The sequence below is a fragment of the Gorilla gorilla genome, chromosome 3 (assembly GCF_029281585.2).
Source record: "Gorilla gorilla gorilla isolate KB3781 chromosome 3, NHGRI_mGorGor1-v2.1_pri, whole genome shotgun sequence".
Classification (NCBI taxonomy): Eukaryota; Metazoa; Chordata; class Mammalia; order Primates; family Hominidae; genus Gorilla; species Gorilla gorilla.
In genome coordinates, this window is record NC_073227.2 from 90,325,696 (window position 1) to 90,397,784 (window position 72,089).

Here is a 72,089-nt window from a genome sequence, read left to right on the forward strand (position 1 = left end):
ATGAAAATTGAAAAACTACAATAAATGAAATATATTTCAAATATTAACAGGCAATAATGTAATTATGAATTTATCATTTTAAAACATTTTTATAAAATGTTTGTAAAATTAATTTTATATATGCATAAAGATCATTTTATCCTATAAAAGTAAACAAATATCAGATATTTTATTAGAGTTATTTTAATAGAGTAAGAAATTAATAGCAAGCAGATAATGCAAATCTCTGTATATGACATAACATAATGCCTATGTGTACACATTCTTTAGATTTGCATATTTATGGCTCACTGGCATATTTAAAACTGTGTGAAAAAATTGTTCTTTAAAAATAATTAATTTAATATTTGTAAGATATAATGAGCAAGATACTGAATAACATAACTTTAGTTTTCAGTTCTTTGTTTAATCACAGGAAAAGTTGAGCTGATATGTGGTCAGAAAATCCGTCAAGTTATATGTATCACACTATAAGAAATTGATTTATGTCAAAGAGATATGTCAAAGCAATCATGTAAAGTCTTTCATTACTTAAGATATCTGAAAGGAGGGGCACAGATGTTCAGTGACTTGCTAAGCTTCAGTAGCCAGTCCCATGTCAAGCTAGGACTAGTAGGACGCTAGATGCACCCACACAGTATTATTTCTACCTGCTACTTCTTGACATACTGCATTTTTGGCTCACCTGGAAACTAATCTGCAAATGAGTATCTGTTCTATTTTGCATTTCTAGTAATTGTTCTCCAAAAGGTTGAAGAATTATAAATAATATGGCCTGGTAGATTACACCTGCTGTGTGTATCAACATATCTTCATGTCTAGAATAGTGCCTGGCATGTGGTAGCAATTATTTATTGAATGAGCAAATTGATAAATAAATTAACCAATTCTACATAGGATCAATATTCCTACTAATTTACTATTCCTGAAAATACCTTTTATATTTTAGAAACCGATATTGTATATTATTTTGTATTAATAAATTTTATCTTAAAAATGTATTAAAGTAAAAAACTTGTCATATTCATATCCATGTTTCTCAAATGAATCTGCTTTTACCCATCATTTCTATTTCCCACTTATCTGTGATTATAAATTGAAACAGAGTTAATGAGGAAATGTGTGATTTTAGGGAGTTAAATTATTATTGATTTGCTACACACCTGTTTTATAGGACTCAGTAAATATGAAGTTCTTCATCTTTACTTGTCTTTCGGCTATTGCTCTTGCAAAGCATGTAAGTATAGTAAAACATTTACAAGTATCTATTCTAATTTAAATATAAGGGTAAATATTTTATGCAAATGAAGGCAGGGGTGGGCAACAAGGAACAGAAATTAAGTGTGTGAACTTTTAAAACTATAATGAAAGACAGTATTGGCCCTACCTTATACAAGATATGAAAGTGGACACACTTTGTATGATGTATTCTTCTAGTTCTGTGGAGATTTTTTGCTTGTGGCAAAACCATCTCTCAAATAAGTGATAGAGTTTCACCGTTCTTGATTACATTAGTTCAGAACTAGGAACATCAGACAGAAAACAAGGGTGACTTTGTAAATTACTTGCAAAAATAACCCAATGCAAAACAATTCCTCAACTTCTCACAGCATTATATTTTTCTTGAGAGAATATAGTACTAATATTCATATCAAAAAATAAGGATGGCAATATTACTTTGAGTGAATTACTTTGAAAACACACACACACACACACACACGCATGCACACATTTACTCTATTCACCTCCTCAGAAGTAACTCAGTTTTTTGTTTTTTTTTTTGCCTTACCCTGCAGCTGGCACCATCCATACCTTTCCCATACCCAGTATCTTACTTCTCATAAGCACACCATTTCTTTAGGGTGATCAGAGTTCTTTGCTTCATCTATGTCTCCATATCACTCACATAAATCTTGACAAGTTTTTGTTATTTCTTAAATTTAGAGCCAATTTAAGGGCAAAGCTAGATAAGAATTCTAGTTAGGTAAATAAAAAAATAATAATAGTACTTTGGCAATCTCACACGCACCAAGATTGATTGTTCTTATGATCTACTCTGACTTTGTTCCCGTTCTCTCTAGTCAATAATTGCCTTTGATCTTTTATTTAAATAAAACAATTTTATTCAACTAAGAATATGGTGGCTGCACTAGCAAGTGACAGACCACAGATATTAAAAGCTAAATTTGTCACAATCTATTGAGAACATAAGTACAAAATTGAGTTTGTATGACAGTTTTTCATATTTTAAAAATTAATCTTCAACTTTTTATGCCACTTGACAGAAGCACTCACCCAATATTTTTAATTCTAACAGTATAAGTGAAGTAAAATAAAATATTACACCAGAGTCTTAACACTTTAAGATTTGGTGGTACATTTATGAATATAATTATATTTTAAATGGTGAGACAGTTAATACTCAAAAACTAAGAACCTACCTACTTCCTAAAAGAAATATATTAAACCAAGACAAGAATTCACTTGAGGTATACAATGATTTGCTCATTAACATTATAGGAAACCAAGAGAATTTTGCAAGGAAACTTTATGCAACTAAAGGTTCCTAGAATCAGATGACTAAAATTCCCTTGCCACCAAGAAACAAAAGAAACAAAATGGAAAGACAGTTTTACATTTTAAATAAGCGATAAAAGTGAAACTTGAATTACTTTTTGTTTTTTATATAGAATGTGGAGCATCACTCCTCCAGCGAGGTAAGACACTTTAATTCTTCCACCTAGTAAACACATGATATGTCCTAAACTAAGTCTTTATATGTGTTAAGACCAAAAATGTTCACATTCAAATTAACCAGATTAAATTTGTGCATTTTTTCCTCTGAATAGTTCCTAATGTTAAACATATTAGCTCAGAAGCTATGGTGAATATTCTACATCTTGGGAGAAGAATGACAGGAATTCATTCTACATTTCTGAAATAAGAACTCATATTCATCTGGGTCCATATTAAATGTTAATTTCCAAATGATTTTTCTGGGCAGGGGTGCATAAAAGACACACAGACATTTTTACTGTTGCCCAAAGGCTTTCTTTTTTTTTCTGCAATGTGTTTAACCCCTTTAAAAAGCTGAGGAAAATTCAAAATTATGTAGAAGAAATATAAAAATTTCTTTTATTCTTTGTGGTTCATATTTGGGAAAGTTTTGTTACAGTTATTAATAAACCAAAACACAATATCAAAATAAGTTAGCTATCTAAAATATGATAAATTAGTTGTGTGGGGAGTGAAACTTTTGTCAACTTAATCCTATAGTTCAGAATAATATAAATATATTATTTACCACTGGATGTTGAGTGTAAATTGACAACTTATAGCTAGTACAAATATAATTTATGTAAGTAACTATTGTTTTTTCCTTTTCTAAGTAATCTGTCAGCATCTCCCAGGAAGTAAGTCCTAACTCCTTAAATTAAATATATTTTAACTTTTTTATTTAATGAAGGTTATATCAGACATTTATTTAGTTTGTAGAAATTTAAGCAGGTCAAGAATATAGTCATTTTTCCCAATGAGGTAAAATGTAATTATTTTAATATATTAATTTTTGATAACTTATCTTTTTCCATCAAACGTGGGTCATTTTCTCACCCAAAAATGAGTATATTAGCTATGATTTTTAAAATGGTGATGTTTTCATTGATTTGCCAAAATGCAGTGGAGCAACATGAAAAAGGTCTTAGTAAAAGATTTGTTAGTTCTATTATTAAAACAGATATCTTTGAAATAATTTCTTCTTAATGGTTCATCACATTTACCTCTCCAACTCTGCATTCTTTTGTTTACAATGTTGTGTTTCCTTTGCTATCCATTTATGTGAAATTACATTATACTGCATTTCAGTAAATTATACATTCCCTCTTCATTTTCTTTTCTTTTCAGAAGGACATTTGTTCTACTTCCTGTAAGGTATATATTGATAGCACATCTATAGCAAAATATGAAATAAAAATATTGTCATACTTTGAGCCAAACTGAAATTAACCTGGATTTTTAAAATATTCCAAAGCAATCAAATTTGAAAACCAAAACTATTTATAAAGAATGAGACAAAGTTATCTTCTCTTTTTAAAATTCTGTGAATAATTCAGCTGAAAAACATATTTTTTTCATAAATCAACTAATATACTTAATTCTAAGATCTCATGAGGAGTGGAGAACTTGTCACTTAGTGGTCTTCATTCCTAAAAATTCCCAAATTTTCATTATCGTTCTTAAAAAATTGATTTGCTATTTAGATTGATATGCAATTTTTTTCTTAAAATTGACTCATTTAAATTTAAATCAATATTTTCATAATAGAAACATTATATATGCATTACCAAAAACTCATTAGTTTGCCTGGAGATATATTTTTTCTAATAAATCATGATGAGTAAAATGAAGTTTGTCAATGCAATGCCTAAATTATTATAATAGTGTGTTTATTCATTTATTAGACAAATATGTATTGGAGAAGACTATCTTAGACTCGAGGCATACTCTGAATACCGCAGGCAAAATCCTCCTCTCATTTTTCTCACATTCCAGTTTACCACTGCTTGTATATTTATTACTAAATGGGAAATTCTAATATAATTTATACAAAACTTATATAATGAAAATGAATCTATTGTATGATTCTCTTTATGGGAAAGAAAATTTTCCCTTTATGTTCTGGATAAAATACTTTATAAACAAAGCTGTGGAGAAAATAAGTCTAATTATTTTTCTTCTGTATTTAAGGAAACCACAAAAAACATGAATAAAATGGTGAGAAATTTTTATTTTCTTGAACAATTTTTGTTCACATTCTTAAAATGTAATATTGCAATATCAATGGCATGTGGAAATATCTGTAAATTTCCTCTCTTAGTAAACTAAAAAGAGATGTATAAATTTATTTAAAATAACAATTTCTCCCTTCCCACTTTAATAGCATTCACCTAAATTGCTCTATATTCTCTTGAGACATTTCCATTCAAGGATAAGGTGATTTTTATCTCTTTCACTTGTTTTCCAAAGGTAATCAATGATGAACAGTTGAGAAACCTATTGTGTTGTTTTTATTTCAATACTTTTAATCTACCGTACTAATGATTATGTTGGTAATTTGAGGCCTATCTAAAACAACCTCTGTCATTAAAGAAATAATGCTGGGGATTTCTTATGGTCACTAAATTTTTATTATTATTATTATTATTTCTCAAGCAATCTTCTAGCAGCTCTTCTAGTGAGGCTATTTTCTTTTAACATCAAAAAGCAGGTTCACCAAGACGTGGCAGATTTTTAGCAATTAGATTGTTCATCAAATTGTAACCCAAACTCAATGGTATTTGAGGGAGATTGAAACTGACTATCCGAACATTGGTTTCCCGTTTTGTGCTTTTTGACAGTGTGTATCAAACATCTGATTTCAGAGAAAATTGCATTTTAAAGGAAGCCAGGGTTAAATCAAGAGGCTGCCATTTGCCTTCAGCATAGTTTTATCCTGAAAAATCTCTCAATATCTCTTAGAGCAGTGGTTCTGAAAGTGTTGCCCCTTAGCTAGCAGCAACAACATTATATTCTGGTGCACTTTAAAATTTGAGATTGTTTTGTTTTTAAAAATAAGAGGCTGAATAAGGGATTCGATTATGAGTTGTGTATATCACTGACACAAGAACACCTGCCATGGTAGAAATACCCAAACAATAAACATGATGGGAAAAAGTATCTGGGAAAGGAAGAAGCATGGTGGCACCACAAACCTTGTGGCCTTAGGTGCAGCCTGCACTCTTCCTAGTCAGAGACTAGGAAACATGCTTTACTCTTCTTCCAAGCTTCAAGTATCATCTTCAATTGGAGAGTTAACAGTCACTTAAAGATAACATTTGTGTCCTCTAGAAAGGGTATGTGGGACTTGGTTTGTCACATACCTCACCAGGCCTGTGTCATAATATTTTGTGTCACTTGTCACCTTCTGTAGGCATTTGATATTGTATGAATAATAAAAAATTTATGAAAATTTAAAATAAAACATTTTTATTCATGTGCTATTTTGATAATGATGACTCTGATTATAAATGTTTTAATTTTTTAATTAATTTATTAAATTCCTAATAAATGACATAATTTTTGAGTAGTAGTGGCTTGGGCCCTGAGTATTTAATTAATTACCCCTAATATTCTAGCATGACTCCGAAGCTTAATCATGCAAGTAATGTTAATTCTTCTTTTCTTCCCCTAAAAGGAATCTGCAGAAGTTTCCACAGAGGTAATTTTCATTCAAATAAAATAAAATTAATACCACTTAGTAGTGTTTTATTTTTGTATACTTGTATACAAATTAATTTTTTTTCTTACCAGGAAGTTAAGCATACTGTGGACCAAAAGCACTACGTGAAACTGGTAAATTTCTCATATAAATTATAATTTCAAGTAAAACATCTTATTTTGGCTGTTTCTTCTCTCAAATATTCACACAGTTCATTATATCCCATTAAGAAATTTATCGGCCGGCGCGGTGGCTCACGCCTGTAATCCCAGCACTTTGGGAGGGCGAGGCGGGTGGTTCACCAGGTCAAGAGATGGAGACCGTCCTGGCCAACATCGTGAAACCCCGTCTCTACTAAAAATACAAAAGTTAGCTGGGCGTGGTGGCGCGTGCCTGTAATCCAGCTACTCAGGAGGCTGAGGCAGGAGAATCGCTTGAACCCGGGAGGCGGAGGTTGCAGTGAGCCGAGATCACGCCACTGCATTCTACCCTGGCGACCGAGCGAGACTCCGTCTCAAAAAAAAAAAAAAAAAGAAAGAAAGAAATTTATCCCCAATTTGTAGGAGTCTATTTTTGCTATTTTTATTGCTCTGATTTCTGGCTATTATTTTTGTCAAATCAATGTGGATTTATATTTTAAGAAAAATGAGTATTGAGAAATTATCCACTGATTTTGGAGGAGTTACAAATTTCAGAAAGTTTGTTGCAAGTTTAAATTACCTAAGTTAGATACCGGTGCAGTTAAAGTATCACATTATTACGCACTCAACTTCTGTTTGACGACGGGATCTTAGATGATTATCTGAAGTATAAACATTCTCAGGCTACAGGAGGTCATATAATCTAGGGGGTCCCCAAACCACAGGGGGTACCGGTACCGGTCCTTGGCCTGTTAGGAACCACGCAGGACAGCAGGAGGTGAGCTGCAAGCAAGCTAGCACTAGCCTGAGCTCCGCCTCTGTCAGATCAGCGGTGGCGTTAGATTCTCAGGAGAGCGAACTGTACTGTGAACTGCGCATGCGAGGGATCTGGGTTGTGTGCTCCTTATGAGAATCTTTCTAATGCCTGATGATCTGAGGTAGAACAGTTTTATCCCGAAACCATACCCCCGCCCTCATCCGTGGAAAAATTGTCTTCCGCAAAACCGGTCCTTGATGTCAAAAAGTTGGGGACTTCTGATGTAATCCATCGTCTGCGGACTAGAGAAGTTTGCTTCCTGCGTAGGGAAAGCGCATAGATTTTGGTGTCAGGCAACTTGTATTCCAACTCCAGCTCCACGAGTTACTACTTAACCTCTCCAAGCTCCAGTTTCCTTAACTGAAAATACGGAGAGCTGCATTAACCCTGCAAGATTGTATTAGATGATATACATTTAATTTATACAAAAATTGCTTGGAACACACTAAATTCATCTAAAAATTTGGCAATTATCTTATTTCAACACAGAGCAGACATGCTTTCTAAAACCTTTATAATAGAAACACCTGTTTTTGAACACTTAAAAATGGAATGCTCCAAATAAAACCTGTCTTTTTAGGAATTTAGATCGTTACTAACTTCCACGTTGCTATAAATATCTTTCTTACATTTTGTCAAAATACTTCCAGTAACATTCTCATTTTGTACCTCTCTTAACGTAACCATGGATTCATCCAACAATTCTAAAGACCCGTTGACTTTCTACACACACTTATTTTTCACTCTCTATTAAATGAAAATTCTCCTGAGGAAAAAATGCTATTGTGGTTTTATATTTAATCCCTAAAAATAATCTTTGCAAAATCAGTTCAAAGACTCCGGAACTTACTAGAATACTTAGTTACTAGGCAAACTTCTCTTTATAGTTTAACAGATATAATCCCACATGATAAGTAATGCTCAAACAGTTTAAGCAATTTAATCAGGGTCGTGGATTCCAGTGCCCTGGGTAAAGAGAATTAAAGTTCATTTCTGACTCCAAAGACCAGACTAACTTCCAACACACATGGAAAAGGAATAAGTTGAGACATGTACCTTGTGATTGTTTTTTTTTCTTTTCCTTTCTTCAACATACTTTTCTTCCTCACATAGATAATTTTCTCCCGTGGTCTTACTTAATTTGATAATTTTTAAATTCTGCAATTGACTATAAATGTAGACACAGTTAAGGTAATTTTTATGTATGTAAACTATTCTTTTTCTAAGCAAATTTGCCACCACTTATAAATTTTCTAATTAAAGTTCTAATTCATTCAGTTTTGCTAACATTTGCTTTGACTCATGAAGGATATAAAATGTTGGAATAAATATTCATAATTTCCTTTCTCTCTAGAACAAAATCAACCCATTTTATCAGAAGTGGAACTTCCTCCCATTTCTTCAGGTTCCTTATCAACATCAGATTTTTATAAACCCAGGAGATCAGCGTAAGACAAGTGTCTACCCCTTTGTTCCTACTTAGTAAGTTTTGCGTTTTTAAGAGGCGAGGGGTACAGGATAAAAATATATACAGTGGCCAGGCTCAGTGGCTCAGGCCTGTAATCCCAGCACTTTGGGAGGCCAAGGCAGGAGGATCACCTGAGGACGGGAGTTCAGGACCATCCTGGCCAACATGGTGAAACCCTGTCTCTACTAAAAATGTAAAGATTAGCTGAGCGTGGTGGTGCATGCCTGTAATCCCAGCCACTTGGAAGGCTAAGCCAGGAGAATCACCTGAACCAGGGAGTTGGAGGTTGCAGTGAGCCAAGATCTGCCAGTGCACTCCAGCCTGGCAACAGAGCGAGACTCCCTCTCAAAAAAAAATACAGTAACTAGAGGCAAAATACACCCAAAAGTTCTAACTTTAAAAGTAGGGCAGTCCAAATACAATAACAAATAACAATAGTAGCAATAGCGACAAATAAGTACTAATTTAATTTAAATTTAACATACATGTCCTAAGTGTTTGCTCATATATCATTTCACTTGGTCCTTCAAATAATTCTTTCATGTAGTGGGGAGGATAGAAATCAGTACCTTCATTTAACAAAGGAAATGTAATATGGGGAAATGTAAGGAAGTACTTGCTCAAACGCCATGTAACCATTTCCATTTTGTTTCATAAAATGAATTTGTTTTAAGGAAATTTTTCTAATATGAGCAATAAATAACACAAGTTCTCCTCAGCCTTTTGATCAAATCATAAAATTAAAGCTTTTTTGTCTTGTTACAGGACCAGTAAATATAGCCACCCAATAAAAAGCCTAGTTTGATTTCCCTTATTTCATCTCCGGGAATAATTAAAAGTCCAAAGAAAGGGAAAAATAAAAATTTTATAAGTAATTAAACATGCTATTTATATTTTTTAAGGAAATCTGCCGGCATCTCTCAGAAAGTAAGTACAAACCACTTATATTAAATATATTTAAAGAATTACTTTTTATTTATCTATTATGACTCGCTTTTTATTTATAACAATGTGTTATTTATTTTGTGGAAATATAAGGAGAAAAAGGATGTAGTTATACATACCAGTCAGGGAAAATGTATTTATGTATTTACTGGTTCATTGATAAAATATATCTTAGATGCATGTGCATTATTTTTTTACCAATCTTATTCCTTATAAGTATCTTTTTAAATAAGTATGAAAGAGGTAATGAATGGATGTCAAGAGGGTCCCAAGAAAATATACTCGTGTGCCATTTGTGAACCACATTGTCAAAGTTAGATATTCCTGAAAAGATTTCTTGTTAGTTTTCCATCACCTTTCTATCACCAATTGGTTGCAAGTTTGTCATCAAATGCTGGACTGGCACTATATTCTTCTTGAATCAGTAGATACATTTTTTTTAATTTCTTTCCAAGAATAAAGCCCCTCACTCCAAACCTATGAGGACCCTCACTCCAAAACCTAAAAGATGAAACAATTTAATGACACTGTATTTGAGAAAACCAATAGTCAAGCACATTTGGAAACAGTATATAATATCAACTCATATAATAAATAACATGATTTTCTGTATTCTTTAAATTTTGTCACTGCTAATATAGATTATTATTTCATTGTTAGAATATAAATTAAAAATATTCTGTATATTAAAAATATGGCAGTTTTAGTTTGGCATAAAGATTCTGCTATTTACATAGGGAAGCCCTGCAGAGTTAACTGGTTAACAGACCTGGGACAGTGTTCCTATACCAATGAACAGACACCAAACGTGCTATCATCTTTCTCTACCTCCCTTCCTTTTTGCCCCATTGATATAGGAAAGCTAGTTTCCGTTTTCATATTAGCCTGTAATTTCTAAGGGAAAGTAGTAGATCTTAATTTGATACTAATGGAGAGTTTGATAAATAGGAAATAGGAAAATTTCACTGTTTTGTAAACATCTGCATTTTTCTTAAAGAAAGAATTATTGAATTTATCTAAGTTTTATAGGGATGTTTGAACACATAAAAATTTAAAAACACTTACTGAGATATATCCTCACTATCAGAATTAAGATATTTTACACTTTTGCCAATAATATGGAAGCATAGCAGATGATGTGTATGTGAGAGTATATGCATCTATATGCATAAGTACATTTATATATCTTTCTTAGAATACTTATTTTACACTGACTTTTCCCTTATGCTACAGTACTGATGATCACCAAAAAATTGAAAACATAGGAAACCAGTGATAATGAAAGCACACAACTACTTTTGTCATAATTTTATGAATAATCAAGTAAAGGAGGTTTAAACTTGCATGAATCAACTAACCAAACTAAATTTGCCAGTTCCCATGAGAAATGGAAGCCTAATCAGTTAGTGGTTTTCATTCTTTCTTAAAATTTTTTCAGTTAATTCCACTGTATACGTCTTCATTGATACATCTTCATAGTTTCCTATTGATAAATGTTGTTTCTATTTTTTAAATTATAAAAATAACATACTAATATTCTTATAATAACTTATTTTATATATATGAATATATTAATAGGATAAATTCCTAAAAGTGAAATTTTTGAGTTAGAGGATATGTACATGAAATTTTTATAATATTTTTATCACAAACTTTAATGCCATAAATTAATATGTAACACATATGTAACTATAAATTATGAGTATCATAATTAATACTTATAGTTCTATATTTTATAACAGTTTTATTTCATACATATATGATCCTCAACACTATTTAATTTTGTGTGTGTTTATTTCTCTTTAGAACATTCATTTTAGACAATAACATTACTTTTAATAAAGTTAATATATTAAGTAATAAATTGCTTTTACCACACAGTAAATTCTCATAGTTAATGTTAGACTCTGAATATGACAAGATGATATCGGAAAGATCCTAAGGGACTTATTTCCTATTGAAAATCTCCTTCAAGTAACTCATATTAGCATTTAGATTGGGCTTCATTTCTTTTAAAAAGCATACAAGCCCTGAATTTCAAAGTAGTTTCTCTATGTAGTTTGGTTTGTTTTTGAGATTTACAAGGAGTAGCATACTTTATGTAGCCTCTTTGGTGTTGCATTTTTCACTCAACAGATTTCTAGCACATTTATCCATATTGTCACTTTATCCATATTGTCACAGCAGGTATAATCTACCTATTTACACTGCTAATGATATTCCACAATTCAGTCCTCTATTGCCCTATACTTAGAAGGCATTTGGGTTGTTTAGGTTTAGTATATTTATTTTTAGTTTTGGTAGGTATTTTCAAACTATTTTTCTTTGAGGTGAAATAAAAATTTTTTCCAACCACTAATAAATGGGAGTTTACAGTAGCTTTTTGCCCGAGTGGTTGGCATTTCTGATGCAACACTCTAGATCTCGAAGCAGTTTTAGAAACTCATTCATGGGCATTATGCAAGAGAGACCAGAAGGAGACCTCTGCTCCAGGCAGGCCTCAATGGGAGCGGTGACAACCCAAGACCACCCCATCAGACAATGCCAATCTGGGAGGTTTATAGATAGCTGATAGATTTATTTTATAACCTGGTAAGATCTCCACAGCGTGATTTTTCATCTTGGATAGTTTTCTGAGTTTGTTACAGGGGCAGTTGAAGAGATGTTTCTGCCCCTGAAGGTATTCATTGTGACACAGAGAAAAAAATAAAGTCAGACTTGACACTGAGGTTAAGAAGCAAGGAGAAGGTCAGGTCCTAAAAGGAAATCTTGCCTGTGGTCAGCAAAGAGGTAGCAGGGTATCTGAGACAGCCCTCGCCCTACCCTTGGACAGAGAGGGAATTTCACGTAGGAGGGGAGGAAAAGAGAGATCAGAGTCCAGACTTGTTGTTAATGATCCTCCAAAGGGCATTGCTTCTCCGAATCCAGATCCTCTCTGGGAAGGGAATCTTCTAAATTAGTTTTTTGTTTTCCTATACGTTTTCATTCTTGTAAACTTTTAAACTTTTCAATTTGTTTTTTCCCCTTACCTGTTCTCCATCCAAGCTATTATTTATATAATATTTTTCCTGAAATTATGCTTTTTAAAAACGTGTTATTGCTAATAATAAGAAATGTTAGGCCGGGCACGGTGGCTCACACACTTTGGGAGGCCAAGGAGGGTGGATCACCTGATGTCGGGAGTTCGAGACTAGCCTGGCCAATATGGCGAAACCCCATCTCTACTAAAAAAATACAAAAATTAGCCAAGTATGGTGGCAGGTGCCTGTAATCCAAACTACTCGGGAGGCTGAAGCAGGAGAATCACTTGAACCCAGGAGGCGATGGTTGCAGTGAGCCAAGAGAGTACGGTTGCACTCCAGCCTGGGTGACAAGAGAGAGACTCTGTCTCAAAAATTAAAAAAAATAAAAATAAAAATAAAAGGAATGTTATACATACTTCACAACTCACAAGTTTGATTATATATATATGTTTTAAATAAACATGCAATTATTAAAATTATTTAAATGAGTTGCCTAAAAGCGTGTGCTTTCTCAATTACTCTTGTGAAATATTCATTCGTTCAATTATTATTTATTTAAGAAATATTGTATTTAGCAAATACTATGTCCCTTACATGTTTCCACATCTTAGAGATAAAAAAGTGATTAAAAGAAGCATTACAGATAAATTTATTTTTATTCTTCTTCTTTATAAGAGAGTAGTTTTTCTCTATACATCCAAGAGGCAATTGTGTATAATCAATACACTGAGAACAATGTGTCTAATTCTTGTTTTATTCCTTTAAGGAAACACCAAGAAAGACTGTTAATATAGTAAAGTACTATTTCTCTATGAAGCTGTATTTGATTCAAATTTCTAAAAACTAAACATTAAAATATTAATACTCGTGAAATTCTCCTCTTTTAATAAAATTGAGTGATATTTTAGTTTACTTAAAAATCCTCTTTACTCCTTAACTGTGATTTTCTCAATTGACCTTAATTTTTTTCAGTCAAGACCTTCCAGGTTAGCAAGATCTCTCCACATAGCCTAAGTATTCTACGTTTTTTGCTGCTTCTTTCTTTTTTTAAAAAAACAGATTTCTACCATTTTTTGAACTGAGAATTTTATTGCAATTAATCTTTTCCACCTGTCATAATAATACCTTTGTTGTAATATAAAAAAGATCTTTTGTCCACAAATATTAAGAATATACTGCTAAGTATTCAATTGCCCTGATTCTAAAATTTTGATTATTATACTTTTTATTTCTCAAATAACGTTCTAGTAAGTTATCTCTGGTGAGGAAAATGATAATTTTAAAATCAAACAATTAATGAATTCATTGAGAAATACTCTGTTTCTTGCTGTTGACTAATTATTTTAAGTAAATTAGGTATTATGCTATTGACATATCGCATGGAAATAAAGGAAAACCCTTGTAAAAAATACACAGTCTCAAAGTCATTTTAGAGGTCTGGAATGAGCTATCTACATGGTCAAGAAGTAGCTGTTCTATCACACACTTTCGGATAATATATGTCTGAACTCTGTTACATTGGAAAAATGAATTTTTAAAAATAAGCCAGCCAAATCAGGATTCTGTCAGTTGCCTTCACTGTAGTTTAATATCGTTTAGGAGTTGAATACTGGACTGGGTTATAAGTTATGTAAATCACAGGTTCAGGGAACACCCACTGTGGGAGAAAGTGCCAAGTGGGAGAGCACAATTGGAAAGGGTCTTCAGAATATGAAGTATAAATTGTGGCACAGGATCTTGTGGCCTGGGGCCCAAAGCAAGCAAGATCTTCCTTCTTAGTGCCTTGAGAAGCATGTTTTACCCTTTCTCTGCACCTCAAACTGTGGGCCTATGGACACTAATATAAAAAACATTGGTCCTCCAAGAAAGAACATGCAGACTTTGCCACACACCTCAGTAGGCTTAATTATTTTTCCTCTCTCTCTCTCTCTCTCTGTCTCTCTCTGTCTCTCTCTCTCTCTCTTTTGCACCTGCCCATATTACACAGAAATTTGACATTATATGAACAATGTAGGTAAATGGAAAATATGAAATAAAATGTATTTTCAGTCAGGTACCATTATGTTGACACAGGACATGTCCTTTTAATGAATACTTACATTCATTTAATTCAGAATAGATTTCTATAAAGTAGGACTTTGTTTCTTGGTAGTAACAGCTTGGCCCTGAATTATTAAAATAATTAGCCTTAATTCTATATTATTATGATGTGGACAAAAATTACTATTGGGTTACCCAAGTGAGGTTATTTTTTCATTTTCTTTCCCTAAGGAATCAACTGAAGTATTCACCAAGGTAAGTAAGTTTTGTTCAAACAAAATTAATAAAATATAATCTCAAAACATTTTCTTCTGTATTTTATGACCATTTATTTTTGTTATTAACAGAAAACTGAGCTGACTGAAGAAGAAAAGAATTACCAAAAACATCTGGTAAATTTTCCATACAAACATAGCACAATTAGACTTTACTTGGAAACTGCCTAGTCGCAATCCTCTTGACAAAAAAAAAAAAAAAACTATGTTTACCAAGTTCTAATTTTTATAAAAGTCTTCCTTATAGTTTTGAAAATGGTTACAGAAGGATTCCTCAGCTGTACCACTTATATTATTGCTAAGTATCCACCCAACAATTATTCCATGGCAATTCTAAAATTCCATTGATTTTCCACTTTGTAAAAATGAGAACTTAGCCTAAAAGAAGATGCCACTGTATTTAATTCCAATTTAAATCCCTACAACAATCTGTGGCTAAATCTATATAGATAAATAGAACATAGAAGAGGGGCATTTGTACTCATAATAAAATATATGGGATGCATTATGCAAATAAAGTGCTCTTTCCGTATTAATTCATTTACTTCTACAAGATAAATAACACTCAGAGAGATTAACTGGCTCAGTGTCATAGATTCCACTAAGTTAAATCACACATTCTATATGACTCTGAGGACCAGCATTTTCCTACCAGAAACAGAAAATAAACCACAACTGGGGACACTTATCTTAGTCAAGAAATTATCTTCTTGCCTTCTTACATGTATTTTTAATTTTATTTTTCCTTGTTTTTGATTTCTTTCACACAAGCACTGTGGCTTTGGGGTCTGAATTAACCAAATAAGTCTGAATTAACCAAATAATTTTCTTACTTCTACAGTTAATTCTATAAATGTAAGCATAGAGTTAATTTTGTATGAATAAATTTTCCTTTAATTAGGTTCATTTGGTAAAATGTAGAATTTATCCAAATAGAGTTTTGATTTATTTGGTTATGTTCAGTTCTCTCTGATTCTGGGATATTGAGATAATTCTTTATATATTTTTCTAGAACAAAATCAACCAGTATTATCAGTTCGCCTTGCCCCAATATGTAAAAGCTGTTTATCAATATCACAAAATTATGAAACCATGGAAAAACATGAAGACAAATGCTTACCAAGTTGTCCCCACTCTGGTGAGTGCTCTCTTTTTATTTGCAACTTAAAAATAGTTATCTTTTGTGCTAAAAGTGAGCTAGGGGGATGAAATTGACATAATCCCAATAAACTCAAGTAGAAGCTGAAACAAATAAAAACGCCTAAGCTAGAAATTAAATAATAAATCATATAATGCAAATACAGCATAATAAATAAAAATAATAATGTTACAAAAGTAGATGAAATTGTAAAAAGCAGCTGGACCAAGTTCTAGTTAACATTTATCCTTTATCTTATTTAAAAACAAAAAAGAGATTTGACCTAGGGAACATTTCTTCTAACATGAAGAATGAATGAGAGAACAGGACATTGAACCCACAGAACTAAAATGTATTATAAACAACATGGGTTTTGGAATCAGAAGACCTAATATAAATAGGCTTTTGAACTTAGGCAAGTCACATCATTTCTCTGGAATTTTTAAATATGATTTAGTTTTTTAGATATGCATGTAGCGTTTAAAAGTGTCTTCCATATAATTTTAGAAAAATCAGAATTTAGTACCTCTGATTTGCATATGAGATGGAGATTTGCTCCTATACATTTTTTTAAATAAAATTATTCATTTTTTTCTCTTTTCTCTTCAAAGAGGGATCTTTAAGATTCTTGAATTAACTGCTTCTACTTTACTTTGGTAAGTGCCTTTCCCCCTAGAATTTAAGCAATAACTTTTATGTGAAGAAAGTGATATTAAATAATATTATTAAGTAATATACTTCCAACTTTAATTAAATCATATTTTGGTTTATAAAGTGTTTTAAATTTTGCTTTCATCTTTTTGACTCACAAATGTAAGTTGTCTGTGTAATTTGCATGCATATTTCATAAATATTTTAAATATAAATTATAGTACATTTCCTCCAAAGCTAATGATACATTCAAGCCAGAAGGAATGACTCTGAGTGAAAACTGTCACAGGCATAGTGTTCACACAGATGATTTCCTGTCATCTTTGAGTTGTGCCAAGAAATTCAGACCTGGCACTTTGGTTTGAGAAAAGATATGTAATATCAAGATAGTTTCATACACAATTCAAGCCATTTAAGACAAATTTCCTGCATCATTTTCTCTGGAAAAACTAATGTTTTCTACAAAAAAAAAATTTTGCTTATTTTTTAAATTTCTCTCTTTGACAATTTATTCAATGGATTCAGAACCATGGTGGCAACTCAAGAAAATTGTAATGCCCTTTGTGTAGTCATGTTTTATTTTTCTTATTTTGCTCTTAAGCATTCAGGTTTATCTCCTATCCTAGAATTCTGTCTCATTTAATTCAAACGTTTGGCTCTTTTTATATGTCCCAAACGCAAATTTCTAACATGACAAAGTAGGTTTCAAAATAATGAATAATAATAGTAATAATAATTTATCAAGAGCATATAGTGCACCAATTACAATTCTAAGCCCTTACCTGTATTGACTAATTTAATGTTCACAAAAAACCTATGAAGTAGTTAATACTATCAGCTGATTTTTTTTCCATAAGTTATTGGGGTACAGGTGGTATTTGGTTACACGAGTAAGTTCTTCAGTGGTGATTTGTGAGATCCTGCTGCACCCATCACCCGAGCAGTATAGACTGCACTGTATTTGTTGTCTTTTATGCATCCCTGCCTCACTCTTCCCCTCAAGTTCCCAAAGTCCGTTATATCATTCTTATGGCTTTGCGTCCTCATAGATTAGCTCCCACATATCAGTGAGAATATACGATGTTTGGTTTTCCATTCCTGAGTTACTTCACATAGAATAGTAGTCCCCAATCTCATCCACATTCTTGCAAATGCAGTTAATTCATTCCTTTTGTGGCTGAGTAGTATTCCATCATATATACATACCACAGTTTCTTTATCCACTTGTTGATTGATGGGCATTTGGGTTGGTTCCACGATTTTGCAATTGTGAATTGTGCTGCTATAAACATGCGTATGCAAGTATCTTTTTCAAATAATGACTTCTTTTCCTCTGGATAGATGCCCAGTAGTGGGATTGCTGGATCAAATGGTAGCTCTACTTTTAGTTCTTTAAGGAATCTCCACACTGTTTTCCATAGTGGCTGTACTAGTTTACATTCCCACCAGCGGTGTAGAATTGTTCCCTGATCGCCGCATCTATGCCAACATCTACTGTTTTGATTCTTTGATTAGCAAATAAAAACATAAAGTGGGGAAAGGACATGCTTTTCAACAAATGGTGCTGGTATAATTGGCTGGCCACATGTAGGAGAATGAAATTGGATCCTCATCTCTCACCCTACACAAAAATCAAATCAAGATGGGGACTTAAACCAAAGACCTGAAACTATAAAAATTCTGGAAGATTGGAAAAACCCTTCTAGACATTGGCTTAGGCAAGGATTTCACGACCAAAAACCCAAAAGCAAATGCAATAAAAACAAAGATAAGTAGCTGGGACCTAATTAAACTAAAGAGCTTTTGCATGGCAATAGGAACACTCAGCGGAGTAAACAGACAACCCACAGAGTGGAAGAAAATCTTCACAATCTATACATCCAACAAAAGACTAATATCCAGAACCTACAACGAAGTCAAACAAACCAGTAAGAACAAAACAAACAATCCCATCAAAAAGTGGGCTAAGGCCATGAATAGACAATTCTCAAAAGAAGATAAACAAATATGGTCAACAAACATATGAAAAAATGCTCAACATCACTAATGATCAAGGAAATGCAAATCAAAATCACAATGCCATGCCACCTTATTCCTGCAAGAATGGCCATAATCAAAGTATCAGTTGATTTGAGATGAAGAACCTGAGGTGGAATAGAGGTTAAATAGATTGTTCATGATAATCCTGAGAAAATAAAAAAGCCAAAAAAAAAATCGAATACAGATTTCCAGCCCTAGGGCTCAAACGCCCTTCCACCAATGCCGAACTGCACCCGAAAGGCCACGTTAAGGTTTTTTTGAGAGGATATTTTCTGACTTTGAGTACATTGTTACAAAGTTGATTTTCTTTATTATGTTATTTTGGCCTTCCTAATAATGAAAAAGGGTCAGGCCACTTCACAAAGTAATCTCATGTGACAAAAATAATACCATAATTGTTATGGATAAGAGCTAAAAATACAGTTGTGTTTTATAAATAGTAACTTTTTTACTGTCATTATGCACATATTTATTCCAGTTTTTTTTTTTTTTTGAGACGGAGTTTCACTCTTGTTGCCCAGGCTGGAGTGCAATGGCGCGATCTCGGCTCGCTACAACCTCCGCCTCCCGGGTTCAAGCTATTCTCCTGTATCTGCTTCCAGAATAGCTGGGATTACAGGCGCCCGCCACCACGCCTTGCTAGTTTTGTATTTTTTTTTTTTTTTCAGTAGAGACAGGGTTTCAACATGTTGGCTAAGCTGGTTTTGAACTCCAGACCTCAGGTGATCCGCCCGTCTTGGCCTCCCAAAGTGCTGGGATTATAGGCATGAGCCATGGCGTCCCGCTTTATTCTACATTTTTTAAAAAGCTTATCATATGTCCCATAATGTCAGAGACCTGAGAGATACAGAATTATGATACTAAATTTACCTTCATTAAGTCCTTTTCTGACAAATACACAGAAATGACAATACAATGTGCTAACTGCTAATTAAAGATAGAAGGATATAATAATACAACAAGGTCAAGTGGTGAATCAGAGATAAAATATAAGGTAGAAGGTATTGAATTGACAGAAAAATTACAAAAGAAACAGAGAAGCCAAAAAATGTACAGTGCAATTTGAAGAATTTAATTTTAAAATGATTTATTGAAATATATGACCCCAAAGTCATTGTACATAAAACATTATTTTACCAAAATCTACATTCCAATTAGATCAAAAGGCTTAAATTATAGGAAGCAGTAATATCTTATATGCCTAATAAGCAACTTAGAAAATAATAATAATGATATAATAATAATAATAAAGTGTTCCTTCAAAATTGGCTGAAAATATACATATGTACCATTAATAAATAAAAATGCAATTTTTGTATGCTAGATTGAATAAGCTTGCTATTAACTCTCATTCATTAAACTGTTTATCTTATCAGGAAACAATTTCTCCTTCTACCTCATAGACTGTATTGACTCCATCAAGCATGAACACAGATAGTTATTAAAAATATTATTATGTGCCATGAATTATCTTAAGCATGAGAAAATATTAACTCATAATAGTTATAAATAACATTCTGCCAGACTAAGATGGACAAGTGTGTGTATTCTATACATAAACAAAAACTATCTTCTGTAATATATAAGTCCAGTATTGCTTTTTTTTTTTTAGGTTTGCCTGGGAAATCTACCTTTTTTTTAAGGTTTGCCTGGAAAATCTACCATATTACTTCATACTACCAGCGTGTTTGGACAGGCTTATTGTGAAGGCGGGAATACTGAGTCAAAGAAGACTTCAGAATATTTCCTGAATTGCATATACCCTTCCCATGAGTTAATGTTGAATATGTTGGGTTTGCGTTGTGGTTTCATTAGGTTGATGATTACTTAAGATGTTTTTACCACTGTTTCTGAGTTACAAAAACACATTTCTTTTCCCCTCAAAATAAAATTTCAAGTGATTCATTGGTGTATAATCAGCATTTTTATTGTACATATTGACCACCGAGGCTACCAATGCTAATATAAGTAGTTATTTAACAATTAACTTTAAACTAGCTTGTCTACTACCAAAATGCTTTATATACACTTTCTGGACACTTCAATTTTACTTATCATAACCAATAATCTAGAACACTACAAGTTTTATATTCTCCCACCACAGCTTGGCTCACAGAACTACTTAGCCATGCTTCTACCATCTTTCTGATTTATTCATGCTTATAATTTGCCACAATTTTAATCTCAAACCTTCACCAGAGCCCTCAGTCCTCCTCTCTCAGTCCACCTTGTCAGACTAAAGTATGGAGTCAGCCACTAAGACCATAAACCTTTCAAGATTCCTCATTAATGGTGTCACCAAATGAAGAAAGAGCAAAAGCAAACACATGGGTGCATACATGGGCTCTAAGGCATACTTGGGCTGCAAGGGAGTCAGCACATCCTGAGAAGATGGAGGGATGGGGAAAGCTATAAGGAAAGCAGATCAGGAAGGAGGGGATAGGGATGAAAGTTATTTGTTAAGCATTTGGTTGTAATGGGAAGACCTTACAGGAGTTTCCATTGGGGAGTAACATTATATGATATATGTCATCGATGAGTGAAAAACTTCAAATTTTGAAGACTTTGTCTTTGACTCCATAGAATACGTCAATCCTTTATAATTCCCACTGTATTCCATTCTATCCAATTCCTCTTAGCGCTACTTCTTTTCTTATTCAGACTGAACATTTAAGGGATTTTCAGAAGTTGACATATGACATATATTTTGAAAAGGTGGAATAAGCAGAAGCCAAGAGAATTTTTATTTTTCCTCATAGAATCCATTCACCCCACTCCCATCCACTAAAATTCTGATTACATTTCATTCTTTCTACTCTGTATTGGACTCACTTCTTTTCTTACACAGCCCAGACTTCATGCTTCATTATTTTAAATATTATCTTGATAGCTCATATAATTTTTCTGCCCCCCTACACTTAGCCAACTTTACCTGGAAAACGCAACCACGTAAAACTCTGAATTTGATTTATATTGCCATTCCACCAAAACAGATGAATTTTAAGTAAGTTTATGTTTTTTAAACTGTGTTGGTAACCAAAGACATCTTATCAAACTCTTTTTCTTGTTGACATTAGTGTTAACTGCCTTTAACTCTCCTTAAACTTCAAGCTTATCTCACCAGAAAACAATTTTCCTTTCTACTTCATAGACAATACTGAGTCCACTGAGCATAAATACTATCCACTTCTTAGTAGGACACATCAATAATTTTATCTAAATCTGAACATAATTTTAGTTCTCTCAAGTTTTAAAGGATATATGACCTTCTTTCAGTTCAAAGCTAATAGCCCTTTTGACTTTTTAAAAAGTTCCTCTGTCATCTATCCTTTTGATAATGTTCATTGTAGCAAAAGTAATCGTGATAGTTTTAATGCCTAAAATTGAATAAGCAGCTATGTGCAGGGTAACTTATATCTTTGTCTCAATTAGCCTTACTATTAAATTTGCTATTATATTATCAATATAACTATTATTATTATATTATTAAATATAATACATATTATTTTATTATTACATTATTATTTTTAATAAATGTGAGCATTGTTTCCACTTTGAATATCCAGTACTCAAAACATTATCGGATATTCAGATGAATTATCAGGTTATTCCATATATTTTAGGCCTAATAGTTTGTTTTCATAAATTAAACTAGAACATAACATTTATTACAGCTCCTTTTTGCCATTAGAACACAGACATTCACAATTTGCCAAAGACTCTCCAGATTCAAGTTTATCACACTGGTATAGATATATGACTAAATATTTTCCCTGTAATTGAAGGAGATTAGGAAAATATTAAAACACAAACACATTATAAAAATCTGCCTATGAGTTGCATACTTATGGCAACATATTTAGTAACATATCTTTGCAGAATGTTTCTCTTCTAAATTAAATCCCTTGACATTTTCAAGAGCATAGCAGTCCATCACGGATGAAAAGGCACCCTATTTCCATGACTACAAATAGCAGGACATGTTCTGGTCCATCGGTCTTCTAAAATCACTGTTTGTGGATTGAGAGATTGTGTCTAACAAAAGAAGTTACTCATATGCTTATCGTCTGTTCTTTTCTCAACTGTCAGACACAAACTACTGATTCCCTATCTTGTTAATCACAAAATAATGAGCTTAACAATACCTATTTTTTTAGTATTTCATTCTCAAATAAGGGATCAATTAAGTTTAAACAAAGCTTTTCAACTTCTTCATTTACAAAACCGTAGTGCCTTTGGAACTTTACATTACAAATGCCTTATATTAATGATGTTCTTATATGATTACTTTTAATGGCAAAAACTGCAATTACTTTTGCACCAACCTAATACTTTTTATCTACTGGGTTGCATTTCTCATATATTTCCGGGTGTATAACAATACTCACTAACTATGGGTTAAATGACTAAAAGAAGAAAACAAGAAAGAAAGTAAAGAAGGGAGGGAGGAAAAGAAGAAAAAAGATAAAAATGAAGAAAGGAATGAACATAAGAGGAAAATAGAAAAAAAGGCAAAACCATGGGAATGAAAAACTACTAAGTGGTTGCTAGAGTTGAGGGAAAGGAAAGACATTGTTAGTTTTTTACTACAGAGGGGCCACACATGGGAAATGCTAGCATGATGGAACCCTTACATGTGATAAAGTAGTGGTGAATATACGACTACATACATTTGCCGAAACATGTAGAAGGCTTAAGATTTAAGAGTGAATATTGCTAATTGCAAATTAAAAATAGAAGTAAACCAAGATGTTGCAGCAACCTAAGACAGACTGCAGCCTGTGACAAATAAATCCAACAGTATATATAAATATATGGCATAGCCTCACCAATGCGGGTAGGAGTAAAGGAGTAAGCTAGGAAACTTCAGGAAACATCATCTTGACTGGATGTTGTAACAACAAAAAAAATAATATTTGCTAATTTCATTGAGACATTCTCTTTGACTTACAGGCTATCTAAAAGCATGATGCTTAGTTTCCTCATATTTGGTAATTTTTAAGATATATTTCTGTTATTGACACCTAGCTTAATTACATTGGACTGACAAAATACTTCTTATTATTTCTATTTTTAAAAATGTGTTCAGGTGTGTTTTATGGCCCTAAGTATGGTCTATCTTGGCATATGTTCCATGTGACTTTCAGAAGAATGTGTATTCTATTGTTGTTCAGTGGAGTGATCTATGAACGTCAATTAGAGCAAATTGGTTGATAGTGTTGTTCAAATCATTTTTTTTCTCTTACTGGTTTACTCCCTCACTTTTTGTCTGAGAAAATATTTCTCCTTCACTTTTGAGGAATATATTTCCTGGACCTAGAATTATGTGTTGACAGTATTATTTCATTACATTTAAGATTTTACTATTTTCTTCTTTCTTGCATGGTTTCTGACATGCAAATTACATACCGTAATTCTTAACCTTATTTTTCTGTAGATAATCAGTCTTTTTTTTTTCTGTTGCTGTCTTCAAGATTTTCTCTTTGTCATTGGTTCCCAGCAGTTTCAATACAATATGCTGTATATGTGCGTGTATGTGTGTGTGTGTGTGTAGAATTTATTCCTAATGTTCTCAGGGTATCTTGTATTGGTGCTTTTAGTTTCTGCCCATAATTTTGGAAAGTTTTTGACCACTATTTCTTTAAACATGTTCTGCTTTGCTCTTTTTTCTCCTAGGATTACAAATGTTAGAGCGTTTGCTATTTTTCAGTTTGTGTTTCAATTTGGTGATTTCTACGACATATCCTCAGGGTCTCTAATCCTTTCCTAGGTTGTGTCAAGTCTATCGATTAGCCAGTCAAATGAATTCTTTTTCTCTGTTAGTAAATTTTTATTTATAGCATTTCTAGTTATTGTTACAGTTTCCTTCTCTGTGCTGAAATTATCTATGTGATCTTGAATCTCATCTATATTTATCATCAGAATATTTAGTATAATAATCAGTTATGTTAAATTCCCTGCTCGAGAGTTTCAACATCTGTGTAACAACTGACTCTTGTTCTGATTATTGCTTTTTTTTAAATCTTCAGACCTTGCTTATGCCTTTCTGTGTGTCTTGTGATTTTTTTTATTGAATGCCTGATTTATGGTATAGTCATTAGATAAACATGAGCCCACTTTCTTTCTACGAGGACCTTAGTATAGGGGGGTTGTGTTAATCTAGTCCACAAGAGAGGAAATTAAATACTTAGGCAAAAGGATTTTGTCACTCCTGACAAACAACACTGAACCTAGTATATGACCTAAGAAGGTATCCAGCTAAATTACTTCACATTACTCTGATGTATGACGTGTGCACTGACAACCATTAGTATGCCTCATTTATTCTTTGATATAACATATTACTAGTGCTGTTAGGTTGTCAGTAATAAATTCACAGGATAGAAGGGTTCTCTCAGCTTCTAATATTTGTTTACATTAGCTAATTCATGTTTATAATGCTAATACAGGAAGAGAAACCACACCATTGTTTAAAAATATATTTATGTTATTCTATTACATGCTTAACATAAAATGAAGTAATGCATAACCTTTCTTCATCATAATTTCCAATTGATGTCAAAATAAAGTCAAGTAATGAATATTTGCAAAGTGAATTTAGGAATTAAGCTTAATGTAGTTCCTAAATTTGTCTTTTATTGTCATTTTATGGGAATAATTGCCCTATTTTTATGGTTCTCTGAAGTGAAGGAAGTAATTCACAGCCAAATCAGTCAAATTCATAGGTTTTTAAATTATTTTTCTCAGAGTCAATGCTAATTTGTTTCAAAATGAAAGAGTAAACATTAAGTTAGGGATTTATAAATATCCCTGGAAAGAAAGGGAGTGAGGCACATAGTCCATGTCAAGACCAAGAGCTGCGTCCGCTAGTTTGCACCCTGGAAACAAGGTATGCTGTTTTTTATGTTAAGATGTTCCCATTTTAAAGATTTCTCTACCAGATTTCAGTCAGATGGACTTTAATAGTATACTTGTAAATGCATGGCATATTTATATTATTTCATAGTTTCCAGAGATTGATGACACAATGTAGTCTGTATAAATCTAGTCCACCTCACACCTGAGTTCTCACTTTAACACTGTATGAGGCAAGACTTAGCAAAGAAATTTTTTTTCCCTACATTCAGACTGGACTCAAGAATTCACATAAACCCTAGAAAAAACAGATCAGTTCTGTTCATAAAGCCTCATGTGCTTCTGAAGAACTGAAAAATAGGGTCAAGTAAGTCTGTCTCATTTAACATGCTATTTCAAGAAAAAAATAAAGAAGGAAAAGGATAATGAAACACTTTTTATTAAATTGTGTGTCAGTGAAAACCTGATGTACAATATCAAAGATCACTAAAGCAAACGTCACTCAGTATGTGTCAAAGCCATGTTGAAAAGGTAAGCAGCTTAGCCAAGATTAAAAATATGTTTCGAGAAATATGATGATTTTTTTCCAGCCTAGATTTTGATAAGGATTAGGTAGGAAAGAATCCACAATCTTATCATCAAAAAAAACTTGGAAGTTCATTATGTTACTAGAATATACATAGCATATAAGCAATACATTCTCACTTCACAAAAAAATAGACTACAGAAAATGAAAGAAAAATATAAAAATAATTATAAAAACAAATTCATCTTCTAATTCATAACTCATTAAATCTTTTACCAATACTCATGTTCTTATCTACTACTTTTTTTATTTTAAATTAGTTTCCTGTCATATATAAAGTTGGTGCTCTTTTTACAGTGCTACAAGTCTCTAGAGTAGGAATATTATTCTTGTTTCTATTTGCTGTTTTAGTTATTTATTTGTATTTATTTATTTATTTTATAATTTTAACTTCTATTTTAGATTCAGGGGCTACATGTGCAGGTGTGTTACATGGCTATATTGCATGATGCTGAGGTTTGGGGTATGGATGGATCCCTTCACCCAGGTATTGAGCATAGTACCTAATAGGTAGTTTTTCAGCCCACTTCCTCTCCTTCCTCCCTCCACTAGTATTCCCCAGTGTCTCATATTGCCATCTTTATGTCCACATGTACTTAATGTTTAGCTCCCAGTTATAAGGGAGAACACGATTATTTGGTTTTCTCTTCCTGCATTATTAATTTACTTATGACAATGGCCTCCAACTGTATTCATGTTACTGAAAAGGACATGATTTTATTCTCTTTATGGCTTATCTTTGCAATATTTAATATTTAAATATTCATTTAGCAATATATCATGAACCTAATATTATTATTCTTAACAAAACTTTTTGTTGGGATTTAATATTTTTCACATTATGAGGTTCTAAATAATGCTATTAAGTGTCCTCGTATATGCAATTTTTTGGTACAAGTGGAGATATTTTGGCTTTGAAGAAATAAGAAGCCATACGCTTTAATAATCAATCAGTTGGAGAATGGTTTTAAGTTCTCTGAAGAAAACTGAACCTAATCAAGACACACACCTGAGAATATGGCTTCTCCACTATTCTTCAGAAACAGAGAAAAAAATTACGATCAAGTTTAAGATTAGAAATTTTTCTAAGTAGGTGATACCAATCTCCCACTGAATTCATAAAAACAAACTATTAAGAAGCACCCATAGAATGGTGACATTTAAGAAATTTTATTTCCTGGTAAGACCTCCAAAATAAATTAATTGCAAAATGTGTCCCTGGGGAGCTAAATGAGTTGACATCTACTTTTAGACATTTCAGTTAGAAGTCAATTAACTGTTGAATGGTATCTGCTAATATATATTTATATTGGCTTCAGTGACATTCCTGTTAAGTTAAACAGACAGTAGTTAAATAGCAGGGCCAACTATTCTGTTAACGTTCTTCCTAGACAGACTAAAAAAGCCATGTATTCTTTCATTTCTCTCTAAAAGAAGAAAAATATAATTTAAAAATATATTGCATATTTTCTAAAACAATAAATTTATAGTGTTAATATTCATAGGGTCAATCAAAATGAAGCTTCTCCTTTGGGCCTGCATTGTATGTGTTGCTTTTGCAAGGAAGGTAAGTAAATGGACTTCCAAAATTGTAACAATTGTATAACCATTTGCTAATTGTTTATAGGGATTTGTGCTTATGATAAAGTTACTATAGTGTTTGTAAAAAAGCAGCAGAGAGACATAGATGGACATGAGATTTGTAGTGTCAGACTTTTCAACGGAAAATTTAAAAATCAAAATAATAAAGTTGTAGTATCTGAAAATAGATAAACAGCAAGGAAAGCAGGTAAGTTCAGAAACGTAGGAGGCTGGAGGAGGAAAAATTATAGAAAAGCAGGATCCCACGTAGGTTATCTTAACAGAGTTTATCTCTTCAAATTATAGAATGCTGGATTGGGCTTCCTATGGCTGTGAAGTGCCATTGCTGGAGGTATTTATGTACAGACATTAGGGATACTTGATGGAATAGAAGTAAATGCACATCATACCTTTAGTGGAATGTAAGGTAATATAGTGTAATGCAATGGCCTTTAGTGTAACATAAGTAGATGAAACTCTAATGTAAGACAAATCTGATGGCAAATTCTTAATCCTAGCCAGTGACTATGCTAAATATTATCTTTTTTTAAATGGAGAAAATAATAACACCTACACCATAACATTGTTTTAAAGATTTTATAAGGTAATTATATAAAGTGCCTAGCAGAGTACCTCAGGTATGGTAGAAACTCAACTGCTACTTGATACCATTTACTATTGATGTTATTATCATCCTGTCCAAACTTTAAACTATTATTTTTGTTCCCTAAAATTAGATAAATGAAGCTCCAATTCTTAAAATAATAAGTGATGATTTTCCCGTACTTTTTATTTTTATTCTTTAGTTCATAATCTGTGGTCAATTCACAAACCATATTGAAGCTTCATTGGAGAACAAATGGATCTATGGTCCTTCTGGTACTGTGAAGAGGTGGCAAAGACCACTCTTTTTTTTGTTGTATGTTTGTTTTTTGGTTTTGTTTTTGTTTTTTTTTTTTTTTTGAGACGGAGTCTTGCTCTGTCGCCAGGCTGGAGTGCAGTGGCGCGACCTCGGCTCACTGCAAGCTCCGCCTCTCGGGTTCACGCCATTCTCCTGCCTCACTCAGCCCCCCGAGTAGCTGGGACTACAGGCGCCCGCCACCACGCCCGGCTAATTTTTTGTATTTTTAGTAGAGACGGGGTTTCACCGTGTTAGCCAGGATGGTTTCGATCTCCTGGCCTCGTGATCCGCCCCCCTCGGCCTCCCAAAGTGCTGGGATTACAGGCGTGAGCCATTGCGCCCGTCGCAAAGACCACACTTTAACACACAGATGCACACACACACACACACACACCAGACAAAACCTGGGAGGTAAAAAGTGAATAGCAAAATCAGATATATGAATGAGAGCTGAATGATCTTTCAGATGATAAAGATTTATGTACATGTTGAATATTACAAACCAAAATCCATCCAGCCAAAGTAAAACTCCCTGAGGAAATTGTTTAGGTCAAAACCATGTAATGATAATGATGACGATGATAAAAAAAAATTCATATTAGTTACTCAAATTTCAAAAAAATTAACCATAAGTATTATTAAGCTTTGCAAATTTTTCAGCAATATGGAAATGTAGGTACAGATGTTTTCAAATACATAACCACATTAAAATATATTTTTCTTTATTTTAGAGACGGTTCCCCTTCATTGGTGAGGTAAAACTTTTTTTTCTTTACACGCAAGTATATTTGTTTTTATCTTAAAATATATTTTACATTTTAAAACTCTCTGATTTCTTTACAGTGAAATTTAATGACTGCTATTGCTCTTAAAATAATAGTGCTATTAAACTCTTCTGATCTGATAGAAAATATTTATGGAATATGTTTGTGTTCAACATATTTAGCAAAAGGTCTTTAGTCTTTTTAATGAGCAAAAGCATTAAGTGCACTCCCTTTGCAGCTTAAGAAAATTTTTGCTATGCCAAGGTTTTCCCCTCATGCCTCTATTATACATTGTCAGTATGTCCTAAGTTCATTTGAACAAACTTGGTGATGAATCTGGAGATGCTCTGTCTGCATGAAGGGTTAGAGCAAGAGAAACCATGAAGTAGTGGGCCGGCCATATATTCAGGTGTGTGTCTTCAAGCTAGGAACCACTAGCAGGAGGAGTGTGTCCCAATGAGTTAGATGATTTCTGTGTAGCAAATACCCATAAATTATCTCTATGAGACCAAAGCACATACTGGTTAACTGATGTTAGATGTTTTTTTTCAGTTCCTTGCTACTTGTGCCTCAATTTCTGGCAACAGAAGAGTACTAAGAAAATTACACTTACACCTATCCACCAGTATGCCATAAATCAACATGACACTCTAGCAAAGAAAGCCCAAGAGACATAATCTGTGATGTGCACACTTTTGACCAACAATGATCAGACATATAACGAAGGAGTAGAAATCTTTTGGAAATAATGTTTTAAAATAGAAATATTATTAGGTATTATTTTGAATTTTTTTTGCATCATTTTACTTATTTTTTTATTATACTTTAACTTTTAGGGTACATGTGCAAAACGTGCAGGTTTGTTACATATGTATACATGTGCCATGTTGGTGTGCTTCACCCATTAACTCGTCTAATGAGTTAATATTTAAGTCCTCAGATTCTAGGGCTCTATGATCCACAATGCAAATAATTGATATTTGCCTCTATGAACACCTGGGGACATATATTACTTATGTATATATGTCATACCTCAGGGGGCTCTGGCAATATGACTCGTGAGAAAAATTTAACTCAGTAATTCAGGAAACTTACCTAAAATTGGAAAAAAATTAAATGTTAATTAAGAAGCTTGACTGGCTGGGGAATGTAGCATCCCAGACACAAGAAGAAAGAAACCTTGTCTGTTTTCCAGTATGTAGGATCCCCTAGCACAGAGACGGCACAGAGAAGGTACTCATTTTATACTTTTAAAAATAAATCACAGAACTTCCATCAAGAAAAACCTTAAAATATCTCAAAGACCCTGAGGGACAATCTACATTTATTGAGAAACTTCTCAGTATTGTATATTATTATATATAATAATAATATTATATACAATAACATTAACATCTACATCCAGTCTGCTCACCGTCTTGTTTATTTATTTTTATTTATATATATTTTTTGAGACAGAGTCTCACTCTGTTGCCAGGCTGGAGTGCAGTGGCCTGATCTCAGCTCACTGCAACCTCTGCCTTCCGGGTTCAAGCAATTCTCCTGCTTCTGCCTCCCGAGTAGCTGGGACTACAGGCGCCCGCCACCACGCCCAGCCAATTTTTTTGTATTTTTAGTAGAGTTGGAGTTTCACCATGTTGGCCAGGACGGTCTCGATCTCTTGACCTCGTGATCTGCCCTCTTCGGCCTTCCAATCTGCTCACCCTCTTAATGAAAATTTGAGATGCACGGTGTTAAAGGAAGGGAAGCATTGATAAAGAGAGGTAGGAAGTTGAGAAAGATAAGTCTGGAATATGGGACACCTGGAAGAGGAATAATGAAGCGGAGGCTTCAGTGGACACTTTAGAGACCCAGAGAGTGCTGAGCACAGTGGGAAAGACAATGGAGGGTGCAGAGAAGAAGACCCGGAGCTACTAATCTCATAATCCTGTATCAATCCTAAAAGTGCGAGTGCTTTCCTTCTATCTTTGTCCTGGCCTAGGTTAGCATATTCTGTGGACTATAACACTCTTATTTGCTTAAACACAAAATATTTCCTCCTCAGTTGGAGTTTATTCAATTTTCTTAAGAGATTATTACTTCTTACTTCAAAAATATGGAAGTACACTAGACTTAAGAAACATAAGACATTGGAATTCTTTCGAAATATCATTACTTATCATATATCATCACAGTTGTACCATAAGTAATATATAGACAGGACAAATACAAACAATCAACTTCGACTTCTTTGTTTCTCCTTTAGGATGACAATGACGATGGTCACCCACTTCATCCATCTCTGAATATTCCTTATGGCATACGGAATTTACCACCTCCTCTTTATTATCCCCCAGTGAATACAGTCCCCAGTTACCCTGGGAATACTTACACTGACACAGGGTTACCTTCGTATCCCTGGATTCTAACTGCTCCTGGATTCCCCTATGTCTATCACATCCGTGGTTTTCCCTTAGCTACTCAGTTGAATGTTCCTCCTCTCCCTTCTAGGGGTTTCCCGTTTGTCCCTCCTTCAAGGTTTTTTTCAGCAGCTGCAGCACCCGCTGCCCCACCTATTGCAGCTGAGCCTGCTGCAGCTGCACCTCCTACAGCCACACCTGTAGCAGCTGAGCCTGCTGCAGGGGCCCCTGTTGCAGCTGAGCCTGCTGCAGAGGCACCTGTTGGAGCTGAGCCTGCTGCAGAGGCACCTGTTGCAGCTGAGCCTGCTGCAGAGGCACCTGTTGGAGCTGAGCCTGCTGCAGAGGCACCTGTTGGAGTGGAGCCAGCTGCAGAGGAACCTTCACCAGCTGAGCCCGCTACAGCCAAGCCTGCTGCCCCAGAACCTCACCCTTCTCCCTCTCTTGAACAGGTAGGTTGTTTATATCTTACCACTATAATGTATGAGAAATGAGATTTGTAGAAGGGGAAAAAAAAACCACTCCCCAAGCAAATCTATATCAACTTAAATATTTTGAACAGCTTTATTCAGATACAATTGACATACCACAAACTACACATATTGAAAGTGTATACTTAGATATGTTTTGACATATGTATACACTCATGAAAAGAGTTACCAGGATGGGGAATGTGTCTACTACAGTCAAAAGTTTCCTCCTGTTCCTCTGTAATCCCACATTCCCCATCCTCCCATCCCTGGGCTGTTTTTTGTCACTACAAATTGGTTTGCATTTTCTAGAATTTTATGTAAGTGGAATAATATTGTATGTACTCTTGTGTCAGACATCATTCACTTTTAGAGATTTATCCATGAAGTTGTATTTACTAATAGTTTGGTTCTTTGCAGATTATTATTTTATTATACAGATACGCCATAATTCATTTACCCATTCATCTGTTGAACAGATTTTAGCTTCCAAACTGGACGCATTTATTTACTTATTGCATGCTTTAATGGCTTAAACATCCAGTACAATGTCAAATAAAAGTGATTAGATGGACATCCCTGCTCAGTTCCTAATATTAGGGGAAAGCATTAAGTTTTTTAACATATCTTTACACACACACATGCACATGTATATGTACCTACATACCCTCCTCCTCCTGAGGCCACGTATACATTGTACCCACATATTATTATATCTATAACGTACACAACGTGTACATAATGTGTATATGTAGTACACACATATATGTGTGTATGGACATACATGTTCATGAGCTTTATTCTGGAATGCTATTAGGTTAGTATGCTTTTACACTTTATTAAACACGAACGGATAAATGTTTTTATCCAAGGCTAATTTTTCCTTTATTGAGATCAAACTATTCTGAGTGCTCAAACTTATGTCCCGTGAATTTTGTGGTTTTTCACTCTGGCTGGTGGGATCAAGAACTTTTTCCTGCCCTAGTACCAATTGTGAGTACCAATTGTTGTTCTATTCTGTCCTTTCAGGTAGTTCTCTACCTGACCTCAGGTAGTATCTTCATATAATTAATCAATACTCAGTTGAAATGTGAGCATATCCTCTTTTTTAAAAAAAATTCATCTTTTATTTTAGATACAGGGGTTACATGGGGTACATATGCAGATTTGTTACATGGGGATATGGTGAGATGCTGAGGTTTAGAGAATGGATCCCTTCTCCCTGGTAGTGAGCACACTACCCAAGAGGTAATTTTATAACCCAGCCCTAACCACCACCTTCTAGTAGGCCACAGTGTTCCTTGTTCCTATATTTATGTACATGTGTGCTCAATGCTTAGCTCCCATTTATAAGTGAGAACACAGATATCTAGATCTTTGTATCTACATCTTTGTGGCCTGTTTTCCCATCAGGTACTCTGCCTGTAAACGTCAGCTATCTTGACCTTCCTGGAGTCCCAGCTCCATCTACTTAACTCAGAGAATCTTCTGGGACTTTCTCTCTCTCTCTCTCTCTCTCTCTCTGTGTGTGTGTGTGTGTGTGTGTGTGTGTGTGTGTGTGTGTTTGTGTGTTTTCCCTTGCACCAAGCCATGGAAACTCACTCCAGGCAGTATGCTAGGACAATCATAGAGACCACCTACCTTGCTTCCTGTCTCTTAGTGATTACTATTTTACACAGCCTGATATTTAGATCTTGAAAAATTGTTCCTTCTCATTTTTCTTCTCATGTTTGCACATTATTTTTGTTTTGAGCAAGAGAGTAAATGCAGTTTCTATTATTCATCTTGAACTTTAGCTTTAGCGAAGTTTACTAAACTTTTAGAAAAACAATTGTTTTCAGACAAAAAAAAAATTTAAGAAGCAGCTAGTCCCTAAATTTTAGTAGATATGACCCAAGGAATTAGGCTATTTTACCAAAGGGAAACCATGATTCTGAACTACATAGAAGATACTCTGAACCCTGGCAAGAGGCTAAAAACAAATGGAAGTTTAAATCCACCAATGAATTATTTATGCAGCACATTGCCACCACTTGGAAAGCTCTAGTAGTTGTTACCTAGAAGGAGATAAGAACTCTTTTTCTTTTAAGATATTCACCAAGGGGTTACATTCAATGGTGTTTGCAGCTTCTCTAGAGAGGTATGATGAGCCAGGCTTGTTCTCCAATGCTTCACACATTAAATATGTTCATTCAGTAGATTTGACACAAGCACTTTCCATCTGCCGGGGTATTATGAACACTGTATATATATATATATACCTGTAGCTCATGATTCACATGACAGTAGAAGGAAATGATAGAAAGTGAAGATAAAAAGAAATAGAACCTGATAAGAAGGGACCTTGAAAACACTGCTCAATACCTTGGACTTCATCCTGTAGCCAAAGCAATTTATTAGGGACCTTCACTGAGAGGAGTGATTCAACCAGTTCTCTGTTTCAGAAAGCTAAATCTAGTAGCAGTATAGAATATTTTAAACATGTTAAGAAGAGATCAGCAAAACACAACTTCTCAGAGAAGAAAGATTATTTAGAAAAGATAGGCCCAATACTATGAAATAAAGTACATTTGATTGTTTATGAAAAGATCTTTTTTTTAATGTTTTCTAGGCAAATCAGTGAAATTCTCTAGAAGAGTACCATGGGTTCATTTCTGTAAGTCATATGCGATAATATAATTTAGAAATTATAGATAAAGAGGTTAAATCTCATAATCTGAAGCTACCTTGGAATGTATTATATTTTTTACTACATGAAAATGAGAAAGTGGGGCTTAGAGAAGCACTGGTAGTTTGTGCCTCAGAACCTTTCAAACTATTAACTCATGTCTTGTGTAAGGAACTCAGGCTACTTTTGAACAAATAGCGAGCTCCTCCTTAAATTGATCCAAATTGATTATGACTTGAAGATTTTAAATTAACAGTAGTTAATATAGGTAAAAACCTTTAACGTGGGAGAAGAGGGTTGGACTATACATAGAAAGAGGCATTGTTTAAGTTCTCACAGATTATTCTGTATGCTATCCCTTCAGCCACCATCCTACCCCATGTTAAGAACTACTGTTTTAGAAAACAAACAATTTAGACCTGAAGTCTCCCTGTCCCTACATTGTACCACCCAAAGGCACAAACAAACAGCTCAACTGGACTCACTGTGTCTTAGTCATCTGATCAGGGGATAAGCAAGAAACTTGGCCGTCTTAATTTCAGGTTCTTCTCCTTCATCCCTTCTCAAAGATCTTCCAATTTTAATGTTTACCAGACAGGTAAATGACAAGGCTTTGACTGTCAGCCAAATCAAAGTTATTTCTGAGGTGACATCACTAGCTAAAGTAGAATTGAAAAGCAAATGTGATGGTATTTATTATTGTTGGTGATACCTCTTTACAGCAGCCATTGCCAAAGAAACTAAAAGATATCCATTTTTAGTTAAACCTTGACTATTGCTATATTCTTTGGTTTTCATTTATTTTACTTTTATGTTAAATGAACAATTAGCTAGTGAATTAGTTCAAGATATTAGATACACATAATAGTTTCATATATTCTGTAGTCATTTGTATTTAGTATTTTGCCAAATAGCATGAATTTGTAGATAACCATTCATTATAGTCTTTTTGAAATAACATTAAAATCATAAATCAAGAAAAATAATTTTGCTTTAAGTGTGAGTCATTTGGTCATTTTATTATACTAAACCAATGTTATTTTCTTCTTTCAGATACTGATGCAGAAATAAGTGAAATCTACAAAAGTTTTCTTTCTTTTCCAAAGACTATTTCATTCTGTTGTATTCAGAGTATTCATCTCACTACATTGATTTGTTTGTGGTAGTTTTTCCTTGGACTTAATTCATATTGAAAAAACATTGATAATTAAATAAATAAAATAGATAATTTAGACCAATGGTGATAAGGTCTGGATGAAAACTACGCTATGGAGGACTGAAATGGCAATCATTCAGCCTAGCCTGGAGTCTGATTATACAGCTACTATAGGATGATGTTAGTATTGGTTTTGAGTGCAATAGGCTTTTTTCTAAACAAACATATTTTGTAGTCAATGAAGTTTTTGTCACAAAACAGTAAAACATCTGTGTTTAACCTATGGTAAACAACATGTTAATGAACTATGCTACCCATGACTTAATGGACAGTTCAAATGTGACATCTACAGTTTTTCATTTCTCTTTTATGCCAGCACACAATCAATTCATCACCAATTGTCATTAGATTTACTTCAAAAAATATACCCCCAAATCCTAATACTTCTAACCTTCTCCACTGCATCTAGCCAACTCTAGCTATTGTCATCCCTAACAGAAATGGAGGAATAGCCTCTTTTTTTTTTTTTTTTTTTGAGACGAAGTCTCACACTGTTGCACGGCTGGAGTGCAATGGTGCCAACTCAGCTCACTGCAACTTCCACCTCCCAGGTTCAAGTGATTCTCCTGCCTCAGCCTCCTGAGTAGCCGGGATTACAGGTGTGTGCCACCACGCCTGGCTAATTTTTTGTAATTTAGTACAGACAGGGGTTCACTATGTTGGCCAGGATGGTCTTGATCTCCTGACCTCATGATCTGTCCGCCTCGGCCTCCCAAAGTGCTGGGAATACAGGCGTGAGCCACCGTGCCCTGCCAGAATAGCCTATTAACCAGTCTACCTGCTTCCACTTTTCCTCCACCCTGATCACATACACACATGCATTATCCACTGAGCAGTCACAATCAGATGTTAAATCAAACATTATTCAGATAAGATCTCTGAAAAGCCTCTGATACTTTCTTTTTTAACATGGAATATATTCTAAACACCTCTCCAAGGACACAAGACTTACCTTGTCTAACTAATGACTTTTCTAACTTCATTCCCTATCATTCTCCATCTTGCCCCATGCTCTTCGTGCAGCAGCTTTTCTTTTTTTTCCTTTTTCAAATATGTTGGTTTTGATCTTATCCAAGAACCTTTGCCCTGATGTATGAATGACTAACTGCTTTTCTACTTCGGGGGTCTCATATAGAAATCCTGCTTCTGAATACTCTTCCCTGAGCACTCTATCTAAATAAATCCCTCTTCTGCAACCCAGTGCTTTTTGTTCTATTACTGACTTCTTTTCCTTGTAGAAGTTACTATTACTGCTTTTTACCTTTTTATTTATTTGTGTATTGTCTTTGTTGTTGCCCTCATCTTATCTCCACAAAAATATATGCTCCATAAAAACAGGCATTTCTGTGTCTTATTCAGCACTTTATCAGGGCCTATAACAATGCCTGGGACATATTCAGTGACCAGTGAATATTTTTGGAAGGAAAGAAAAGAAGAAAGAATTAAGTAACAAATGAAGAATGAAGGAAGAAAAAATTTTTACAAACATTCAACATATTTTTATTTTGAAATAATTTTGTATTTTTCCCTATATCCTACATTGGATCAGAATATTACTGTTATGTATAGCCATGAGGACATGGTCTCAAAAAATGAGAAACTTTCTTAGACAGTAAAATTGTTAACTTGAGATGTTTGCTTCCATCTTCTAGAGCCAAGTAGGATCTAACTTTAATTTGACTTAGCCAATAATCTGAAATTATCATAGTATCTGTCTTTCACAGATACATTCAATATTCACCTCTAAATATTTAATGATAAATTTGTAATCATACATGATAGTCAATTTTAATGATTATGTTGTCAAAATTCAGGCTTTTTGTATGAATTGAAGACTTAAAGAAGAATTTGTAAATATGACTGTATAAGAAACAACAGAAAGATGAAGATGAACCGAAATAGAAATATCAAGAGGCTACAAAGTCTTAGCAAATTATAATTGCTAATGGGACATTATGTGGTGTTTAGTATCACATTTAGAACGTAGTCATTTGTTAAGTTTTTCATGGGGTAAAAGAAAGAACTTATTCCAAGAAAATTTTGGAATTTTAAAAATAGACATGACATCTTATCATGAGAAACATTTACAGTTTTTGCTTTTACTACAAGATACTGTGAAATGTTCTGCTCTGTCAGTTGTGAAAGTATGAAATTTAAGTCTATCACTACAATAATATTTTGTTTTTAGTGTTCATTTTTTTCCTCCTTGAGATGAGTTAGAGTGAAAGGTAAACACTAACATTTGAATTGAGGTAATTTCCACTGTGGAAAACAAACTGTTGTTAGTAAACAGGCATCAGCTTTGAGACACAGAAAAGTCATCCAAACCAGAAGATTGGGAACTTCCTCAATTACTTTGTCTTCCATTTATTGCATTCAATTAGTCAAAAATGTTGTTAATTATACATTTTAAAGACTATTTTTGGTAAGGTCTATGACACATTCAAAATACTACATACAGGTTTGTATTATCATAAATAATCCAAAAGAAAACATACATGTAACCACCACCATCTGGAAATTTCACACTAAATTATAAAACATTTCCATCACTGCATGTATTGTTTAATGTCGCTTTATGAATCCACCTTCTTCCTTATCTGTAGAGTTAAAAACTACTTAGTGGATTAGGGTAATTCATTCTACTTTTAAAAATGATTTTTCCACCTCTAATGTATTCTATAAAATAATATTGTTCACTTTTGCCTATTTTTGAGCTTTTTATTGAAAAGATTTTGAGTCATATCTTTTGATCAATATTAAGATACATTTGCAGAGTTTTGTATGTGTGTTTATATCCATCTTACGTACCTCTTTACTGTATAGTGTTCCCTTTAGCCACTGGAAAATGATATAATGTCATTGCTTACAGAAGGTGTCTGATTCTTATTCAGTGCTACTTTCTACAGACAGGTAACTATTCTCATTTACGATTAAGAAATGTTCACACCTTCACACTGGTATCAACTGCAACAACCACTATACTTCTCCAGTGATTGCCAGATGGCCCACTATACATCCTTTCTTCTATTTCTTTATTTTGTGGCCAGAAAGTCAGGACCTCAAAGAGGTATAAGTTTGTGTGTATAATTCCCTGGCTTTTTTCTAAAATTTTAGTATGCATTTATATGGCCCTTACAATATATAGAAGAGTTTTATGAGTTTTAAAAATGTATATAAACAAGACATATAATAAATGGTATGTCATTTTGCAACTTACTATTTTTACTCAACATTTATATTTCTGAGACTTTTCACATTTTTGAATGTATTCATAGTTTCACTTTAATTGATGTTTGCCATGAAAGATCAAATATATCACATTTTATTTGACTAAAAAGTAAACTATATTTCCTACATTATGCTATAGAACTTATAGACTAATTTAAGTTAATTATAGGCCTTATCTCAGGCCTTTGCAAGTAGCCTGAATAAAACTTTTCATTATTTATATTATCACATGCATATATGTGTGTATGTATATATGTGTGCATGTGCATGCATAGTAAAAATCTTAACCCAAAACTGAAATAAAAAATTATAAGAGAAAATACTATTTTCCACCAATATCACAATGGATAATCTTTTTTAAATGACTACATATGTCGATAAGTTACAAAATCCATATATGAGTATGACACCAATAAGAACATTTTCTCTAACCATTTTGAATACGAATAACCATGGATTCTAATAGCAAACATTATTAAAATATTATTGAAATAACTAACTGAAGTAAGTCACTTTTTTTCTTGTTTTTAGTGGGGAGATGTTTGATGCAACTGTGATTCATTCAGTGAAGAGGTAGCACCATAACATTCTTACATTTAAATATGTTTTAATGCTTTATGTTTTTTAATTCCACATGTGTGTATCCCAATTCTTAACTCTCAAAAATTATTTTATGAAAATTGGTGTAATAATTATGGTCACTATCTAAAAATTTAAGGTAATATTAACAGTATCTTCATTAACTTTAAAATTTTTAATATAAAGTAAGAAAATAGCGTCCTCCATTTCTTATTAAGCTATATCTAGAGAAAATACAATAAGTAAATTCCTGTAATTTAAGGGCTGGAATTTAAATCAGAGTGTGTAAAAGGGCAACATGAATGCTAAATCCTACCTTCATGTTTTGATGCTTTTCCTTGATTAAAATGTTAATTTACTTATTTTTATTATATAACCAGATAATGGACCAATGGTACATGCAGTGTAGAAATACACCAGTGATATTTTAAAGTACCAAACTTCTCCACTTTTGCTGTGGCAATCCAGTGAGAAGACGTCTTCTGTCATGTAATCTTTGTACAGATCTGCACAAGGAAATATATTCCCCTACAAGAATTATTTAGCCTAAAATGAATCTATGAAGTTATTATAAAATACAATAAGAAGTATAAAACAATACAGACATCCTTTCCAAAGCAAGTGCATGGATATCCTACATTTTAGTTACAGGGATAATTAGTGACTTTCCTCATTTAAAAAAGAAATTTCTATTCCAAGGATGTTTCTGCAATTATACCATTATTATATAATATATTACCTAGTGCCATGAAACATTCTGAGAGGTATCAGAGGAGTTGAGAGATTCTTCAGTAGGGACAGGAGATACTGTTTCATGCAGCCAAAAAACACATGAAAAAATGCTCACCATCACTGGCCATCAGAGAAATGCACATCAAAACCACAATGAGATACTATCTCGCACCAGTTAGAATGGCAATCATTAAAAAGTCAGGAAACAACAGGTGCTGGAGAGGATGTGGAGAAATAGGAACACTTTTACACTGTTGGTGGGAGTGTAAACTAGTTCAACCATTGTGGAAGTCAGTGTGGCGATTCCTCAGGGATCTAGAACTAGAAATACCATTTGACCCAGCCATCCCATTACTGGGTATATACCCAAAGGACTATAAATCATGCTGCTATAAAGACACATGCACATGTATGTTTATTGCGGCATTATTCACAATAGCAAAGACTTGGAACCAAGCCAAATGTCCAACAATGATAGACTGGATTAAGAAAATGTGGCATGTATACACCATGGAATACTATGCAGCCATAAAAAATGATGAGTTCATGTCCTTTGTAGGGACATGGATGAAATTGGAAATCATCATTCTCAGTAAACTATCGCAAGAACAAAAAACCAAACACCGCATATTCTCACTCATAGGTGGGAATTGAACAATGAGAACACACGGACACAGGAAGGGGAACATCACACTCTGGGGACTGTTGTGGCGTGGGGGGAGGGGGGAGGGATAGCATCAGGAGATATACCTAGTACTAGATGACGAGTTAGTGGGTACAGTGCACCAGCATGGCACATGTATACATATGTAACTAACCTGCACAACGTGCGCATGTACCCTCAAACCTAAAGTATAATAATAATAAAAAAAAGAAAAAATAAATAAATAAAATTTAGTGTTAATACTGTTAAAAAAAAAGAATTTCTTCATCCACAGTCTTCATCACTTACCAATTTCTGGAAAAGTCAGGGTGGGAGTTTTTATCCTGCTTACCCACTGCCTATAGAACATATAAAGGGATCTGAGTAAAGCAAGGAAGGTTATATGAAAAACTTAGCACGTCTTCATGTAAAAAAGAACTGGTAGCAAATCCTGGTGAGCATTGAAAGAATATATTCAAAACATTCTTCCAGAACTGAAATCAGCAAGGCAGGAGTCAGAATGCCATTCTCATCATCAACACAGGCATTTTGTTTCTCATTTGCCTATTTTATCCTTAGAACTTAAGTGACCTTGATTTAAGTGATGATCATTTTGAACACCTACCTTCAGAAGAAAATTCACTGAATCCTCTGACATACAACAGATCTTCATTTTTTAATCATCTTTTTAATAAATACAAGGTAACTTAAAATTTACCTGTGAATGTGATGGATCACTCTGGAATAATTTTCTGATAAATACAGTATTAAACTCAGACAAAATAATTGTGGTAGGCAATAGAATTTTTTGGATACAAAATACCAGATGCCGCAGTCAGATCAAGTGGGCCCATACCCCAGGATCAACACTTAGTAGCAAAGGTCATCCAAGGAAATTGCTGACTTTCCATATGCCTTCATTTTCTCATCTGTAAAGTGGAGATAACACTAGTATAGACCAATAGAATTTTAAGTATCATATGAAATTAAGTAAAACAGTATGCATGTGATAAATATAATTATTATTGTTCCAAGATTTAAAAAAAAACAGCAGTTTCTTCTAATAAAACTCTTTATTACATAAATAAAACCATAAAAAAGATAATTAAGAATGAAAGAATAGTCATTTTTATCCTAGCTCTTTAATCTAACACATAAATAAAAATGAAATTCCAGATTCAGCATGCTTTCAGATACATATTAACATCAACTTTCTCTTCTACCGATCAGCAGAAATAAACTCTCAAAAGCAAATATTAATTTTCTACTGTTTTCTAGGCATTCTTATCTGAACTAACACATATAATTTTTACAAGAGTCATTAGTATTGTCCATCTCATTTTATTTATGAGATGCAAAGGGCTAATTTGCCTGAAATCACGTTGTTAGCAGGTGACAGAAACTGCTAAATGCTTGCAGTAGCTGATGTCGTTGAGGTACCCAAATTTTCTCTTTGTGTTACTAGATTATGGAGTAATAAGTGAGATAATATATTTGCAACAAATAAACAAGTAAATGTCTAGTTCATGAAAGTGACCTGGTATTATAAAATTGCATATCAGCATTATGCTTTCCAGGGGTAACATGATTATTTTTCTTAGCATCTCATTTTAAGAATTCTGTGTATATGCATTTGTCAAATGTACCATTATTCAGACATAAATCAATAATCACTGTATTATTTGTATAGATTCCTCATGCTATGGTAATAGATAATTCTCAAAATATTGTGTCATATATGATATAAGATTATTTCTTCTTCACATCACTTCATATTCTAATGCAGGTATAATGTATGAATTTCATGTGCTACCTCTTGAACACATCACCTCCAAAGTTCCATATCAGAGTAAGAGAGAGATAGGGGAAAATACCAATTCTTATTGAATTGCTGTATTCAATGGCAATTGAATGGCACACACAACTTATCACAGCCCATTGGCCAGAACTAGACATATGCCTTCACACTACCTGCAAGGAAGTCTGGGAAATACAAAGGAGAAAGTGTAGCACTTACTCTCTCTACAATAGTATTGTGTCTATTAGTAATAGTGTGGGTGTGTGGGGGGGGTGGAGGTAATTTGGAGGGCAATCAAATCAAATTAATGAAACTTTTACTTTAAATTTTGAGTCATTATATATCATATATATTCAAATTTTTGAATCCTGAAACATCTCCCTACAAAATACTGACTTGTATACTTCTAACAAATCAAAATCTTACTCAATGTCCTTACTCAGAAGTTTGGTCCTACTATGATAGCATCTGTGGATTATATCATGTACACTAACAGAAATGAATAACAAATGACTTTGGGATGTTAACTGCTTTGCTTTTACTAATAAATCTCTCTTGCAAGCATATAATTTATTGTTACATTTTATTTCATTTTTCTAAGACTCACCTATAACAGTCAAGGTTATTATTTTTCCTTTGACTTGGCTAGCTGTTAAGTCTCTGTTTTTACCAAATGTGATTACCAATGGTATCACACCCCTCACCACTCATCAAAAAATAACTAATTTATCCTGCAAAATAAAAGACTCAAAATCAAAAATCATAGACTTAAGTAATATATATATAAAGGAATCAGACCTCACCTTGCTATTCCTTGAGCTCTGCTCCAAAGATATTCTTTCAACAAAGAGCTTTTTCATTTCCCCTGTGCCAGGAGCTTTTCTACATACTGGGAACTTAGGCATAGACAATAGCAAGGAGCCTACTCCCACTGAAATTACATTACGATGGTATTAAGCAGAAAATAAGTAAATTTAAAAATTCAAAATTAAGATAAAACAGGTGCTTAAAAAATACTTCTAAAACATAGTGCTATGAAAAAGAGTTTGGGGGAACCACGTGCAGTGACTCATGCCTATAATCCCAGCTCTTTGGAAGGCCAAGGTGGGAGGGTCCCTTGAGGCCAGGAGTTCAAGACTAGCCTGGGCAAAATAGTGACTGTCTCTATAAAAATTAAAAAAAAAATAGCAAGGCATGGTAGCACATGCCTGTAGTCATAGCTACTAGGGAGACAGAGGCGGGAGGATGGCTTGAGTCCAGGAGTTTGAGGTTGTAGTGAGCTATGATCATTCCACTGCACTTAGCCTGGACAACAGAGCAAGACCTAGTCTCTAAAATAAATACATAAATAAAATTTAAAAGAAAATAGTTCAAGGGGATTTCAACATACTTTAACACAAAATTTCAGTGTCAGCTAATAATATATAGCAAGTCCTCATTTAAAGTCTTGAGTATATTCTTGGAAACTGACTTGAGCAAGAGGACGTATAACAAAACCAATTTTACCATAGGCTAATTGATAGAAGAAAAAAAGTGTAAAGTTCCCATGGCATATTTCTGGTCATGAAAACATTGAAATAAATGTGAGCTATACATACATTTAAGAAAGATTAATAAAAACAAATAAGAAAATCATTTACCCAATTTTTGGTGAGTCAATGAGCAATGGCAGTCATGGTGGTGGTAGGTTAGATCAAAATGTAAATGTCTGCAAAACAAAAATTGTAAGGAGCACCTCCGACCTACCACCATGCAGTTCAAAAACAAACAATAATTAATGTGATGGTCTTGCTGAGCTCTGCTGTACCACACTGTTTATTGTTGTGCATTTATATGATCTTTTACCATTTTTATTTTATATCCTTTACAATTTTTATTTTTCAATAATTTGTCTTCATTCATTCATTCATTTTCCAACTCGCTTATTTCAGCTTCAGTGGTGAGAGACTATCCTAGCAGCTTAGGGCACTAGGCGGGAACAGCCCCGTACAGGACATCATCCCAACTCGGGGCACACTCACACTCACACCCACACTCAGACTGGGACAACTTAGAGAAGACAATTCACCTGTCCTGCCCATCTTTGAGATGTGGGAGGAAACCAGTGTATCTGGAGAAAACACACAGATTTGGAGAATGGAAAGAATAAGCAACCCCCACACAGACCATAAAGTTACAAACAGCCCAATAAAAAAGGTATAATATGTGAACTGTCATTTCCCAAAGAACATAACTAAATGGCCAACAAAAGGGAAGTTGATTAACATGTTTGCTTACCATAAAAATGGATAGTAAAACCGCAGTTAGTTACTTCTACACATTTGTCACAATGGCAAAAACTAATGGCACCATATGTTGATAAAATTTTGAACTAACTGGAACTAAAACCAGTAGATGCATAGATGACACAATCACTTTAGAAAACTTACGGTGATCTTGGGGAAAGGAATTGGTTTATATCTTGGACCTAAGCAAATACATGGATATATAAAAATGTAATATTTTAATGAGCTGTACACTGATATTGTATATGTTTTATAGTATGTAAATTTTACCTAAATTTTTAAGTGTTCCAACATAACATTTTTTATGTTCCTTTTCATCAAACATTATCAAGAATCTAGGGGTGGGGGATCCAACAAAAGAAGGGCATGACTTCTGTGGGAAAGTTGATAAAACTTTGGTAAAGTAGACATCAAAAAAATGCAGATCCTATGTTCATGGATTGGGAGCTTTGATAATGTAGATACAATAATATGTTTCAGAAATTCAAACCAGTAATTGAAAATTGACAATATGATTTCTACATTGTCAGATAAAATCAAAGAACCTGGAAAAATCAATAAACTTAAACAAATGCATGTTTGAGGGGCCTATTCTAGAAGATAACAAGAGTTATTATAAATCTATAACTAATTAAAACTCTGGTATTGAAAAGACAAACAAAAAAACAATGGCACAGAAAAACAAACATAAAAACAGTCTCATGCATAGGGACACAATTTATGAAAAGGTTAGTGCTGCAGTTTTTTTCATGGTAATACCATAACCAATTAGTTATAAATATGGAAAAAAATTAAATTGGATTTCTACTCAATATCAGGTCAAAATTCAACTCTATGGTTGTTATGGACCCAAATGTGAAAGAGAAAACTAAAGTCTTTCAGAATATGACATTGCAGAATATCTTCATGACATTTAAGTAGAGGAAAAGTTCTAACCTGAAGTAAACTAGTGATGATTTTGACCGTGTTGAAATTAAGAATATCTGTTCATCAGCATATTCTGTAAAGATAGCAAAAAGACAAGCAACAAATAAGCAATAAAATACTCACACCTTGAACATATATACATCTGAACATTGGATTAGAATGGAGAGTCTAGAAATGAGCCTTTACACTTATAGTCAACTGAATTTCAGTAAGAATGCAAAGAAATTCAATGGGGAAAGAATTTTTTTTCAAAAAATAGTACTGGGACAATTGGACATCTACATGCAAAATAATTAAGTTGAACCCCTACCTATCAATCATTAATAAAAATGGATTATAGACCTAAATGTAAGAGTGAAAATTATAAAATTACAAAAATTATTTTTAAAAATATAAAAATTATAAAAACTCTTGGTTTAAAGTACAAGATTAAATCTTCACAACCATGAATTACACAGGGTTTTCAGATATTACACCAAAAACACAAATGGCAAAATAAAAAATAGATAAATTGGAACTCAATACATATTTAAAACTTTTGTGCATCAAAAAAGCACCACCAAGAAAATGCAAAGACAATCCACATATAATGAAAGAAAATATTTACAAATCATATATCAAATAAAGGACTTGTATTCAGAATATAAAGGATTCTTACAAATAACACCATTTAAAAATGGGCAAAAGATTTCAACAGACATTTCTCATGACAAGATATACAAATCGTCAATAAGCACAAAAAGATGCTCGACATCATTAGTCATCAGGGAAATGCAAATAGAAATCACAGTGAGATATCACTTCACACATCTACAAACACGGTTAGAATAAAATAGTCAGAAAACAAGTGTTGATGAGGATCTGAAGATATCAGAACCCTCATACATTGCTAGTGAGAATATACAATAGTATAGCTGCTTTGCTGCTTTGAAAAACAATTTGTCAATTTGTCAAAACATTAAACATGGAATCATTACTATATTTACACCTTTTTACTTAGCTGTCCAGTAAACAACTTAAATATAACGCTTGTCTAATACTCCACTACTGATTACCTCCCCATAGGATCTCTCCCTACTACTATCTTCCTCCTCTTAGTAACTCAAAACTTGAGTCCTTCAGTTGTGCAAGCAAAACACTTAAAAGTCTTTCTTGATTATACTCTTTTTCTAAACTCCAATAGCTGACATGACAAAGTATTTTGGAAATGCCAACTTCAACATACATCTAGAATCCAAACATTTCTTTGTTTTAATTTTTGTGGATACATAGTAGATGTATATATTATGGGGTACGTGAGATGTTTTGATACAGGCATGCAATGTGAAATAAGCACATCATGGAGAATAGAGTATGCATTCCCTCAAGCATTTACCTTTTGAATTACAAATAATCCAATTACATTCTTTAAGTTATTTTAAAATATACAATTAAGTTATTATTGACTGTTGTGCTATCAAGTAGGTCTTATTCATTTTTTGCCATCCCTCCCTATCACTATCATATACAAACCACCATAATCTCTCACTGATTATCACAATCACCTTCACCTCCTAACCTCTCCTTTCTTACGTCTTCCACATCCTCCTAATGTGTTTTCTACACAGCAGTAACAGGGATCATGTCAGAGTCATCTCTGTCCTCCTGAAATTCTGCAAGTGAATCACTGTGTCTCATGCACAAGTTTAACGAGGAGAATAAAGTATTTAAATAAGTGAATCATATATTTAAGATTTATTTTTCCAATAAAAGTACAAAAGCAATTCTACTATTCTACAAAGGAAACGTTCACTGTATTTATATTGACAAACATTGCTTTTTAGCAGTCTGGAATATCTCTTTTTTAAATTAAAGAGATAAAGAACACATCTACAAAGAATACTGCAAATCTGTCATGCTGTGATTCCTTTTTTATAATAGAGGAGATTAAAAACTTCTCGAAATGATAAAAGATACGAAAGCCATTAATTCTTTGAGTAACCATATAAATTACTAGTGGTGCTGAGATGAAAAGACTGGTTTGTTTAAAGATAACAGGCCCTGAATTTTTTAAAGAGTTTATATAGCTGTAAATCTAGGCATTAGATCCTTTCAGAAGAATTATTTGCTTATCATTAATCTTGGAAATAAGGTAATTTTGTTAGCAACAACTTTATTCCCTCTGTTCTCTTTATATATGTGCCAGAGGAGAAGAAGTTATTCAAAGAATGGCAGTAAAGTTTCTTGTGGAAAGCTATACTGATTGTATCTTAAATAAACCATTGATTAATTAAAATTCAATGATTTGTGAAGGGGAAAGTAGGTTAAGGAGTTATAAAAATAATACACAGCATAAGCACTGTGCATGACGATGCTAATATTAAATATTATCTAAGATTTACTTATCATACTACTAAGAAAAATGTGAAGTTCAAAAGCCCAAAAGAAGTACCAATAGTATATTGTCAATATATATGTCTGTGTAGGGTTGGGTCATATATCTCATTGCTTTGAAATGTATTTCTTTTTTCCAAAACATTTCATTATTTTTTCGCCTTCCTGTTCATTGCTTGCCATGTGAAATAAAACTTCTCTATACATCTCAATCACAAAACAATGCAGCTTCTTTTCTTAGGGGTGTTTATCTCTTCCACTGTGTGAAAGTACAGCATTGCTTTCGTTACTTGGACAACAAATATATTCTCACTAAAATCAAAATTACATCATGCCACTCTCTTCCTGTGCTTTTCTTTTTACACATTTCTTTTGTTTCAATGCAAAATCTGATGTAATATTTTACAGGACGTTAAAATGTGAATTTAATAAAAAATTCACTATTTTTAAAACTTAATCTAAACACAGTAAGGAGACATCTATTATTAGATAGATCGTGAGTTGAGGATATTTAAATATGAAAAACATGCACCTAAGGATCAAAGAAATCCAGCAACTTTGAGCCGATCATAAAAGATAATAAAACGGTAAATCAAAGATTATACATGGAGATGTCAGAGGAATTATTAATGATTTAAAATGATTTAAACTTTTCTTGCTTACAGCATGAATAACTAAAGTATGATTTCATAAATTATTTTAGATATATGAAAACAGTGACATATAATTCATGAGAAATTAACCTCCATCTACATAGGGAGAGAGAGTGGAATTAGTCTCAATCCAAATAGAAGGACCAAATAAATATGCAATATGGAGGTTATGGGTTGCTCTTCATATGGGTCTTAATCCCAAATTTCCCACATCCTAAAACTCTGCCTAACTCCTTTAAGCCTCAGATTTCCTCATCTTCAAAAAAAAGAAGGTAATGACTTAGAATCTTACAAATTCATATATAGAATTGATGAAAGAATATTGTAAAGAATTTGGCATAGCTTAATCACTCAAAAATCTTTCTTCATGTTAACATTAAGTCATTTAACAGGAAATAAGCCACCACTTCTAAATAAATTGAAACAGAGGGTCGTTTTCAAGCAAGTAGTCGTTATATATACAATTTAATGCTTCCCACTCAGTTTCAACAGTTTCACACGAATTATTTTATGCATACATGACACATTAAAAACCGTGAAATAATAATAGACAGTTTTTGGGAAAATAATAAAAATAAAATGGTAATTAATTAATTAGTGAGAAAATTACATTATTTGAATAATAAAATAGTATTATTGTCATCTCCAAGTATCTAACTCTTTTGACTATGAGAAAGTGGAAGTATTTCTCTTGGAATAGTTCTATCAACATTTCATTAGCATTCAATTAGCGTTCAATGTTGAATTTAATATTTTATAAATGTATTGGCTAGTTTTACTTATAATGTTTTACTGTGGTTTCTATTTCAAAATATAATTGGATTCTCATTTATTTTAACTAGCAAAAAAACTTTTATGAAAAGTTTTTATTATTAACCAAAAATATTTATTAATTGAAACTGTGTTTTTCTATTTTTCCTTAGCATTTAAATGACCATGAATATGATCAAAACAATGTTCATATTAAACACCTAACTATAGAATAGACTCCCTGGTTTTCTGGTGATCAATATACCTGTTTTGTGTAAACCATTAATGGATACAGGTAACTTATGATTTAGCCTGGATGTAACAAATGAACTCTAAATTGTTTTGTTATAAAATATTTCATAAACTCAGACAAAAATATGCGTAATAGATAGTAGAGTATATTGGTTTACTGGTTAAATAATATGGATCTGGAATCAGATAAAATAGAATTAATGCTAGAATAAGCTACAATAGGTTAAAAATTTCAGGTTCATTAATTAAAAAGAATGTAGCTCAAGGCAAATTGTTTCTCTGGTGTTTTCTCAAACAGCACTGGGAAAATGCTAGTACAGCAGGTCCTCACATAACTTCGTTTAGTTAAACGTCGTTTAGTTACAACGTTGATGAAGAAAAATGTATATCGAATCCAGCTGGAACCACTGTCTATGGGATTTGCACATTCTCCCCCTTGTCTGCATGCATTTCTCCAGGTACTCCAGTTTCCTCTCACATTCCAGAGATGTGCATGTTCTGGCCACCCGCAGCCCTGAACTGGAATCGTTGGGTAACCAATTGTCTTACTTGTTTTTATTAACCTTCTTAAATGTATCTATGACTCACATTTATTTCAGTGTTTAATATTAGAAGTGTTTTGGTCTTTATTTAGAAGTTTGGTGATGGTTTTGTGAGCAGAAATATACCATAAGAATTTAACTCTTGTTTATATCCATTAGCCATTGGTTTCCTTAGACATCATTTCACTTAAAGTCACAGTTTCCAAGAACCTATCAATAATGTTAAATGAGGACTTAGCATACTGAATTTTTAGTTGCATATGAGATTATGTAATGTGTCTGTAATATAGTAAGCACTCACTAAATTCTGTTATTGCCGTATCCTTTTACATATCAATGGGATTTTTCCTTCAGAAAAAAATTCCTTTCTGTGCAAATAAAATCAGTCAGGTAGTGGCAAGTACAATCATTTCTGGCCTAGCCTCCTGACTTACCTAAAATATAAAAGTGAACATTTCCAGAAATAGTCTAAATCCAATTAACTTTCCACCTTTTCATAGGAGTAAAGTCGAGTGCGTTTTACTAAAATAAAGGAGGCAAACAGGATGTGGAGGAAGTAAATTGAAGAAAACAAGTGATTATCTGATCTCTTCATGAATACTCCAGAAAACGTGAATTTAATATTACTGGAAAGAACCAGCCCACTTTTAGAAAATTAAAGTTAATTAAATTGACCCCAAAATGATCAATATAATATTTTACAATATCACTACTAAAGTTGAGAGAATAATAACCATATTGGAGTTAGGATGGTTGGTACAGACATATCATTTGCAAAAACCCAACCCTCATACTTGCCCCGTCTTCAAACCACAATTTTAGAATATATGTTAAAATAACACAGTCTTAAAACAACCACAAGCCCTCCTTCTTCCCTTCTCCTCACTCCACATCAGTCTCCAATTCCTTACTCTATCTCATTCCTCCACTCTTTCCCCCTCCCTTCCTCTACTCTCCTCTCCTCTCCTCCGCTCCCCTCGTATCTCCTCCCCCCTTCCCCTCCCCTCCTCTCCTCCCCTCCTCCCCTCCCCTCCTCTCCTCCCCTCCCCTCCTCTCCTCCCCTCCCCTCCTCCCCTCCCCTCCTCTCCTCCCCTCCTCCCCTCCCCTCCCCTCCTCCCCTCCCCTCCCTTCCTCTCCTCCCCTCCCCTCCTCTCCTTCCCTCCCCTCCTCTCCTCCCCTCCCCTTCCCTCCCCTCCCCTCCTCTCCTTCCCTCCCCTCCTCTCCTCCCCTCCCCTTCCCTCCCCTCTAGTCTCCTCTCCTCGCTTTCTGTCTCTCTCCTTCCCTCTTCCTCCTTCCCCACGTCTCTCACTTTTCTCTCTCCTCCCCTCCCCTTTCTCTCCTGTGCTCTGATTGGCAGGAAAATCACCCAAGGATTTTGCTGGGCTGCAGATTCGATTCAGTGGGTCTGCAGTGGAGACTGAAATTCTATATTTCCAATAGATACCAGGTGATGCCGATGCTGCTGGTCTAGAAGCCACAGTTGTGCAACAAGGTAATCCAGGGACACAAGAAATCAACACCATAATTCGATGTTCTTATTTTTTTCCTTCCAAAAATCAGTCTAAATTTTAATTATATACTATGCATTGCAAGAAAATAGCAAAGCTTGTTTTACTTTTTTGGCAAATCTATATGTCTACTGAGTAGGAATCAGTAACTGCATAATTTAAACTCACAATTAAAGCAGTGATAACAATTCCTCTAAGTACATACGTGGCTCCAATAATTTAAAAGCCTGGTGTTCATTAAGTCATGATATCTGCTGTCTTATTTTTTATTGTCCTCACCATCCAAAAATTTATTAAACATTTTAAGACAGAATTCATATTTAGTTTATGAATGTAATTATTATTTATTCGTTTACTCCAAATTTTCCAAAAAGCCTCTCAAGAAAGATCTTTCAACATAAAGCAGAGGAAGACCACCAAGTAAAAATTTTCAGTGACAGTGCCAGTAGATAATATTGATGAGACAATCAGAATCCCCACAGATGGCATACACATATATAAATGATAAAATACAAAAGAAAGACCCTGAATTATTTCCAATGCCTACGCCTATTATAAATCTGTTATTTAAAAAAGGTTATTGACTGCCAAAGGCTTATTTTAAGAAATACTAAGTTGCAGCAAAAAGAAAATGTTGAAATTACAAAGCAAGAGAAACTTCAATTTTGCTTTTATGAGCCTTTATACATTTTATAAATACCAACTTAATATTACTGTTATTTTAATATTATTGTTCTTTTTACAGATGAAGAAATCAGTGAAATCTATATTAAATGCCTTTTCCGTCTTTAAAATTTTACTTCTGATTATGCGTTAAAGTATATTTTTGTTTTGCATCGTGTTCTTTAGTCAGCTTAATTACAGAAGTAATGATTATATGGATTGTCTTTCATTCTCTTTTAAGAAAAAAATGTGTTCTATAGATGTAAAAGATTACTGTTAGAATTTAAAATATGCAATGGCAATAAACATTCTTGACAATGTATGTACTTCATAAACAGACTATTTAAGTTGTTTTTATTTATTTAATTTTGTTTTTTTATTTCCTAAACCTTCTTCCTGAGAGAGTGCAGGAAGTAGCAGGAAGGGAAGAAGCTATTGATCACCGTTGACCTCTCGCAACTCTCCACTATGCCCAATCTGCATTTCCCATCTCAGGGAAGGACAGGACTGTCTTGGAGGTGTCCCAGTGCAAGATAGGGGGACATCACTTTTCCTTCCTCCTTTATCACAGTAGGGACCAAGTCTTGTCTATTTCTCTGGTTCCAACTTCCCTGTGCATTTCTACCACTTCATCCTATTCATGATGCCTCTGTCCCTCTCAATTAAGTGGCATGCTTCCCGTTTCTCACCACATCCCAGCTGTTGTTAATCTAGTCTTGAGATTAACATAAACTCAGTGGGAATTGCATTCAGTTTCGTTGGCAAATTTACAAGCACTCATATTTAATTGTTAGATATTTAATAAGATCTCAGATCTTATTTGTAGGCCTTACACATTTTAACATGTTCATTCTTGGGTTTTCTTTCATGCTATTTTGTTTCTGTTGATTTATTTTTATTTTGTTTATTTATTTTTAAATATTTTATGAAGTTGTCACATGCATATCAAAAGTATATAACATAATTTTGCAGCTCAATGAATTATTACAAAGAAATTATATTATTCTTGAAATAAAATCTGAACTGTTCTCCTCCGGTCTAATAGACACACAAAGCCTCTCTATACACTCTCTTCTATATATAACTAAATAAGACAAAATTATTCTAGTTGTTCAGAACAAAAACACTGATGTTATCCTTTGTTCCTTTGTCATATGCCACATAGGAAATCATTAATCAGTCATAATAACACTACCTTTAAAAATAGCCAGAATCTAGCAACTTGTCATCATCTGGACTACAAGTGCCTTATTCACAACCACTATCATTTCTCATGTGAGTAGCATAGTAGCCTCCAAACTGGGCATCTTGCTTCCATTCTTCTCATTTTGAGTCTATTCTCAAAATCAACATCATTATAAGAGCGATCATTTCAGAATATCAGCCATGTTTTTTCACTCTTCTGCTCAAAGCCTTCCGTGAGATTCCTGTGTCATAATAAAAGTCAGAATACCTTTAAATGTTGGCTCTCATCCCTTTGACTATGTCTCCTAATGTTCTTCCTTCTACTATAACACTCCTACTGTAACACTCCTACTATAATACTGGCCTCCTGGCCGATCTTTGAAAACACTGGATATATTCCTAACTCAAGGCCTTTGCATCTGCTGTTTCCTTTGCCGAGAATGCTCATTTTCTACATGGTTTGCATCCTCACCTCCTCTGGGTGTTTGGTCATATGTAAGGTTTCCAGAATTAGCATGAATAAAGGGTAAGATACCAAGTTAAATTTTAATTTTGAATAAACAATGACTCTTTTTAGGATAAGTATATCCTATGCAATATTTGGGACATACTTATGCTAAAAAATGTTTTTTATCTGAAATTGGCTAAAATCCTTAGGAAAGAAGGAAGAAAAACTAACCTCTTGGTTATATTGTTTCTAGTTAACATAATCCATTAATTACTTAAACAGAATACACACAATTTAAGTAGCATCACTGTCCTCATCCCTGGATCCAGGTAAGGCAGAATTGCTTACAGAATGATGTTTGGACAAGGCCTATTTGTATTTGATTTTGCTATCACCCTTGTTTTTAGTCTTTCTCTCTCGCTTCCCCCCACACACACACAAACACACACGCACACACACACACACCTCTACATTTACTTCAACCAGTATCTCTCTTCTTTGAACTATTGTAGTTGTCGATTATACAACTTCCTCCAACGGAGAATCAGAGAATGGAAATAATTTTGCCAATATGAAAAGAATTAATGTCTAAAATTATTGTGAAAGACAGTAGTTTCCTGTAAAAAATTGATCATAATAAATTTTTAAATTGCAATACAATTATCGAACTCAGTGTTTCTGCAAAGAAATTAGTGGTACCTGGATGCAAAGCACAAGAGAGAGACTGATTAACAGGTCTCAATTGTGACTAAAATCATCAAGTAATTATGGAAAGGAGAGGCTGATCCACTTCAACAATGGAATGGAAAAGCAGAATAATTCACATTAAGAAAGACATTCAAATATGATATCTGAAAAATTCCTTCACTTCTCTCCAATTGTGTCACCAACGATTCACGGATACAAAGGAATTTTCATATAAAAATTTATTAAAAATACTTATTATATTGTCGAATTTCAATCCCTGCAGCCTCTTTGTCAGCTCTATTTCTATCAGCTCCTCCTGAAGAAAGAACAAACCATCCAGTGATGGCTCCAGAAAGATCTCAAGAGCAGCTTTCATCCTCCAGCATTGGAAGGAGGGTGATGTGGGGAAGAGAGCAAGCCGCTACTGTAACTTTCCGCAGTATAAATTTTAAATACATGTAGCACTTGGAAGTCCTATTTTATGGGCCAAAAGATCTCAATTCCTTAGCCAATATGCATGCATCTGTTTCCCAGACATTTAATTGTCTTAATTATCTCCCTGAGATTTTCTATAAATCCTCCACACACTTCAAACTACACATCTAGACACAGTAATCTAAATACCTGGCATTTACTTAGAATAAAAGTTCCCTTATTTCAGGAGAGTTGTTCTTTAACTCCAACAACTCAACAGGTCAGGAAAATGACAATACACAAAAGACAATTTTCAGTGATACCAGCTCCAGGAATAATTATAAAATGGTTAAAAGCTGTCTGTAATGGTCTCGGGTTTATAAACCTGTTCCCATCTACCACAAAATCTTCTCACTGTCTTCCTATTCTATTGCTATCTATACCTGGTCCCTCAAAGGTACCTTAACAATATGAATGACCTTTTACAAAGCACTTCTTTCTAGGGCAGCCTGCACTTTCATCTTCAACCTTTTGAAATTTTAAGTCTTTGGCACTTATTCATTTAAGTAAATGTTTAAGCATTTCTTTTCAAGAAAAGGCAGCACATTATCAGAGCTCAAAGCCCTAACATAAAACGGCTGTGTTTGAACAGAGATCAAAAGCTCTCATGAAAATGAAATCACTCTTTTCTGGGGAAAATCTTGGCATCACTGAGCAAGTGATAAGCAGAACACATGGATGAAAAAAAATCTGGCCTTTGAAATTACCATACTACATAAACAATTGGCAAAAATACAGTTCAATCATGCCTTTGGGGATGTACACATTTGGCTGGCCTCTGGTCTGTCCTTTTAAGCCCTAGTGCACCAATAATAGCATTGTCCCTGAGTTACCTTGAGGTGAATTTAATTCTGACTTTTCCTCCTGTCTTTGTTTCCTGTGACTTTTCTCTGGTTGGCAAACAAAGTGTCTCTGTTCTTGTTTGTGAATATCTGTATTGATTTCTGTCATCATACTTATTTTCCTTGTACTAAACATTAATCCCTGGTACATACCTTGAGTGAACTTGTCCTTTGTGGTCATAAATGACCTGTTAGTCTATGCCCTTCTTAGTGGAATTAGTACGGAAGCTGGATACACCTCCTAATGTTGTCATGAGGGTTTGGGGAATCATTTTGTAAGTTTCTGAGTTGGCACTAAATTTCTATTGGTATTTAACATTAAAAAACCTGTACATTAAAAAAATGCCTAGATTTTAATTGATTCCCACTATGGATTCCACTTATATTTCATAATGTATAGGCATTACTTAATAAACAGTAACAGTCAGACAAATAGCACCCATCCATCACATATTAGATTTAATAATTGAATTTCAGTAGATAACAGAGCTCTTCCGGAAGAAGTAGTTTGAATATTCTCTCATTTTTACACTTCCAAACTTTACTTACAGAGAAACTATTTGAGATACATACACATCTGTGAATCCCAATAAACACCATAAGTACAAATCTACCCAGCATAATGTCTCCCTTAGCAATAGGATCTGAAGCCTTTCAGATTTTTTCACCAAATCCAATTAGCTAAGATTAAGTTTGTGTTATCTACAGTATTTGGAGATGTATTTTCTATGGTATGAATCTAGGACTTCTGTAAAATTTAGGATGCTGCATGATAAATACGCGGTTTTGTTTTTTTTTTAATTAGAAAAAAAGAATAACACTGAAGGGGAAAAAACACTGAATGTATGTATAGCTGATGGAAAGAGCGCCCTCATGTGGTAATGCACAAGCAGAGCTGGATTGCATTGACAGAAGTTGTTGAAAGTTTTACCAAGTCATGGGGCTCCCCTTGTGCCCATTTCAGCCATTAACATGGTTTAGCCTTGAAAATCCAACACACCACAACATTCTAAGTAGCTACATACCATCAGTTATGACAGGCACTTAAGATAAAACTTTGGTTCCTTTAATTAGCCGCAGAAACATTTAGGGAAAATATTCAGAAGTAATCAGATTCAACTGTAACTTGTAAGATTTTTTCAAGTTTCTGATTTCATATTTCATTGTTTTTTCTTTAAATGTTAAAGACTTTTTCTTTAAATGTTTCTATGTGAAAGACTCCATTGTCCAAAAACAGGCAGGTAAAATGAAAAACTTAATTCTGCAACAGTAGCACATCACCAACCATATATAACCCCTTTCTTGCTCTCTCTCTCTCTCTCATTCACACACACCCATAGAGAGACAGGCACACACACAAGCACACACACACACACACACACACGGGTATCCTTTCATTTAGGGACTTTCTTGTCCTATTATCTGTAGTTCATTCTTACCAAAACCATGTAATATTTATTCTACCATCACCCCATCAAGTACCTATATACAAATGAAGCCACACAATTTGTAAACTTGACTGGCTCTATACGTTGTTCATGGAACAGAGGATTTTGCATCCTAAAGTAAAATTAGTGACAAAATATATATAGCCTATATTCATTAATAGAAACCCTCAAGTAGCTGTTACAAGAGTGAAATTGTAATTAAAAATCATAAAGGTTTGACAGTACTGCAACTACCATTAAATTAGCATGGCTCATGTAAGTGCTGAGATATCAACAACCTTATGTCTCAGGTTATTGAGATTATTACCTAATCAGAGTTATAAAACCTGAAGTTCAAAGAATGACTGGGACTGGTCGCTGATTGATAGTTCCAGAAATTAAGCCCCTTGCATTACGAAGCACTGAGAGTTGAGAGGTTGAGATGAATGAAGTGGGCATATTAGCAATATTAAAAATAATGATAGATATAGCTACTATTTAATGAGTACCCACTATATGCCAGACAGTATACAAAGTACTTCTTATAATGTGTTTTAATTCTCACAATGGTCTCACAAGGCACATGTTAGTCTAATTTTACAGATCAGAACATTAGGACATGGAAAGGTTAGGTAGCTCTCTTGAAGTACTACAGGTAATATATTACAGAGATAGAATAATCTGATGCCAACATAATATACTGCTTCCCACTGGAAAGTAAGATGGAATGAAAAATCCTAGGAAAAAGCTTTAGTAGGATTAAGGGAGAAAAATAATTTGGGTGGAGTAGAAGGAAGGGTTGTGGCAGCGGAAAAGCTGAAAGTAAAAATCAGTAAACTTACTGAGATCTTTGATTCCATTTTTTTAAATTCTATATAGTCAGAATATATTTATTCTAGTTGTCCATAAATTCTAGTTTCTAATCTGCATAATTAAATGTCAGAATTGGAAAAGTCAATCAATAAATCCCTCTTCTATGAAATCGATAATTTCCTCAAAGATGTCAATTGACTTCTAGATCTTACAGTTAGTAAATGGAAAAGTCAGGATGGGAACATGGTTGGGCCCTGTGCTCCTGCCACAGCACCAACTCAGTGGCCCATTGCATTGGTACCCTGCCTTCACATTTGCCTTAAGTCTGTCCATGGCACTGCTGCCAGAGTGATTTTGCAAAAATACCATTCTGACAGTGTAATAATAAAGACAAGCTAAACCATGCTTCAGTGACAAACAACCCCAAAATATCAGTGGCTTGAAACTATGAGATTTATTTCTCCCTTGCACTATATTTTCCCTGGCTCAGTTCAAAGTTCTGCTTTACATTGTTCCTACTCAGGGATCCCAATTGTAGAAACTCAAGTTGATGGAAAAGCTACCACCTGGAACATTGCTAGTGGCCACAGCTAGTGGCCACAGCAAACAGAGACAGTGCTGAATAATCTTAAAATTTCCAGCCAGAAGTTACATGTGCTATTTCTTGTTCATACTTAATTTGTCAAAGTAAGTTACTAAATTCAAGGGCTGGAAACCGGTACATTACATGTCCCCAGAAGGAGGAATGGAAATATTTGTTAGGCATTACTAATGAGTAACAGCAAAGATTCCCTTGCTTAATTGATGTCAGCTGTTGACAGGATAAAATCCAGACACATTTATTTGTCTTAGAAAACTCACTGTAATGTGACCTCTAACTGCAGGCCATACCTCATTTCCCACAGGTATCCTATGTACCAATTATCTTGAATTTGTTATTTTCCCACAAAATGTCAAACTATGTCATGCCTCATGCATTTGCCTCCATGTCTTCCTGGTGAAATCCTAGTTTTCCTTCAGGGCTCAACTCGGGGATTTTCTGCTCTGTACTTTTATCAGATCACTCCATGCCCAATCCAAACACAACATGGCCTTACCTATTTTTTATCTTCGTCAAAGAGTGCCACACTCATTTGTTCATATGTAATTCTCATTTATTATACTGTACGTGCCCTGAATGAAATATCTCTGGGTTATTGCTAGTGCTCAATAAATAATGTCTGGTTGAAGAAATGAAGTCATCAGCATTCTAACAGGAGATACCAAGGTTTAGCAAAATTAATATCTACAGTAAACCAAGGGAGTTTTGAATAAAAAAGTGAGACAACAGATGGATAGGCACATAGGTACCTTGGGATTGTGCATTACCCTTTACTGATAAAGTTAACTTGTTTTCCTAATAACTTTTTGTAATGTAAGCTGGTGATTTTTATTTAAAATGGAAAGTCACATATATGTGAATCTGTTTTGGAGGCTTTTTCAGACTTCTTCTATCTCTTAGAGACTTCTCCCTAAAGGATCAAGATGTGTCAAATTTCCCCTAGAATGTTTTATTCAGAAATATTACCACGCTGAGCAAATACATTTTCTCATTTAACGGCACATAAAATGAGCCACAGGTATTCTGTGGATACCCTGAAGATAAGTACATGTTTGCATCATTTTACAAGGAAGGGAACAGGTTCAGAGAAAATAATAAACTTGCCCAAAGTTACATGGCTAATAAGAACCTGAAGTGAGATTTCAAATCTAAAACTTTTTGATGGTGAAGCCATGCTATCAATATGCCATCTACACAATAAATGCAGGTAGTTGTAGAAAACTGTTTAGGTGAAAATTTATTATATTCACACATTAATGGGAGTTGTTGTTCTGATGAATCACTCTGCCCTCTGTTTCATCAGGGCTCCTCGCCTGACAATATTTTTATCGAAAGAGCATTGATAAGTTACAAACTTCAGGCTTTATCAGTTATGTAGGTAATAGAGTAACTCACAAATTTTACTGAAATCATATTTCATGAGCAGCTGCTATTTTTGCCAGTCTCGGGTTTATGCTGGGCCTGGTGCTGTGTGGTGGTTATTCACCCAGAAACCTCATGACTTACGTACCTACCCAAACCCACATGCATCATTGGATAGAATATGTCCTTGAATTCTTTGATGTTTTTGACATTTGAAGGAAAAGAGCAATGCATTTGTTTTCTAGGAACTTCCACCAAGTATTTCCTAATATCACCATGGAACTGCCAGAGGTTTCTAAAACACATTCTCCTAAATTCTCCCAATAAGCCCCAGGGCAGATCTTCACAATTATTCCTTTGTGGACTCAATCTGTATCTCACTATGCCAAAAGCATTTCTATCTTAAAGCTCATCTAATCTTTGAATCTAAAAGTCAGTTCTCTGAAGTACTTATGAAATATACAACTAGGAACTTTATTCTTATAATGCAAGGTAAAGTGATTTTAAACTCCTTTATGGACATATTTTATACAAAAGTAATAAAACTGTCTTTAAAAATTCTACTTAGAGAGTTTACTTGTTTATTCCAAATTTGTCATATCCTGGGCTTAGAATGTGTGTGAAGGACCCAAGCAAATGTAAATTGCTTATTTCAACAATAAGAAAACCCAATGAGCATGCTTCACCAGAACAAATAATTAACATGACTACCCATTAAATTGTGTGTTCCAGAGGAATCAGATGAGTAATTACTGAAGAAAGAGTGCCCAAGTAGTTAAGCTTTTTCTGCTGTCCTTGCAATCCAACAGACCATGCTGTCTCAAAATCGTTTCCCACAAAATGTTTCATTCACCTTGGGTTTTAAGAGAATCATTTCAACCTAACACTTATTCAAAGTCTGAGCTTAGACAGATAATCCATTCTTAGACATCTTGAAAATCATTACATAATGTTTATTCATGGATGATTTGAGGCCGGGTGTGGTGGCTCACACCTCTAATCTCAGCACTTTGGAAGGCTGAGGCGGGCAGATCACTTGAGATCAAGAGTTAGAGACCAGCCTGGCCAACATGGCAAAACACCATCTCTACTGAAAATAAAAAAATTAGCCGGGCATGGTGATGCAGGCCAGTAAACTCAGCTACTAGGGAGGCTGAGGCAGGAGAATCACTTGAACCCAGGAGGCGGAGGTTGCAGTGAGCTGAGATTGTGCCATTGCACAGAATGAAACTGGGCAACAGAATGAAACTGTGTCTCAAAAAAAACAGAACAAAACAACAAGAAAAATAAAATAAAAGAAATTCATGGACTATTTTAGTCTGCATTACAGATATTAGTTACCAATCTTTCTTGGTAATTTTTTACATCCATTCATACTTTCTGAGTTACTATTTTGTAGCACTCTTAATTGATTTGTCTCCAAGACACCATTTTTTTCATCTTTGCCTGATGAATAAAGACATAAGAAAATATTTTCCAGGATATTGAAAAGTAGGCATGACGGACAAATTTTAATAATAAATTATCAATAAAGATTAAATTAATTCAAGTCTTATACATACATAGGATACAAGAGAAGAAAAATACTTTTATACAAACGTAGGTCCACATCCATCAACCATGCTAGAGCACCATTTGACCAAATAAATTTTTTTTAAAGTGACACTTTTTTTCAATGTAAACATGAAGGTTATGAAATAGGTCTTTTAAAATTATGTGTTTCAGCATAATATGATTGTCAAGTAGAAGATTTCAGAGTTAAACACATCTCAGTTCCGATCTTGATCCTGGAACTCATTAACCACGTAACTTTGGGGAGAGTTTCTGATCTTAATGAGCCATATGTTCCTCACCTGTAAAATGAAAATATCAGTATCATATCTAAACCTTAAGACTGTGGTGAGGATTAATACAGTTGAGTTGATTTATGTAAATAAAGCACTTAGAAGAATACCTGATACAATCTACATGTTAGATAAACAATACATTATTTCTATTCTAATTAACATCATCATTCAGAAAAAGGTGCTGAATGTAATTCTTTACATATATCTATACATGGAAAATGAGAGAATGTGAGAGCAAGAATGTGCTCTGCAATAGTACCTACATTTAAAAATTTGATGAGGCCTCCAATGTACTCATGAACTTAATTTCAAAAAAAGTAGAATCCTTTCCAAATAATATTACCATTTATCAGAAATCACAGAAAATTCTAACTTGTTAAAAACATAAATTGACTGGTAATTTTAAAATGAATTCTAATTACTTATTCTAAAATATCCAATGAAACAGATACTTGATTAAAATACGATATGGTATTTTCACAGTTTTCCTACATTTCTGAAAGCAGTCGTGATGAGGAAAGTTGTCTGTGGCATTGGTTTGTAAGTTCTTGGCTTTTGTAGTTTAAAATGATTGTTTTTGTAAGTAGAAAAGTTTCTTGGAAAAGGAATAGAGAAAACAAAACTTCTTTCATTGAAATGTGACCTGAACAATAAGCACTATTCTTAGGTGACCTTCATGGTTGATAATCTCAGCTTAGAGCACTTAACCTGCAGATTGGAACAATACTGGATATATTTCCTCATATCAGAATGAGTTTCTTAAGGCTTTTGGAGGAGCAGAAATAGTGTAGCTCAGTACTTCTGTCTTTAAAAAGTCCTAACAATCCAAGACAAACCTCAGAAAATCCAGAAATTGGGAGATCCTGATTATTACAGAATGTATGTCAGGGATTATAGTAGGTTGGTACAAAAGTAGTTGCAGTTATTGCAATTGAAAGTAATATTCAAGAAACCTGGGGAATCTTCAACAAATGATGAGAAAGAATGTTTAATCAAGAGAGTCATAAAGTTTATTTAATATATCCTAAAAGTGCATGGAAAAAAAATATCAAATGTCTTGGTTATGTGAAAACCTACAGAGTATGGTGTTGAAACAGATACTTTCTTTGGAAACAGACCTGTGTTCAAATCTGAGTTCTATTACTAGAGAACTGTGCTATCTCAGGAAAATAACCTCTCTGAGTCTCAGTTTCCTCAATGTATGCTGACAATGATATTTTGCATATGCTTAGGATCAATTCAGAAATTGTGTATAGAAAAGATAGCCAAGAATCTGATGTATGGCACTAAACATGTGCTAGATTCACATATCTCCAAATACTTACACCCCCCCACACCAGATAAATTACGGTTTTAGTATCATTACATTACATAAGAAAGATCATGTGGCCCTGGTGGGAGTATTAACGCTATAAAAACTGGGAGATGGTATAAAACGGGGCCCCTTTTTTCGGCAGAGATCTGTTTTATCACACTCCACTGCCTAAAGGACAGAATTTGAGAATAGAGGCGTTGGTGAAAGCAAGAGGATTCTCTTGAACAACATTTTGAAGTTAATAGTTTAGATTTTTTCAAGAATATTTTATAATTAAAATTTCAAAAAGAAAACGAATATATCAGTATGAAATGGTGACACATGCTTTGCAGAGAACTTAAACAGGGTAGTATGACAGAAGCGGCTGCCCTAGATTGAGTAATCTGGGAACATTCTTCTGTGGAGTGATACCTAAAATGAGATATAAATTATAAGAATCCACCAGCCCCTCACTAATTGGAGGCAGTGCATTCCAGGCATAGGGAACAGCAGGTGAAAAGGCCTTAAAGAGCAATGCATTTAACATATTCAAAACTCAGAATGAAAGCTAGTGAGGCTGCAGCTTAGTGAATGAGGAGAAGAATGAGAAGTCATGAAGTGGAAGAATAAAGCAAAGGCCAAATCACTGAGGACTTTGTAAACCAGGTTTAAAAAAAAAAAAGAAGAGGAAAATAATTGAAATAAGAGATAAGAGAAGAAGGAGAGGAGGAGGAGAAAAAGGAAGAGAAGCAAATGGAAAAAGGGAAGGAGAAAGGAGTGGAGAATAAGAAAGAAAGACAAGATAGCAAATTTTTTGTTTTTTGTTTGTTTGTTTTTTGTTTTTTTTGTATTTTTAGTAGAGACAGGGTTTCACCAGACAGGATAGCATTTTTTTTTTGTTTTTTGTTTGTTTGTTTTTGGTTTTTTTTATAGCAATTTTTTTGAAGAGTAGAATAAAATACATTGCTATCAGAAAGCATAACATCTTATCAAGGAGAAAAACTTTTAATGTAACGAAATGGAAAAAGATTATCACTAGAAGTCTGAGGGAGAACTAAGGCAGACTGGGCAATGTATTACTCCCCTTGACTGGGACATTCATAAGAGAGTCCCCTCACCACACCATGGGCTTTGCTAAATGTTTGGGAAGGAGGAGAAACCCTGATATTGGCCAAACATTGTGGACTTCCTCCCTCATGACATCAATCATAGGCGAGTTACCAGAACCATAAAATTTTGTTTAACATTGAGTTGTTTAATGATGTGTTTTGTTTCTCCAAAAAGTTGTAGTACAAAAACTGGGTTAAGGCCAAACTGATTCCAGGCCCCAAACAAAGAAACAGATGCAGGAGTCATTAAAATGGCAAGGATGGAATTCACAAAGCAAAAGGCAAAATAAATACTGTAGAGGTTTACTACAGAAAGAAACTCTTTCAGGTCAAGGGACAAAAGAAATTACTTTCAGAGAAAGTGGATGTTGATTTACACCCGGGCTAGAACAAGCTGCATTTGAGAGACACGTCTCCCATTGCATACTTGACTTGCCATACTTCAGGAAATCGCTGAAAGTTGACCATTTCTAGCCCAAACTTAGCTCTGTGCTGGCCTCTCTCAACTACTCTGAAACTTATGAATTCCTTCTTATGAAAGGAAGAGGTATATTCTTTTATTTTTCTTAACATCTTTATATCTAAGCCAACACTCCTGGAAATTATAGCCGTAATTCACATGCACATACCTACGAATTTTTTTTTTATTATACTTTAAGTTTTAGGGTACATGTGCACAATGTGCAGGTTAGTTACATATGTATACACGTGCCATGCTGGTGTGCTGCACCCACTAACTCATCATCTAGCATTAGGTATATCTCCCAATGCTGTCCCTCCCCCCTCCCCCAACCCCACAACAGTCCCCAGAGTGTGATGTCCCCCTTCCTGTGTCCGTGTGTTCTCATTATTCAATTCCCACCTATGAGTGAGAATATGCGGTGTTTGGTTTTTTGTTCTTGTGATAGTTTACTGAGAATGATGATTTCCAATTTCATCCATGTCCATACAAAGGACATGAACTCATCATTTTTTATGGCTGCATAGTATTCCATGGTGTATATGTGCCACATTTTCTTAATCCAGTCTATCATTGTTGGACATTTGGGTTGGTTCCAAGTCTTTGCTATTGTGAATAATGCGGCAATAAACATACGTGTGCATGTGTCTTTAAAGCAGCATGATTTATAGTCCTTTGGGTATATACCCAGTAATGGGATGGCTGGGTCAAATGGTATTTCTAGCTCTAGATCCCTGAGGAATTGCCACACTGACTTCCACAATGGTTGAACTAGTTTACACTCCCACCAACAGTGTAAAAGTGTTCCTATTTCTCCACATCCTCTCCAGCACTTGTTGTTTCCTGACTTTTTAATGATTGCCATTCTAACTGGTGTGAGATGGTATCTCATAGTGGTTTTGATTTGCATTTCTCTGATGGCCAGTGATGGTGAGCATTTTTTCATGCGTTTTTTGGCTGCATAAATGTCTTCTTTATGCAGCCAATCCCACAGAAATACAAACTACCATCAGAAAATACTACAAACACCTCTATGCAAATAAACTAGAAAATCTAGAAGAAATGGGTAAATTCCTCAACACATACACTCTCCCAAGACTAAACCAGGAAGAAGTTGAATCTCTGAATAGACCAATAAAAGGATCTGACATTGTGGCAATAATCAATAGCTTACCTACCAAAAAGAGGCCAGGACCAGATGGATTCACAGCCGAATTCTACCAGAGGTACAAGGAGGAACTGGTACCATTCCTTCTGAAACTATTCCAATTAATAGAAAAACAGGGAATCCTCCCTAACTCATTTTATAATGCCAGCATCATCCTGATACCAAAGCTGGACAGAGACACAACAAAAAAAGAGAATTTTAGACCAATATCCTTGATGAACATTGATGCAAAAATCCTCAATAAAATACTGGCAAATCAAATCCAGCAGCACATCAAAAAGCTTATCCACCATGATCAAGTGGGCTTCATCCCTGGGATGCAAGGCTGGTTCAATATACGCAAATCAATAAATGTAATCCAGCATATAAACAGAACCAAAGACAAAAACCACATGATTATCTCAATAGATGCAGAAAAGGCCTTTGACAAAATTCAACAACCCTTCATGCTAAAAACTCTCAATAATTTAGGTATTGATGGGATGTATCTCAAAATAATAAGAGCTATCTATGACAAACCCACAGCCAATATCATACTGAATGGGCAAAAACTGGAAGCATTCCCTTTGAAAACTGGCACAAGACAGGGATGCCCTCTCTCACCACTCCTATTCAATGTAGTGTTGGAAGTTCTGGCCAGGGCAATTAGGCAGGAGAAGGAAATAAAGGGTATTCAATTAGGAAAAAAGGAAGTCAAATTGTCCCTGTTTGCAGACGACATGATTGTATATCTAGAAAACCCCATTGTCTCAGCCCAAAATCTCCTTAAGCTGATAAGCAACTTCAGCAAAGTCCCAGGATACAAAATCAATGTACAAAAATCACAAGCATTCTTATACACCAACAACAGACAAACAGAGAGCAAAATCATGAGTGAACTCCCATTCACAATTGCTTCAAAGAGAATAAAATACCTAGGAATCCAGCTTACAAGGGATGTGAAGGACCTCTTCAAGGAGAACTACAAACCACTGCTCAAGGAAATAAAAGAGGATACAAACAAATGGAAGAATATTCCATGCTCATGGGTAGTAAGAATCAATATCGTGAAAATGGCCATACTGCCCAAGGTCATTTACAGATTCAATGCCATCCCCATCAAGCTACGAATGACTTTCTTCACAGAATTGGAAAAAACTACTTTAAAGTTCATATGGAACCAAAAAAGAGCCCGCATTGCCAAGTCAATCCTAAGCCAAAAGAACAAAGCTGGAGGCATCATGCTACCTGACTTCAAACTACACTACAAGGCTACAGTAACCAAAATAGCATGGTACTGGTACCAAAACAGAGATATAGATCAATGGAACAGAACAGAGCCCTCAGAAATAACGCCACATATCTAAAACTATCTGATCTTTGACAAACCTGAGAAAAACAAGCAATGAGGAAAGGATTCCCTATTTAATAAATGGTGCTGGGAAAACTGACTAGCCATATGTAGAAAGCTGAAACTGGATCCCTTCCTTACACCTTATACAAAAATCAATTCAAGGTGGATTAAAGACTTAAACGTTAGACCTAAAACCATAAAAACCCTAGAAGAAAACCTAGGCATTACCATTCAGGACATAGGCATGGGCAAGGACTTCATGTCTAAAACACCAAAAGCAATGGCAACAAAAGCCAAAATTGACAAATGGGGTTTAATTAAACTAAAGAGCTTCTGCACAGCAAAAGAAACTACCATCAGAGTGAACAGGCAACCTACAAAATGGGAGAAAATTTTCACAACCTACTCATCTGACAAAGGGCTAATATCCAGAATCTACAATGAACTCAAACAAATTTACAAGAAAAAAACAAACAACCCCATCAAAAAGTGGGCGAAGGACATGAACAGACACTTCTCAAAAGAAGACCTACAAATCTTAAATATAATAAAATAGACTCACCACATCAAGCTAGAGTTACTAAGCTAGGACATACTGTCATAGTGGACATGGGATGATTAGTACCCAATAATGTACAATATCAAATAGAAGGGATTACTTTAGTAAAGTCTCATGGTAGTTAACAGAAAACACTCAATGTAATAGAAGAGATTTAGTTGACAGCTTGCTGATTCTCTGTATTTACTGCTCAAGTTATAATTTTTTTGTTAATTATCTTTATTATGGTAATATGTCTTTCTCCTCTCTAGTTAGGCATCTAGGTGCTTTGAGATAGAACTACATAACTGAGAATCAAAAGACCTGAATTCTAGCCACAAGTCTGGTACCTTCTGAAAGTGTGAAAAAAACTGTAATTTCCATGAAGGTAAAAGCTATTTGAATTAACAATAGCACTAAGTTCTGAATGCCTAGCAAGGATATGGACTATAGAAGTTGTGCAACAACTATTTCTTGTATAAATAAACTAATTCATTAATGAATGAAGTCACTGAACCTTCTGTACTTCAGTTTTCTCGTTGAAGCATGAGGGTGATATATACATATCTTGCCTACCTTAATATATCATTAGAAGTCCCTGGGAAATTACAGCTCAGGTGGAAGAAAATTATTTTAAGAAGTGATAAAATTTAAATTCAGTTTTCATGATCCACAGAACATTGCTCTGCTTTACAATGGCACTCTGTTAAGCCTTGATTGATTTTTCAGGATAGTTGAAGGAAAAGAAAGCAGGGATAACATCTTGAAAGCACTAATTTACAATCCACTGTTGTTTACTTTTCATCATCTATGTTACTGGAACAGAACAAAGATATAGATGGTACATAATTCAACAGTCATGTGTACTTGGCATTAGAATATGTTTTTGTACTTTTATTTGAATGGAGGGTTGTCTGGTGTTCTGGTAATTGAACTAAACCAAAATAATGAAGTTATAATGATGACATCAGGTTCCGGATTTCCTCATCTTAGGTCCCTGCAACTTAATCCATACAGACTCACATTGCTCTGGAATTATACCACCTTTTTTTCTTCCCTGAATGAAGAAACCATTTATTTAACAAAACTTGGTGGAATACCTATTTTGTGACTGACACAGGAATAGATAATGAGTATGTTCAACCTAGTTGAATGGGAGAAACAGACATGTACAATATCCACACTACAATGTGATGAGAACTAGAGTCCCTTGCTACTTCCCCTCCTAGCTAGAGATAACTTTGCCTCCAATGACACAGGTTCTTGAAAGCTATCAGATAATAAAGCACAGCCTGTTCTTTTTCACTTCAACTGCTGAATAACTGGAGAGTTTCAATTGCTTTTCTTTAAATACTCAGGTAATGAAAAATGAAAACAAAAAGAACGCAATGACGGAAGTCTTCCAATTGTCTCCAGAGTTGAGGAATATAGTTAGATAAACAATTCACCATCAGAATAATTTTTAAACTGACTGTGTTTTTCACTCTATAATCCAGTTGCTGACCTTTCCAGTGCTTGGTCTTGACCATTTTCTGGCTCAGTAGTGGGGTTAGCTGGCTAAGACCCTGCAGCCTGCAATAGAAAATAGTCTCTCAAGAGAATGAGAGCTTATGGTATATTTAATCTGACAATATTCAGAATAGACCAAAGTCATTAATTGTAAATATATATCATCATGCAATACAGAACCTTCCTCCTAGTTCACTCATTCAACAAATCTACTGCATTTTCCAGGTAACAATTGGTTACATTAACCACCTTTATGTTTAAGCTTCAGTTAAATCTGCCATTAACATCTAGGGTTGTCTAATTTTTTAGTCAATCTAAGAAGACCACTATCACAAATCTCAGGAAAGTTACTTTTGCTAAAAGAAAAACTTTCAGCAAATTAAATTTAACAGAATTTAATTGAGTAAAGAATGATTTGCAAATCAGGCAGCCTGGAATAAAAATACATTCAGAGTGACTCCGGGGCTGCCACGTGGTCAAATAACATTTATGGACAGAAAAGGAAAACGGTGTACAGAAAATGGAAATGAATTACAGAAACAGTGAGTTGGTAACAGTTGCAACTCTGCAGTTGCCTTATTTGAACACATTTGAACAGTTGGCTGCTTGTGATTGGCTGTCACTCAGCTTCTTGTTAAAACAGTAGGTTACAGTTTGTTTAACATCATTAGGTTACAGTTCACTAGTATAAGAAATCTTTAGGTCAAACTTAAAATATGTATGGAGGCAGCTTTAGGCTAAACTTAATTCAATTTAATACTTCCTAATAGATATAAAGTCCTAGTGGTGGGTTTTCTTCTTTAGTAAAGAAAAATGTCTTTTTATTCTAACTAATGATTTATGTACTTGGATTTTTTGACCAGATAAATAACAAATAGTATAATTATTTTAGTATTAATGAGCCATGCAAGCTCTGTCTCATTCTACCAAAAAAGACAAATTTATTAAAAGGCAATAATTTTGTTTTCCTGCATAAGACTACCATGAGTTGCTCAAGATTAAGTTAGCTAAAAAGAACTCTTCCATAATAAAAATTAATTGATAATACATTGTCAAAACACTTGTGATCCTGAACTATCTATTAAAGGGGAGTCAATATTAACAACAAAAAAACTGTAAATAAACACAAAACTCCCACTATGAAGGAAATTTAAATAATAACAATGTGCAGAGAGTAATAGTTGTATTTTGAATACTAAAATATAGAACAAAAACATTTTTCAATAAAAACATGTATTCACAGCTATTTTTTAAAATGTGGGACATCATGCTTTATACTTATTAAATTATTTATTTCAAGCAACATGATCATATACAAATACATTTCATAGACACATGGAAATTTAGCAATTTTTTAAGGATTGCATTCAGTAAGTAGAGGGAGATTAACTGATGTTTTCAAGGTCAAATCTAAAGGAAACTAGCCCACATTTACTTAGCCCAGCATTGAGGAAGCAAAGAATTCCGCTAAGTAGGCTTTGAAGTTTTGCTTTTCAGACCTATGACTTCTAACAATTCTGTATTTCGCCCTTGAAGTAAAAATAATCACCCATTTATCCTTGACTTTATTGAAGATATTAACTTTTATTCAGTTAGAGTATCCAGTTTTATTCAATTAGGGTATCCAGTTTAAGAATTATAAAAGAGTAGAATAGAATTACTTTAGGAGAATTATTCTAGGAGAGTTACTCTAGGAGAGTTACTCATAACCAAACCAGAAGCCAGAAATGATCACAGGAAAACATTTCTCAGGGGATAATTTAATAACATTACTAAAAGTGTGGGAATCCTTATACGACCTAAATCATTAGGAAAGAGGTTATTAG

The 72,089-nt window shown here is 34.0% G+C and overlaps 1 protein-coding gene and 1 long non-coding RNA gene across 2 annotated transcripts; both read left to right on the forward strand.

The window, feature by feature from the left end:
* Positions 1 to 7,085: 7,085 nt before the first annotated feature.
* On the forward strand, positions 7,086 to 20,560 carry LOC129532875 (uncharacterized). Its single transcript, XR_010133232.1, has 8 exons — positions 7,086 to 7,174; positions 8,568 to 8,695; positions 9,584 to 9,608; positions 14,921 to 14,944; positions 15,037 to 15,081; positions 15,977 to 16,102; positions 16,714 to 16,758; positions 20,406 to 20,560. It is a non-coding gene; the product is annotated as an uncharacterized lncRNA (long non-coding RNA).
* A 7,051-nt stretch (positions 20,561 to 27,611) lies between these two features.
* PRR27 (proline rich 27) lies at positions 27,612 to 39,956 on the forward strand. Its single transcript, XM_063705124.1, has 6 exons — positions 27,612 to 27,801; positions 29,448 to 29,471; positions 31,726 to 32,193; positions 32,224 to 32,328; positions 34,958 to 35,002; positions 36,068 to 39,956. Exons 1-5 carry the CDS (start codon positions 27,751 to 27,753, stop codon positions 34,967 to 34,969), a joined length of 660 nt encoding a protein of 219 aa, XP_063561194.1. The 5' UTR covers positions 27,612 to 27,750; the 3' UTR covers positions 34,970 to 35,002; positions 36,068 to 39,956.
* The last annotated feature ends 32,133 nt before the right edge of the window (positions 39,957 to 72,089 follow it).

Excerpts from the sequence above, each read along its gene's own strand:
- PRR27 (XM_063705124.1), top strand. The coding sequence starts at position 27,751 with ATGAAGCTTCTCCTTTGGGCCTGCATTGTATGTGTTGCTTTTGCAAGG. Across the intron at positions 29,472-31,725 it reads GGTTCCCCTTCATTGGTGAG|GATGACAATGACGATGGTCA; the intron begins GTAAAACTTTTT and ends TTTCTCCTTTAG. Across the intron at positions 32,194-32,223 it reads CAGCTGAGCCTGCTGCAGAG|GCACCTGTTGGAGTGGAGCC; the intron begins GCACCTGTTGGA and ends CCTGCTGCAGAG.